Consider the following 72,089-nt stretch of genomic DNA (forward strand, 5'->3'; position numbering starts at 1 on the left):
TTTTCGGATTTCAATAGAGGGGATGCATCCCCTCTAAATACACACAAAATCAACAACAACAACTTGTAAAGTTTGTAAATACAGTGTAGAGATACCTGTACACACATGTACTGTATATAAATATACCTGAATACACACACAGACATTTTTTTGTGGGTCCAACACTGTGGGAATACTGAAAACATACACACACATGCACACACACACTGATGTTGGTACTCTTGTTTGTGGTCTCCAGGTCAGATGCAGAAGCCGTTTGAGGATGCCTCGTTCGCTCTGAAAGTAGGGGACATGAGCGGTCCTGTGTTCACTGATTCTGGAGTTCACATCATCCTTCGGACTGGTTGAGGTCGTACTGGTGGGGTGGGAATTGGGGGAACCCCCCCCCTGTCTCCTCCAGGCACAATCCAACTCCTCTAACCTCTCCACAAAAGGATTGAACACAACACACACAAATATATATACATACAGATCTACATGAATGAATGCACTGCATTGTCCTTCCCCTTTAAAAAAAAGGAAGAATCCATCTGTCATGACTGTTTCCAATGGTGGACCAGGCTGTGTCCCTCCGCATCCTTCTTCTTGCCTTATGAGTCCCAAAGCTGATCTTAGCTCATGTCATCACATCAAATAAAAACTTTTTCCAAAGTTTTGCCTACACCTTCCAGTTAAAGGTGCTATAAGCAATGTAACACGGTTTCTAAGCTAAAACATTTTTTGTCACATACAGCAAACATCACCTCACCATCCACTAGCTGCCTGTGCCCCGGATACACTGTAAAAAAAAAACGCGGTCTCCGTGGACAGCCTAGGCTCCAAAAACGGCCACAAACGGCAACAAACTTCCAGCAAATCACAGACGAGATGCGTGTTTGGGAGTAGGGATGGGCGATATGGCCTAAAATCCATATTGCGATAGCCAAAATGCGGAATTTTTAAAAGAAAGAAAGAAACGTAGTATGTAGTTTTGAGAACAAGTATTGAGCAAAACTGTTAATACATAATGTTGGCGCTAAATAAGATTTAAGTACACTTGCTGCAGAGACTTTTAAAAAGAAAAAGCTTGGCAATGCTGGTATTCAGTGACATGTTTCGTTTTGAGGTGGTAGAACAGATTACTCCACAGAACTGTTGCCCCACACTACAGCAGGGGTGGGCAAACTTTAGTTCTCATAATGATCTTTGCTAAGTTTCTTGTAAAAAAGGAAATAGTAATTATCAACAATGACAAGCCAGCTGGAACCTGCCGCTCTCTTTATTTCCCTCTGGTGTGTGCTCAAACGCGTTCACAATTAAATGTAGTAGCATAACGTTCAAGTTATATCTGCTGCAATGGAGATTACAAAGAGTATCATCATCACTATGTAACATGCTGTTTTGACATTGTAAACGTTTTCTAAGAAGATTGAAAAGCAGTTTGCCGTAAAGATAACTATTGCGAAGAAAAACAGAGCAGCCTATGATGACCAAAGAAGAAAAATTGAGCAGCCTATGCAACCAAATAAAATGATGACCAAAGAGGAAAAGTTTGCTGCTGCTCATCTGAGCAGCCAATGATGTTGCACCAAATCAAAATGCTTGCTCTACATTTCATGGGTAGATGCCATGATTAAAGTGAATCAGGCATCGTTTATATCACATATCGTTTATATGTCCATTACTATTTGGGAGTAACGGGAGGGAGGGGGAGGGAGTATCTCTAGTCTAGCTCTGTTTTGTTTGAACGTCAACAGAAGTGACTTTACCCTGCATCGCATCTAGCACCTTTAAAGGACCAGTATGTAGGAAATAATGGAAAATAAACTAACCATTCCAAAAATGATCACCATATGTTGTCAGAGAGTAAGGAAACACGATGAATTTAAGTAATGGCTTATTTGACAACATTACTCTAACCTGTAAAACCCATGAAAAAAAAATGAGTTATGGGGCGGAATCTCTTGGAATTTTCGTTTATGTTTTGAACGATTAATTCTAGAAAAGCGTATTGATAATGGGCTAGCGCGTCCTCCTATTTGGGTTGCCAAATTGGCAAAGGCCAACTGTCAACAGCTGTCAGTTGTAGTCATGGACGCCTACGAGAGGCAGGCAAATTTCCAAAATTATATAGTAGCCTATATATACTAGTAACACCCCCAATTATCACCACTTTTGTTCAGAAATTCTAAAACAACAATGTTTTTTAACACTTCAAAATAACATTTGCTAAATTAACCTTACATTTTTCAGTAGGTGTGTAGATTTGAACAAAATCTGGTTTGGTTCTTAACGGGAGCATTTACTGCCTGAAATATCCGATTTTGTTTACCACGCTCGGAGTTATAGTGCTGGCCAGATGGTCGCCTATTTACACCGTTTCAACGGCACATGAACGGTTAGACTGAGAATTCTCGTCGTGAAATTAAAATTCCACTGGAGCTCCAAGCGGTTGTGTACACGTAGCCTTACAACACTGTTTACAGCTCTTTGAGTCACGGTAAAATGTCATTTTTGGTACATAGCTAATTTAGATACACCTATGGTGTGGGTGGTTGCGTTTCTTTAGGAGTCCGCTGTCTTGGTTTGTATAGAAATGGATATTAAGTGACACATACACGCAAGACGGTGGAAATACGGGACCGACAGTAGGGGGAGTTCCGATACAGTACTTGAGTACAATTTTGAGGGATCTGTAGGCTACTTTAATCGAGTATCATTTTTGGGGAGTAGGCTACTCATGAGTCATGACTTTACTCAAGTACATTTGAGAGGCAAATATTGTACTCTTCACTCCACTACATTTCTATCCATAACCGTGAGTACCAGTTACTACTTCTAAAAAAAAAAGGAAAAAAGAAAAATCTCGGAAACCCTCAAATTGTTGTTTCCCTCTCAAACGTGATTGGATTGTGCAGGCGCCCAGGCCCTGAGTGGGTAATCGGGCTTATTGGCCTTTTTGTATCATCCAATATGGCGATTCATATACTTTATAAATATTATGCAAATATGGATAACAAATCTCAAGCTTGATCTGTGTATGCAGTTGCCTAGGCCTAAAAACAAAAGTAGCCTCTGAGCAGCAGATCAGCCAGTGCCCCGCTGAAAATGATGAGCCCGAAATTAGCCATAACTAGACAAGTAGAAAGGATAATAGAGTTAACCATATGAATTAAAGTTATTTAATGTAAGAAAGAACAGTATATGACTGCAGTAGACTACATGATCAACCTATGCCTTGTTTGCTCAGAAGTGGGTGTAGTAAAGGAGTAAATCACCAAACAACAACATGATAGCTGACCATGCAGAAAAAACATGTAAACAATAGTTCAGTATGCCTCAGTGGAATTGTGGGATACATTTAATGCTTTATTTCTAAACTACAGGATAGTAAGAGCGGAACTGTTGTTTTATTTATCCAATTTCCACCACCACTAAAAAAAGTGGGCCGGTCTTGGACCTGAAACTCCCGGGCTGAAAAGTGGCCCCACTCCGGCCCTGCAGGCGCCACTGATTGGGACAGCCTATCAGCAACCACCTTCAGCTTTCCGCCAAAGTCAACTCCATGGTCAGATTTAGAAAAGAGACGAAACCATGGACGAAACAATGGATGAAGACGCAGCAGGTCCATCCCGGGAATGTGCCAACCTGTGGCCCCACCTCGCCAGACTATTTCAATTTTCTGAACAAGTTAATGATAGTTTTCGCTTCAAGTGTTTCAATTACAAAATAGTATTTTGTATTTTAAATACATGTATTACAAATACTGCCCATCCCTGGCAACATGGTAAAAAGATGAAAATGACTTCCAATTCCTTTTACATTCTCCAAGAGGTATTAACATTAACATTTTTCATAACTCCATGTAGGACGTTTCTGTACATAAATGTAAGCACTGTGGCAGTAGTAATGCAATATTTAGAAAATGTAGGCTACTCTTGTACTCTTGAGTTGAACAGTTGTACAGTGAGTTATAAAACAGGTGAGGAGATAACCTTTGACCTCTGCAGTGATTCATGAGCTGCTTGATCATTAACAGAATTACCTCATTCAGACATCCTGCTTGTTGAGTTTCACTGAGTCTCGCCATCTTAAAGAAAAGAACCACTTGAGAGTTTCAGAGAACCTCCTGCCTTGTGAAATATGTGAGAGTGGGGAAAGGGGGACAAGACTGCGTACTGAACAGGTAAGGAGGCGTTCACTTTCATCATCATTCCAATTCTGCAGATGAGCCACGTATTATAGGCCGTAATGGGCTTCCAGTTTCATGTGTTGCTGTGTAGTTCATGTGAAATGTGTAAAACAAAGTGATCCCTTAGAATACACACTTTGATAACTGAGAGACATTTTGAAAATATCAATCTCTCTAAAGCACCTGGGGAAGTCAGATATCTATCAGTTTGCCCTCACCTGTGGTGCAGTGGTGTAGTCTAGTTACAGTAGCTGTAGTTGGGTATGCTATGATCAACCCCAAATGTTAATATGTACCCTTGCCTATTTTAAGTGGGTATACTGCGTAGTCCTTTGTATCACATGGACTACACCACTGCTCTTAGTTCAAACCTATGAGACCAACAACATAGAGAGTGACACTGGCTGCATATATTCTGGTTCATGTATGAAGTGGTGTGCAACTTTCAGGGTTGCAGTTCTCTATGAATAGTTCAAATCCATCTGTGTCTGATGAACAACAATGCAGTTTGTATGCATGTGTTTGAAAGTAATGGTATACAGAGCCGGACAGTAACGCAGTATATTTGAGTACAGTACTTGAGTACAATTTTGAGGGATCTGTACTTTACTCGAGTATCATTTTTGGGGAGTACTCATGACTTTACTCAAGAACATTTGAGAGGCAAATATTGTACTCTTTACTCCACTACATTTCTATCCATAACCGTGAGTACCCGTTACTACTTCTAAAAAAAAGGAAAAAAGAAAAATCTCGGAAACCCTCAAATTGTTGTTTCCCTCTCAAACGTGATTGGATTGTGCAGGCGCCACTGATTGGGACAGCCTATCAGCAATCACCTTCAGCTTTCCGCCAAAGTCAACTCCATGGTCAGATTTAGATACGAGATGAAACCATGGACGAAACAATGGATGAAGACGCAGCAGGTCCATCCCGGGAATGTGCCAACCTGTGGCCCCACCTCGCCAGACTATTTCAATTTTCTGAACAAGTTAATGATAGTTTTCGCTTCAAGTGTTTCAATTACAAAATAGTATTTTGTATTTGAAATACATATTTTAAATACATGTATTACAAATACTGCCCATCCCTTGCAACATGGTAAAAAGATGAAAATTACTTCCAATTCCTTTTACATTCTCCAAGAGGTATTAACATTAATATTTTTCATAACTCCATGTAGGACGTTTCTGTACATAAATGTAAGCACTGTGGCAGTAGTAATGCAATATTTAGAAAATGTAGGCTACTCTTGTACTCTTGATACTCAAGTACTTTTAAAAACAAGTACTTCAGTACTTTTACTTAAGTAGACATCTGACTGTTGTACTTTTACTTGTACTTGGCCGGATCTAGAATAGGGCTGGGAGGGGCAATGCCCCTCCAAATATTTCTTCTGCCCCACCTAATTGGTCAATTTTATTTGACAGCTATTAAATCTGCCAATCACAGTTTTCTAATTTGCCCCCGCCGAATACATATATTTTGCAATATATTTACCTAATATGAGTGCAAATATATGTCCATAGACATATATTTGCAATATATTGGTATCCCTAGTATGCGTACAAATACATAACTTATCTTATTCCACTGCTTGGTTGAATTTCCCATTGTCCTACGTAATTTAGAACGACCATTAACCGTATGTTATCTGCACACCTATGAAGTAGATCCATTTTTTGGCCGTATATCACACTTGTATATTAATTCGCCAAACTCATTGTGAAGTTTAAATGAACTGTCACGTTGCATCCGAGCTGTAAAATGCAGACGTTCAGAACATTGCAACATTGTAGCATATAGCATTATGCCCCCAATTATACGGAGGTGGCTTTTAGCTAGATGGATAACAGCAGGCTAAGTAAAATAGTGATGTTTCAAAGCTAAAGTTCATCAGAATCTTGGGATACGCCCGCTTGACAACGGGAGAGATAGAACTAACGACTGGCCTTTGGCCGTAGCAACCATCCATTTAGAACTAGTAACGGCAGTTTGTCCTGTGAGTTGAGAAATTAGTTGATATGTGTCGGAAGAAATTAGTTCTACAAACAAGACAGTGTTAGCGATTAAAACGTTTAAATTGTAACAGGAAATGAACACAACGCAAGTGGCAACAGTGGAATAAGCGGGATAATGGACTCCACGGTGGTCTGTTCACAGAAGTTAATGCACTACGAGGTTTAAACGGCCCTATATTGCCATATATCACATTTTTGCCTGCAACATGAAATTCCACTAGCAAAGGCCATGTTGCGAAAGAAATTCGACAGTGTGAACCTTTCAACTGTTTGCCAACATGTACAGTTGTATAAGGAAGCGTTTCCTACTCTTCATGCAATGTATGTAACTGCCCTGGTGATGGGTCTATCCTCGGTTGCATGTGAGAGTTCCTTCTCCACTCCGTCACTCGTTCTGACTCCCTTCCGTCGCACCATGCTACATAATAGAAAAAAGAATTTGGTGATTTTGGCTCATGAAAAGTCAATAATAAAATCCATAGATATGGATGAGTTTGTTAAGGCTTTTACAAAAAAAACAGAAGACTTATGCTTTAAAGTTACCGCTTACAGCTTGACTATTTCCTTACAAATACCCTAGTTACATTTCAAGGTTTGTTCATGGTTGGTATCTTCTCCTGGCATCCTTACACTTAATTACTTATCTGACCTATTATGATCTCTGTTATGATGTTCTGTATCAGTTCAAAAGTTCAGATTGCATGTTTGCATGATTAATGCTAGTTAGCCTGAGCTTTTATGTACAAATGTGTTTAATGTAATTAATTATAGTTTTATCCAAACCAAAAGTCACACTAAAGGTACAACAATGTACCAACAAAGAAAGGTGATTGACAAATAATAATAATAACAAGTATAATAATAATAATAATACATATAATAACAAGTATAATGATAATTAATGATTTAATACTACTACTACTACTACTACTCATAAAAATAATAAGCATAATAATAAAAACAATATATTTTTGGACTAGAGACATGACTGACCAATAATATACTAACATATTAAATAAGAAAACCCCAGACATTGTCATTTTAAAGCTCAACTGGTTCTCACACCTCTGATAAGCATACTTCTCTATTAAAATCTTTGGATCTGATTGGATTTAGCTGATAACAAAAGTAGTCAGCATCAATACACACTGAGCTGGCCCTAGGCATACACGGTATAGGCAAATGCCCCCTCTCCAATTTAAGGTGTAATTAGGGATTCCTTGAATATATTACATTAGATTAGATTAGATTCAACTTTATTACCAGTGTTCAGAGTAAAAGACAACGAAATGCAGTTTGCATCTAACCAGAACTGCAAAAAGGGGGAATTATAATTCAGATGTTTGCGTTTTTGTAGTGCAATATTGAATGTTTATGAAACACATTTGAAAAAATGTATTGACTGTTACCACATACAGTGGGTCCCATTTAGAAGTGGCCACTTGATTCACGCTTTCCGTGATTCATGCAGCTGCGTGAAATGTATTACAACTTATTGCCACAAGGTAGCAGTTTAAGTCCGCTGTAGCATTTGTAAACAGGGCAGCGGATTGCATTCAAAGGCGTTGCAGTGGCAGTGAGATACTATAAGCAGAACGAAACTTAGTTGAAGTCATACAGTAGACTAGGCTAAATCATATGGAGCTAAATTTGTCTCAATAATATTTGTATATCCGCAGAGGGGGATCCACAAATGTTTCTTGATTTTCATGTATGTTTTGATATCTACAAATAAAAAAAATCATATTTGTAACTTGTATATTGATTTTTACAAATATAGATGTGCATTTGTAAATAAAATGCCATTTGTAAAACAGAAAATTTCATTTGTGAAATGTGATTCTGCATTTGTGGATCACCAGCACACGCATTCTTCGCTTTCCAAAGTTACGTGTTTTTGAGACGTTCTTCACATGAAAGTCACACAAATCCTCACGTAAATAGGCCTACTTTAATTCACCGGCACACAGAAATCACAATCCAGTAGATGGCGATATCCACAAATATTTCTTGACTTGCATTTGTGTTTTGACATCCACAAATACAAAAATCATACTTGTAACTTGTAAATTGGTTTTCACAATTGTAGATGTGTATTTGTAAATGAAATGGCATTTGTAAAACTGAAAATTGCCTTTGTGAAATCTAATTTTGCATTTGTGGATCACCAGCACACACAGTTTTCGTTTTCGCATTTGTGGATCAGCATTTGTGGATCACATATTTTTGAGACACATTTTGCGCAGAGAAGCCACCCAGATCCACAAGTAGCCTGCTGACACTTTCTAATCCAGTAAATGGCAGTGTTGTTCTATGGGACTCATAACCAAAGATTCTTTGCTCATAACCCACAGAGCTAGCGAACCTAGTTCTTAAATCTAACAAGTTATGCCTTTTACAACAAGCTTTTTGAACGTGGTGTTTAATTTCCATAATCTTTGTTTAGTAAATGCATAAAACCGTCAGTTTGCAAGCGAAATCAAGAATTACGATCTTTGAGTTTGTTTATAGTTACCTAGCAACCTTTCACACTGTTAGTTCTTGCAGTTCATTACCGAGTAAAAAAAAAAAAAAACAGCTGGCAACGTTAAAACAGCTGTTCAGGTGGGCTCAAAGAATAGGGAGGGAAAGTGAAAACCAGCGCCGCAAGTGGTTGCGTTCCTATCGAAGAGCAGCTCCAATGTTAAGTCCCATAGACCTATTTTAAAAAAAATATTGTGAACCCAAATCAGCGATGTTATCCACCAAAAATATTTTTCCGTGTCTATACAGTAATAATATTCTAACTGTGAAAATGTCAGACCCTATTTTGCCTTATTTAAGAAAATCGAAATTGCTCCTTTTGTTTCATAAACGAACTACAAAAAAGCCACGTGACTTTACCCTTCAACGTTACTCACGGTAGCATGGTTTGTTTATTAGCCTGGTTAGCATTGCCACTTAACACTTACAGCTAGCTCTTCATGTGAGTAGAAGCACAACACCAGTTATCCAGACATAAAGGTTATCACCACGCGGTTACATCACCTTCCGTTATTACATAAATATGTAAGCCAGTTAAGCATTTAGTCAAGCCAATTGCCGTATTGATCAGTTAGAGATTAAAGCAACACCAAAGAGTTTTTTATACCTTAAAATAATGTTTCCAAAATCGTTTCAGTGGTTCATCAACTCGTAACAGGGTGAACGGCAATTCTGCATTTCGGCCAAGGCTGCCCTCTATTGGCTATAACCGCACTATGTAAGTTTGCCAGATCGGGTAGCGGATCTGTAGTTCGATGGAATGAGACATAAGAAACTACAAATTTGACTTGCATCTGATGTCGCAATACATCGTACTTTTATAAGTCATGCAAAATATTCTACCTTGTCTGTGGACATCGTTATTTGCAAAGCCTGTGCTGGATAAACAGATAGCATGCGCGCGACAGAGGGAAAGTTATTTGGTGTTGCTTTAAGCGCCCAAACCTGTGACGTCACATGCAACTGTAGTTTGTTATCACCATGTTACGACAAAAACTCAAAACAATTCAACTGATCCTAAAAATAAGGTATGACCACTTGAAGCAATAGAGGTGACCCCAGTTCCTAACATATGGAAGGCATTAAATTAAGATCCCAATGTGCACCAAGATATATTTTTTCAAAAAAAAAATCCCATCCCCTCCGCTAAACTTTAGGAACGCAACCACTAGATGGCGATGAGATTACTTATTGGAACTGTATATGAAATGTTGCGCTGAGCCTGGATTTAAACCAACAATCCTTGGGGTCAGAGTTCACTCCTCTAACCACTGTGCTACCACATTTCTTGTAGGCCTACATTACAAACTGATGGTTTTATGCAGGTTTTTTTTACTCGGTAATGAACTGCAAGAACCGACCGTGTGAAAGGCCCAATTGATCTTTTTCCAAGTTTACACTGAATAAGGAGAGGTAAATAGGCCTATTATTTAGACAGAAGTAGCAATTGCACTGGTAAATAGATCACATAAATTCCCATTGAGAGACTGTATAGCCAGAGCCCGTCTACGGAGAGCCTTGCCACTCCGTATTAAGTCCCATTGTACCGAATTTTGGATGCAGTTCCACCAGAGTTCCACTGGGGGCGATCGCCATGAGTGCAGAATGAATGGGAGTCAATGGAGCTAGACAGCTAAATTGGTCTCTTTCACCTGATTGTCGTTGACAAATCTCAGATTTGATTGTAGTTTGTATAACTTCAACATGGGTTATAGGTCAAAAGTTGAATGAACGAGTACTTATGTCCTTTTGATTTCTTACAGGTTGGGTCGTTGTTGCACATAACACGCTAGCATTGTGCTAATGAATGACGTCATTGACACATTTGAAAGGCTTTTTAGAGCAATTAAGTGACTTTAAAAAATATAATACTCAACCAAGTGTATTTTCTTTGCCTATCCTTTCGAATGCAATACTCAAATTACTTTAAAAAAAATTATATCCCAAGAAAAGTGGATTTTGAGGGGTACAGCTCCATAGACCTCCATGCATTCTGCACTCGTGGACGAGCGCCCTCATGTGGAACCACAGAAGGAACTGCAACCAGTTCAGAAACCGGAAGTTTTCCGAGAGTGGCAGTTCTCCCCTTATTAGACATTCTCTGGTATAGCCTACTGATAAGCTAGCTAGCAGGCAAACTAACTTAGCTAACGTTATATTATCACCATTTTTTCTTTTTTTATACCTGTAGGCTATAGGTTAACCCTTTGTTCACGGCCTGCTTAAACACAGCGCATAAGAGAGTCAATCACTAATAAGGTCGAGATTTCACTCAAGCGTCTGATGTTCATAATTCTGTTCTAGAATCTTTGGTTTAACACTTAAAGCCCTCGGGTTGCTAGGTAACTATAAACAAACTCAAAGATCGTAATTCTTGATTTCGCTTGCAAACTGACGGTTTTATGCGTTTACTAAACAAAGATTATGGAAATTAAACACCACGTTTCCATCAAAAAGCTTGATGTAAAAGGCATAACTTTAGATTTAAGAACTAGGTTCGCTAGCTCTGTGGGTTATGAGCAAAGAATCTTTGGTTATGAGTCCCATAGAACAACACTGCCATCTACTGGATTAGAAAGTGTCAGCAGGCTACTTGTAGATCTGGGTGGCTTCTCTGTCTCAAAAAAGTTTGTCTCAAAATGCTAAAACGAAAACTGTGTGTGTGCTGGTGATCCACAAATGCAAAATTAGATTTCACAAAGGCAATTTTCAGTTTTACAAATGCCATTTCATTTACAAATACACATCTACAATTGTGAAAACCAATTTACAAGTTACAAATATGATTTTTTTTTTTTTTTTGGGAATGACAAAACATCTACTGGAATTTCTGTGTGCGGTGAAGTCAAGAAATATTTGTGGATGAACGCCATCTACTGGATTGCGAATTTCTGTGATCCACAAATGCAGAATCACATTTCACAAATGTGAATTAAATGGCATTTTATTTACAAATGCACATCTATTTGTAAAAATCAATATACGAGTTACAAATATGATTTTTTTTATTTGTAGATATCAAAACACACATGCAAATCAAGAAATATTTGTGGATCCCCCTCTGCGCATACAAATATTATTGAGACAAATTTAGCTCCATAAAATCAGAGCCTACTTTTGTTTTTATCAAGCTGGGGCCAGAGATGATGGCCTTTGGCAGTTTAGGCCTACTCCAAATAAAACCAGTTTAGGCCTACTCCAAATGAGTAAAACCAAATTTGGCGAAATCTCACCAAAGCTATGCGAGCCACCAATTATAGCTTGACAATGAGTAACACTGGCCTATGGCCTGTTTTTACGCAGTGGAGAAAGTGACGGAAGGCAAGAAAGAAAGTGCGTCCAAATTAAACCATTCTTCTCAGTTAAACTACTCGCGAAGTATAAGTTCTCCCTCATACTAAAGCCTCTTAAATGGCATATTAAATTCAACATAAATCACAACATTAATGAGTAACCATAAAGGTAAAAATAAAACACTTTAATAATATTATGTAATGTAAATTGAGCCCACTGTGTCTGTCCACGTGTTCTCATAATGATCTCCTTTTTACCAGCTCCATTCAAATAGCCTATGGCTAGTCCACAAACTCTTAACATTGTTTGCACCACATAACAAAATATTAATGATAAGCATGATTGCTATGTAAGGGATAATGTATAGAACGCCGGTCATTATGGGGAAAATAAGTCCCGACAGGGCGAACCGGACCCCAACGCGCCCTGAAGGGACTTAAAGACGTGTAGCCCAGGGGCCTCAGGTGGTATTAAGGCGCCCCTGCTCGTTGGATCATCAATTATCATCAACACAAGCCAGTTGGAACCACTCGCTCTCTTGCGCGAGAGGACCCGAAAAGTATCATCTTTATGTAACATATTGAAATAATGTTGATACTGTAAACGTTCTCTAGAGTGAAAAGCAGTTTGCAATAAAGCCACTATTTATTGCCTAAATGTTGGTCCCTCATAGTAATTCATAGGAATATAAATATGTGCAGTATTAGCAATACCTTAGCAGAATAAATATGGCTATTAAATAAGGGTTTGAAGGTGAAAAGTAAGGCATTTGTAGGTGAACAATCACCTTTGATGGTATATTCTATAGAAGTAAAATGTTTTATTGTTCACACAGTCTCAGGACCTCAGTTGGAGTTTAAATGTGTATGTTAGTTAATGGTGGTAATTGTAAACTGGTATATCCACATGGAATTACCTCATCAGACTGTTTACCTGTGTTTGCAAACAATTTATTTAAACGAAAAGGTCAAACATTAACCCTCGCAAACAGAACAAAAAGGGCAAACGTTTACCCTTGCATTTCTTCTGATTTGTCAAAAAGTAAGTACCTCAAGGCAATTTTATATAAATAGCACATTTCGTACACAGGGGTAATTTAATGTACTTTACATAAACAAGAGCAGATAGTACATAAAAGCTTAAAAGGGCAGTAGTTCGAAATAGTTAAAAGACATAAAAGACAACATACAATAATTAAAAAATTAAAAATTGTGCAGCCAGTGATGGTGATCATTGTCAAACGCTCAGAGCAACCACACTCTTATGGAGATTCTTGAAGTAATCCCAAACTGTGCACGAACACATATAGTTCCTTTCAGGGTCAGAATACCCAATCCCAGGGCCGATGGATTACACTGTGTCCAGCCACATGTCCCTGAAGGATGAGGAATCTTATAGTCATGGACAGTGGGTCAGCAAAGGACAAGTGCCATTCAGTGCTGGGTGAGTTTAACACACACACACACACACACACACACACACAGACTATTAAAATATTGTCTGTGTTACTATGGGTGCCTCTAAACACAAAACAAAGTTTTCTCACAAAAGCAAAACATCTTCACTCGCAATACTGGAAAATGCACTTAGACAGGCACAGTAGACAGTAGTTGTTATGGTTATGGCTATGGTTAATGGGATTTGGCAGATGCTTTTGTCCAAAGTGACTTACACCCAAAACAATACAATAGTTAAATGAATAATGCCAATGCAATCAATAGCCTAATGAAAATAAACTATGAAAAAAAACAAATACTATAAACGTTTATGTTTATGGCATTTTTTTTACTGTTGTTTACTGATGTTTTTTCAAGCCTCCAGACTCCCTTTGGGTAACCCCGTGTTTCACGTCACAACATTATGAATTGTAGGTGATTCCATTGAGTAAAGTGTTATACTGATTTGGGGAAAGGGCTCAGAAAGGGTGCGACCCAGTGGTACAGCCCTAAGCCCTCACAAAGTGGTACAGCCCTAAGCCCTCACAAAGTGGTACAGCCCTAAGCCCTCACAAAGTTTGCGGGAATGTGCATCAAAGTGTGTAAGTGCGTAAAGGGAGAGACTGGGATTGGAATTTAGCCAAAGTAGTAGCCAAGTAGCTAGTAGGCCTACAACGTGCCGTCGGTGTGGATTAGTGGTTGAGCAATTTCCTCCTCAGAGGATCAGCCAATCCACATAGATTACATAACTTGTGGCTGTCGGAAATGTGGCACCTGATTTGCTTGACTGTGAAAATGGAGCCAGAAGTGAGCACATGTTGGACGTCATTTTTAAAGATGCTAACTGGCTGAACCCTCCAAATCCTGACCCCCTGCTGGGCAAATCATTGGGGCAGCTTGGGTCGACAATGAAGACCATCCAGGGGCCGAGCAGGGGGCTAACTGGGTCCTGTCTTTCTCTGTCACTCTGTCGCAGTTTCCAACGGCCACAAATGATGTCATCTGTGTGGATTGGCTGATCCTCCGAGCAGGAAATTGCTCAACCACCAATCCACACCGACGACATGTTGGTACTCTACTTCTTAGAGTGTCTCATTGAAACTTGGACACTCGGACATACAACAATGAGGTTCACACGTGTATGCTGCAGCGAAGTGACATTAACACAATGATAGAGCGAGGACCTGAGGAAACATGAGGCCTTAAATACAGAAGCGCCACTAAGATAACAAGGCACAGTGAGGGGCAACGCCATGAAACACATGACACAGCGAGATGAAACACATGGCACAGTGAGGGGCAACACCATGAAACACATGACACAGCGAGATGAAACACATGGCACAGTGAGGGGCAACACCATGAAACACATGGTAGTAGAGACGAGCACATGGTCAACAAAGCAAACAAAACACAGGAAGTTAAGACGTAAAGGGCCGTTCACACCAAGAGTGATAACTATAACGATAAACAAATATCGTTCTCGTTAATATGAATGACCAGGTTTACACATAAACACATGGTATTAGAGATGAGCACATGGTCAACAAAGCAAACAAAACACAGGAAGTAAAGATGTAAGACTACTACATTCTAAATAAATCTATTATTTCCTCTTCTTGCAGGTTTAGAATTCACGTTTAGATAACTTGCCAAATCAATTTTGTTCTCTCCAGACCACAGACACATAGACCAGTGTCTCCAGTGCCCAGCTGTGTGTCCATGAAGAGTGACTGGTCTATGGATCAGCCTCCCAAACTCAGCAGTGGACCGCCCCAAACAGATATGAAGTGAGTCATCAGCTTTTTCCCCCAGATATCCTCACGTCTACTGTTATGTGCCAGCTGTAGGTGTGTGTGTGTGTGTGTGTGTGTCTGATCTGAGAGAGAGAGAGAGAGAGAGAATCAATTTTGTTCTCTCCAGACCACAGACACATAGACCAGTGTCTCCAGTGCCCAGCTGTGTATCCATGAAGAGTGACTGGTCTATGGATCAGCCTCCTAAACTCAACAGTGGACCGCCCCAAACAGATATGAAGTGAGTTATCAGCTTTTCCCCCCAGATATCCTCACGTCTACTCTGTGTGCGTGTGCGTGTGCGTGCGTGTGCGTGTGTGTGTGTGTGTGCACATCCGTGTGTGTGTGTGAGAGAGACAGAGAGAGCGAGAGAGAGAGAGAGAGAAAAAATCTACAAGTGTTAGAAAGGAACAAGACAGAGATAGACATTTCTTCTTGAAACACTATTGTGAAGATAACTTGCCAAATCAATTTTGTTCTCTCCAGACCACAGACACACAGACCAGTGTCTCCAGTGCCCAGCTGTGTATCCATGAAGAGTGACTGGTCTATGGATCAGCCTCCTAAACTCAACAGTGGACCGCCCCAAACAGATATGAAGTGAGTTATCAGCTTTTCCCCCAGATATCAATTGTGCACATCCCGTGTGTGTGTGAGAGAGACAGAGAGAGAGAGAGAGAGAGAGAAAAATCTACAAGTGTTAGAAAGGAACAAGACAGAGATAGACATTTCTTCTTGAAACACTATTGTGAAGATAACTTGCCAAATCAATTTTGTTCTCTCCAGACCCAGTGACACACAGACCAGTGTCTCCAGTGCCCAGCTGTGTATCCATGAAGAGTGACTGGTCTATGGATCAGCCTCCTAAACTCAACAGTGGACCGCCCCAAACAGATATGAAGTGAGTTATCAGCTTTTCCCCCCAGATATCCTCACGTCTACTCTCTGTGTGTGTGCGTGTGCGTGTGCGTGTGTGTGTGTGTGTGTGTGTGTGTGTGTGTGTGTGTGTGTGTGTGCATGTGTGTGTGTGTGTGTGTGTGTGTGTGTGTGTGTGTGTGTGTGTGTGTGTGTGTGTGTGTGTGTGTGTGTGTGTGTAGAGGTGCTGGGGGATCAATGGGTTTTAAGTGGATTGAGGATGGAGATGGAGTGTATTGATTTTCTCTGTAACGATTGTACCTGCTGCCTCTGAGTCTTTTCTGGAGCTTTCTTCGAGTGGTCCTTGGCTCTTGGGCTACTGTTCTGGCTATTCTTCTGACTCCCTGATCAAAATTCTTGCGAGGAGCTCCTGTGCATGGCCGGTTGATGATGGAGTGATGTTGCTTCCACTTGCAGATAATGGCCCTAATGGTGCTTACTGGAAGATTCTGAAGTTTTGAAATACATCTGTAACCAGTTCCATTGATCTTTTGCAACAATAAGATTGTGACGGTCTTGGGAGAACTCTTTGCTTTTACCCATTATGAGATGTTTATTGTATAACACCATGGTAACGAAAAACACTTTTTTATAGCGCATCAATTTTTACTACCGTAATTTCCCAACTATTAGCCGCGGCTTATACATTGATTTTGCTAAATTTCTTCAGCTATGAGGTTAATACACGGGGGCAGTTAATATGGTATTAATATGTTTTTTTTTTTTTTTTTTTTTTTTTTAACTTGCCTAAAACACTGTCCTGCGGCTTATACACAATTCTAACTAATGCACAATAAATTACTATAAACCAGCTAATATTAATTTGCACACATGGAGAGGTATAATTACTTTCTAACTTTTTTCTTAGTGTGTTAAATGCTTTTTTCCTGTCATTCCACTTTATTATACAAAACTTTATTGATGTACTTCAATGTTTGGATTTCTTTATATGTGTGGATTTCCTGGGACACTAATATCTGGTGAAAATTCTATGCATACCCTCATTGGAAATATACTTACTGAAAAAAAATGTTATGCGTTCAACACTTATTTCCCCCGCAGTATATAAATATATACATAGACATACATACACATACAAAAACATATACATACATCTCTCTCTCTCTCTCTATATATCTATATATATATCTATATATATATATATATATGTATATATATATATATTATATGTGTGTGTGTGTGTACTGTTATTGGTTCAGTGCATTTACCATATTAGTACTCTTTGTCTCCAGTGTTGGGCGGAACAATTTAACTGAGCATGCTCCAGTCAACAGGGCTGAATTAACAGGTATGTTATACGGAAGTCGGAAGTCTTCAAATATTTATTTCAGAACAATTGTTCTTAAGGGAGTGTTCCCAAGAACTGGACCCAGGGACCAGTTTTTTCATTGTTGCTATTCTGGACTAAATGACCAGTCAGCTGTGTGCAGTACTGATGTCTGTTTAATTATTGTTATGTATGTATGTGTCTGTTTGTTTGTTTGCTGCCAATCAGACACACACCACCTGTATTAAACTGTTTTTTATTATTATTATTATTATTATTCCAAACAGATAACCATGTCTTGACCAGAGTGCTGATGACCCATAAAGACAGTATGAAGAAGAAGTTTGAGAGCATATGTGAAGGCATCATAAGGTCAAGGACTCAAACACTCCTGAACAAGATCTACACAGAGCTCTACATAACAGAGGGAGAGAGTGAAGGGGTGAACAATGAACATGAGGTTTGGCAGGTAGAGTCAGCATCCAGGCCACAATCTACAGAAGACACTCCAATCAACTGCAATGATATCTTCAAGCCCTTACCTGGACAGGAGAGACACATCAGAACTGTGATGACCAAGGGGATTGCTGGCATTGGAAAAACTGTCTCTGTGCAGAAGTTCATCCTTGACTGGGCAGAGGAGAGAGCTAACCAGGATGTAGATTTCATGTTTGTGCTTCCGTTCCGTGAGCTGAATTTGGTCAAACATGATCAGTACAGTCTTCACAGGCTCCTGCTTGACTTCCACCCTGAGCTTAGGGAGCTACAGGATGATGAATACAAAGACTGCCACATTGTATTCATCTTTGATGGTCTGGATGAGAGTCGACTTGCACTGAATTTCCAAGGAAACAAGAAACTGTCTGATGTGACACAAACATCATCAGTGGATGTCCTGATGACGAGCCTCATTCATGGAATTCTGCTTCCCTCTGCTCTCATCTGGATAACCTCCCGACCAGCAGCAGCTAGTCAGATCCCTTCTCAGTTCATCAGTCAGGTGACAGAAGTACGAGGGTTCAATGACCCACAGAAGGAAGAGTACTTCAGGAAGAGGATCAGTGACCAGAATCAAGCCAACAGAATCATCTCGCACATTAAGGCATCCAGGAGTCTTCACATTATGTGCCACATGCCAGTCTTCTGTTGGATCTCAGCCACTGTCCTTCAGCAAATACTGCAACAGGATGATGGGAAGGAAGCCCCTAAAACTCTGACTGAGATGTTCATACACTTCTTGCTCATCCAGACCACCAGGAAAACCAGAAATATCAGGAGGAACATGAGACAGATAGACAGGGGCTCCTGGAATCCCACAAGGGTGTCATATTGAAACTGGCAGAGCTGGCTTTCAAGCATCTGGAGAATGGCAATCTCATGTTCTACGAGGAAGACCTTAGAGAGTGTGGTATTGATGTCAGTGAAGCTTCAATGTTCTCCGGCATGTGCACTGAGATCTTCAGGGAAGAATGTGTGTTTCACCAGAAGAATGTCTACTGCTTTGTGCATCTGAGCATCCAGGAGTTTCTTGCTGCACTTCATTTGTTTGCCTCCTACATGAGTAAGAACATGGAGGTCCTGAAACCATTTCTTAGCAAAAAGTCCAGGTCTTTGCCCAATGTACCTCTAGATGAGCTGCTGAAGAATGCAGTGAACAAAGCGTTGGAAAGCAAAAATGGACACCTTGATTTGTTTGTTCGTTTCCTTCATGGCATTTCTCTGGTGTCAAATCAGAGACTTTTACTTGGCATCTTGACCTACACACACAGCAGCCCAGAGAGTGTGGAGAAAACAATTAATAACCTGAAGTTGATGCAGAGACCAAATATCTCCCCTGAGAGGTGGATAAATCTGTTCCACTGCCTGGTGGAAATGCATGACTCTTCTGTTCAAGATGAAATCCAGGCTTTCCTGAAGGAAGAGAAAGGTGCCGTGAAGCAGCTCTCACTGGTTCACTGTTCAGCCTTGGTTCATGTGCTTCTGATGTCTGATACAGTGCTGGATGAGTTTGACCTGAACAAGTACAAAACCTCTCCAGAACGTGCCAAGAGACTGTTTCCAGCCATGAGATGTTGCAGAAAGGCTCTGTGAGTTAAGTTCTACATGAAAAAATGTCTGAATGGCTGAATTGTTGTAAGTGTAATCCTGTTGTCATAGAGGTAACTTTATAAGGAGCTTTTACAGGTTGCATGATACTATTTAAAGCAGACCTAAAGGGGTTTTTTTTTACCTTAAAGGAGTATTCCATCAATATATCAGATCTCTGTTTCTTGAGGTCACCAAGTGCTGTCGGTACGGAAAAAAAACGGAAACAATTGGTTCTACCCAGCTCAAGCTGCTACAACCAACAGCTAGAGTATACGTATACATACTCTTTTGATCCCGTGAGGGAAATTTGGTCTCTGCATTTGTCCCAATCCGTGAATTAGTGAAACACACACAGCACGCAGTGTACACACAGTGAGGTGAAGCACACACTAATCCCGGGCGCAGTGAGCTGCCTGCATCAACAACGGCTTCGAGGGGAGCAGTGAGGGGTTAGGTGCCTTGTTCAAGGGCACTTCAGCCGTGCCTACAGGTCGGGGTTCGAACCAGCAACCTTCCGGTTACCGGTCCGAAGTGCTAACCAGTAGGCCATGGCTGCCCCCGGCAGAGCTACCAGGCAGCTACAGTGCTACACTCTGGGGGCCTGTTCTTGAGCCCCCATGGTCATAGCCCCAGTGTAGCACCGTTGCTAGAATCAAATCAAAATGGAAAAGAGCTGCTAGACTGTAGAGTAGAAATAGATTTAGAATAGAATTACTTTCTTCAGACTGTGTCCCTCTGTCATGTCCTAGTGATGTTTATTGTTTGTTACAAAGACGCACGTTTATTATATTAATGAGTTAATTTATTATTGTGCTTTTCAACTGTAGGGGGACCCCCGGGAGCAAATCTTCTTTAGTGCCACTTTAAAGGTGCACACTTAGCCTTTTTCCACCGACAAAGAACCAGCTCCATTCCCGTTCGCGAACCAACATTTGAACCGGTCGGAGCATTTCGACCAAACAGGCACTTTGGTTCGGAACTTGAACCAGAAAATAGTTGTTTTTTAACCGGAGTGGGTGTGTCACTTTACCATTCAGAGGGGAGAAGGCGTTTTCCCTCCTTATCAGCTGTTATGACCAAATCGTTTCAGAAGTGTAGCAATCAAATCTTTCTTGTAAATGAACGGTTTTAAATGCAGACATCCCATAAATTCCCCCAAACTACAGTTTTTTGTCTTCCCTTCACTTTCTTGTAGACTTGCTGGCTGTAAGCTAATGGAGACGTCTTGTGAGATTGTGGCGTCAGTTCTGCAGTATGCAAACTCCTCCTTACGGGAACTGGACCTCAGTCAGAATGACCTGCAGATGTCAGGAGAAAAGCTGCTGTCTGCTTTACAGAGTCCAAACTGCAGCCTGGAGACCCTTAGGTCAGTAATATTGTAAGCAGTTCACAAAACATATAGATGCCTAGCCTGGGAAGCCAGCACAAACTTAACCCCGCCAAAATTATTTGATTTTGTTTACTTGTCACTAGACCTTTATGTCACACATAACAGTACAGGCTGTTGTACAAGATGCCTTTAAGGTCAAACATTCAAGGCTATGTAAACTTTTTATCAGGGCTATTTGGGTGATTTCAGTGATCATTACTATTTAAAAAGGGCACACACAATTATATGATAATAAATCATGGCTATCCTTAAATAACACAAACATTTTCCAAAAACTAGCCAGTATCTCACAAATTCTGCCAAGCACAAATGGACCATCATGCACATTATTTCTTTTTATTGTATGTTTTGCTTTCCTATGTCCTAAAATGTATCTTATAATTTGCTTGTTTTCTTGTAATATGATTTGTCCCAGAATTTGTCTTATAATATTTAAACAGTGTTTTTTACGAGACAAGTTTCCCTTTGGGACAATAAAGTTAACTGAACTGAACTGAACTTTAAAAAAAATATATATATATATTATTATTTGTCTTATAATATTTTAAACATGTGTATTTTTTAATTATTATTTAATGTTACCATGCCATGATCTATTATCAGTCTGTTTACCTCTCACTCTATGCAGACTGGTTGGTTGTAAGCTAACAGAGGAGTCTGGAGCTCAGCTTCTTGCTGCCGGACTAAGTAGCCCTAACTGTAAACTGCAGACTTTAAGGTTTGTGCTGAACTTTCTTATGACGTACTGTATGTGTCAGACATGGGCTCATGCTTTGCACCTCATTGTGGTTCACATCTTACTGAAACTGTGTGCTTGTCTTGGCTGGTAATATATTTTGAGAGGATTTGGAAAGAGTTTTGAAAAGTATGTCTTTCCCCAGAGTCCCATCCCATCAGACTTTTTGATTGTGACACCTATAAGGAAATAGTAGCTATTTCCAGAGACTTTCTAATGAGGAGACACAACACTCAAAAAATCCTCCATGCATGGGGTTTGTTTATAAAGCCAATATGGCAGTTGTCTACACATATCCCGCCTTTTCCGCGACAAAAAGTCGACATGTGAATACTTTGTTCCTTCTTTGTTTGTTATGTTGATTTTTGTTTTAATCCTACAATCTGGTTCTTCTCTTGTCATCTAATTTATCCAATAATTTGTCCTATAACATTTTAAACAGTGTACTATTTGTTTGTATTCATGCTACCATGCCATATTTTATTCTCTGTCTCTTGACCTCTCACTCTATGCAGACTTGCTGGTTCTAAACTCACAAAGAAATCCTGTAAAGTTGCAGCCCCTGCTTTGCAGTCCGCAATCTCTCTAAAGGAACTGGACCTGAGTCACAATGACCTGAACGAGTCTGGATTTCATTGTCTCACTGCGGGACTTAGTAGCCCCAACTGTATACTGACGAGTTTAAGGTTTGTGTGCACAAATATTGTGGCACTGTTGGCTGCCTGTATGCTGCCTGTATCTTTGGAATCAGTTACCGTATGTGTTAAAATCAGACAGAGTCAGTAGCAGCTTTCGAAAACAAGCTGTGAAATGATGTCAGCAGTGCTGCAAGGGAGACCTTCCCATCTCAGAACAATAGAAATAAGTGATACACATTCAGAATAGCAGAAAAGAAAAAAGAAAAGTTTATTACTGTAAGACTTCATCGATCAGAAAAGAGTTTATTTAAATTAACCTCTAGGGTCAACAAATCGCTTGTTGTCCTCCTGACACTAAACAGCAAGAACAGCAACAACAAGTTATTTGCATGGCTGCAGAGTGTGTGATGTAGTGTTTCTCCATGTCCCTGCTGTGTACATAATGTGAGTGATTCACTCATCTGTGCATGTGTCAATGCTCATGAGATACAGTGACCTCATGGTGCTAACGGATGGCCTTGAAAATGTCCAGTGTTCAAAGACTGACCTTCCACTCTCATTTGAAACAGGCTCGATCTGTGCCACCTCTCTAAAGCAAGCTGTGGAATGATGGCATCTGTACTGCAAAGTGCAGCTTCCCATCTGAGAGAACTGGACATGAGTGACAATGACCTGCAGGATGAAGGAGTGGAGCTGCTTTGTGTGGGACTAAGAGAACCACAATGCAAGCTGGAGACACTGAGGTCAGTAATAAGGAGTGTAATGTAATATACACTGCCTGGCCAAAAAAAGGTCACCACCAGGATTTAACTAAGCAAATAGGTAAGACAAAGCCTCCCTGTGGGGGCAGTGCTATGATCTGGGGTTGTCAGGTCTAGATTCAGCAAAATTACTGTATGTGCCCAAAGAATGAGGTCAGCTGAGTATCTAAATATACTGAATGACCAGGCTATTCCATCAATATGATCCATGATGACAATGCCAGGATTCATCGGGCTCAAATTGTGAAAGAGTGGTTCAGGGAGCATGAGAAATTATCATTTTCACACATGGATTGGCCACCACAGAGTCCAGACCTTAACCCCATTGAGAATCTTTGAGATGTGCTGGAGAAAACTGCGCAGTGGTCCAAATTTCCCATCATCAATACAAGATCTTGGCAAAAAATCAGTGCAACACTGGATGGAAATAAATGTTGTGACATTGCAGAAACTTGTGGAAATGATGCCACAGCGAATGTGTGCCGTAATCAAAGCTAAAGACAGTCCAATGAAATATTAGTGTGTGTGACGTTTTTTTTTGGCCAGGCAGTGTAGTACTGACCCGATGTGCCAGTGTACCTGTTTGAAATGTTTGTGAATATTGTTAATAATGATCTGTACATGAATGACAAATTGTTGGGGATTTTTAGTCAAACTGACTGAATTTGCAAATGGCTTGTATACTGTACCTTCAATGCAATGTCCTCCATTTATAATGAGAAAAAAACATCTCTTGTTTCAGACTCTCTGGTTGTCTCATCACACATGAGGGCTCTTTTCTCTTGTCCTCTGCCCTCAAATCAAACCCTTCCTACCTGAAACAGCTGGATCTGAGCTACAATTACCCAGGAGACTCGGGTGTCAGAGAGCTCACACACAGACTGGATGATCCCAACTGTAAGCTTGAGACTTTCAGGTGAGTGTGTATTACATCTTTCTAGTTGAGCTGTTCATCCATTTGTCCTGTGTTCGAGAGCCTTTAGTGTGGAGGCTGGATATTCTCTCATGTTTACAGATAATTCAATCACACATACTAAACTGGGCATGTTGTGGCCCTTTAAGTACTGTTTCCTCCACTCAACCATGATCTGGTAGCAGATTTAGGGCTCTCTCTTGGCGATCAGAAACGGATAGTCAGAGGCGTGAAGTTTATAGACATTAAAGGCGTGGCCAGTCCATATTCACTGATTTAATGGCGTGATTATCTGATCAAACGTTGGAGCGCTTGGTGCAAAAAGGTTGTTCTTATGTTTCTTAATCAGTCATGGGTGTGCTTTGGGGGTAACATCCTTTGAACCATCGAAAACATAGCCTGAAAAAAACAACATTTACCCCAGTAATGTTCGAATGACTGAATAAAAATCCTAAGGATATTTATCCTGCAGAGGAGTTGCTGCTTACATCTTGTGACAGTGCATCTTCAGCTCTGCTTTATATGCGCCTTTCACTATAGACCATGTTTTTCTTGGTCAGTGGCATAATGCTTTTTAGAGGGTGTAAAATAGCGATTTTTGGATTATGCGCCAGATAACACCTTATGTTCCTAATTACCACACCCCTGGGCGCAAGATTTAATAAGTAAAAAGAAATCCGCCACTGACAGGGTGTAAGATAAGAATAAGTTTTGCGGTGTTTTAAGCCCCCAACATTGTCTTCCAGGCAGCGCTGCATGGAAGGCACCTGGGTTAGGCAAGGGTTAGGATTAAGGTTCAGGTTAGGGTTACTGTAGGTGCCATGAAGTCGACAGAGGGGGCTTAAAACACCATCGAACAAGCTTTGCGTTGCGCTTTGCACCACCTTGTGCCAGGTGCAAGATAAGGGCCTCAGACAGCTAAACATGTAAAGGCAGACCTCCATGTAGTTTTGCTGGATCTAGAAAATGGCTCAGTTTCCCCACCAGCTAATCAGCTTTGTCCTTGAGTTCTTCCATATACCAACTTGGATCCAGAACCTGGTATCCAGCTACAGTAATTTGGCAGCCTCAGCATTTGCTATAAGACACAGGAAGCCTGGGGAAGACTGGGGATTACAATAGGCTGTTCAATTCCTCCCATCCTTTTCACAGCAGCTTTTGAAATCCTTATTGACGGGAGACAAACACCGCAAGATTGTTGGCGGGACACAATCTGGCAGAACTGGGTTCGATTAGAGTCTGTGTCGCTTTTGGATAAATACACACTAACACAATAAATCCCAGTCACTTTACTTTCACTTTGCTTTACATAGAATAAATTCTAGAGAAATATTGATGAGTTGATATACAGACTCTGTAGTATTATTACTGTCTCAGTTCACAGTATTGTATTTTCCTCTGTCCCTCTTAAGGTATGACCATGGAGGAGAGTGCAGGATTAAACCAGGACTGAAAAAATGTGAGTTATTTTACTTTTCCTGAAAAACGATCAACCATTAAAGGAGAATTACAGCAATTTTCCACATAGATCTCTGAGGTCACTGAGTACTATCAGTGCGGAAAAAACAACAACAAAAAAACAATAGGTTTTACAAAGATCGAGTTGCTGCAGCCAACCCCTAGAGCTGCCAGGAAGCTACAGTGCTACACTCTGGGGGCATGTTCATGAGCTCCATGTTCATGCAGAGTTGTGTGTTAGTGTTTGTTTCTTCATGTGTATGTATGTGTGTTCCTTCCCTTGTCTTGTGTGTGTGTGTGTGTGTGTGTGTGTGTGTGTGTGTGTGTGTGTGTGTGTGTGTGTGTGTGTGTGTGTGTGTGTGTGTGTGTGTGTGTGCCCTTTCATATCCCATTCTGATGAGGATGTTTGCTCCTCTCTCTTCTCTGCAGATGCCTGTGAGCTCACACTGGACCCAAACACAGCACACAGAATTATCTCTCTCTCTGAGGGGAACAGAAAGGTGATATATGTGAGGGAGGAGCAGCCGTATCCTGACCACCCAGAGAGATTTGACTACTGTTATCAGGTGCTGTGTAGAGAGGGTCAGTCTGGACGCTGCTACTGGGAGGCTGAGTGGAGTGGCGATGGGGCAGAAGTAGCAGTGGCCTATAAAAGCATCCAGAGAAAAGGGAGGGGTGATGACTGTGGGTTTGGACATAATGACACGTCCTGGAGACTGAGGTACTCTGGTAACAGTTACTCTGCCTGGCACAATAATAAGAAGACTGCCATACCTGACCCCTCCTCCCGCTCCAGCAGAGTAGGAGTGTACCTGGACTGGCCAGCAGGCACTCTGTCCTTCTACAGCGTCTCCTCTAACACACTCACCCACCTGCACACGTTCCACTCCACATTCACTGAGCCCCTCTATCCTGGGTTTAGGTTTGGATATTATGACTCCTCAGTGTCCCTGTGCCAGATCACATGACTTCCTAATCCTGCAGGAGAGGAGAGCCACACACTCCTGTTTACACGTTCCTATGTGTGTGTGTGTGTGTGGGGGTCTCTCTCTATCTGTGTTTCTTGTCTTGTTACCACTGTGTAGCATCGTCTTTCCCCTGTTGTCCTTTCTCCCTCTGTGTGTGTGTTTCTGAAATACTGACTGACTGACTGCTGAGCCCAGCAGCCTTTGCATCAAGAGTTCTGTCTGACCACAAGCCACCTGAGGCTACAGTCTCCGGGCCCCTGGGTAAGACACCTGGACCTCACGCCACTGCACAGCTTCTGCAGATGCAGGAGTAGGACATTCCCCCAAGTCTGCAACCCTGACTGAAGTCCTGAGGAGACTCCACTCTGCACAGCAGGGCCTCCACTAAGTAACTACAGATGATAATGATGATGGTGATAATGATAATGGTAGAGATGAGCCTCCAGCAACCCCCAGCACATGCTAGTACTCTCATCCAGTGTGTTGGTAAGTTGTTGAGGAACTCGCTCAAGCCCAGAGAGCAGAGAAGGGCTGACCCTCTAATGCGAACACATCTCCAGCACCAGAGCATCATGCTTAGAATCACACACACACACACACACACACCAAAAATGTCTTCAAAAAAGCAATAAAATGTGAGGAGACCATTTTGACCTTTCTCTGTGTTATTGGACTGCACATGCACCCCCGTGGAGAACCGTTTTTGACCGAATAAATGTGTGACGAGTTCATTCATTTTCCTAACCTACCTAAATGTCATATGCAGCTCAATCCTGACACCTGTTCCAGTGGAGTTCCATTTAATAAACAGCCATTCCTTCCATAACATGATGTGTGCCTTTTCTGAACCAAAAAAAGGTTAGTGGTTGTACATCAATGACGGAAACCACTTTAATTGAGAGAAATGCTTTCAGTTAAATTTAACATAGCCTACTGATGTTTTGTTTCCCCTTCTATTCAAAGAAGTATGGTGACTTATACTGCTCTCTAGTGGTAATATACAGCAGTTTCCAGAAAGTAACTTTACAAAAAAGTGGACCATGAAGAGAACAGTTGCATCTAATTAGATAGAACATGGATTAGCACAATACAGGTTTTGGGTTCAGTGCAATGTGGTAGGACACACTTTTACCTTGTTGAGGCCGTTGGGGTTCATCTTGGGTGCAATAAAAAAGGACAGAAAAGGCAACATGTGCCACTGTTGGGACAGCATACAGCTATGTTGAAAGATCAATATTTGTTTTGTTTCTATGCTAATGATGTAGTGAGTGGCTGGATGCCAAGATTCACACTGTAGATTCAGATCCTGATGCTATTTGAAGATGCTTTTGATGTGGATAATCTCCTCAATCTTGGCAGTCCACCTCAGAAATGTCTAATATTGGCAAGTGATGACAGCACTTGCCACCAGGGGCGTAGATTTGCGTGGGGACCGAAGGACGTGTCCACACCAATGTCAGATTACGACTGAAATGTCCCCACCAATATTCAGGTTGAAATGGGGGGCGCTCACATGCGCTACAAAGAGTTAAATACTCTCACTTTGCTGTGGATCATCTCGTACAGATCGTGTAATGTGCAGTAGCCTATAAGGGTAAATCGCGCTGATTTGAAATTGCCTATAATAACTACCAGTGAGCCGCAGTCTCCTGCGCTGCGGATCAGCTTCACTTCACTACAAGGCATACGAAGTGCGTCCAGATTCATCCATTCTTATCTGTTGAACTCCTCGAGTAGGCTACTCATCACACATGTGTCACATGAAAGAGCCTTTTCTCAGCTTTTAAACGGTGCTATAGCCACTATTTGCTGTGATAAACAGTTCGCGAAAAAATTAACTTCAAGAGATTTAATAATTATTCTCTGTGCCCATCTCCACATCCATTAGTCTCGGTGGAATATCGTAGGCCTACACACTCTTCACGCAACACATGACAACCCATATATCAGAATAAACAGCAGACCTTACCGAACACAAAGGGTGTAATGCATTCCCGTGCATAGTTAGCTGTTCCAGAGTAATCCGGTTTTGAAATAAATTGTAGAAAAATTCAACATGGTCTTTCGGCTTTAAGCATTTCTTAAAACTGAGCTGTGCTTACATCGTCTGGATATCAGAGAATAGGCTACAGGCAGCTATGGTTAAGAGTCAATGTAGCCTTAATGATTCTTTTCACAAAATGCTAGCATGCATGTATTTAAGTTTCTTAAAACTGAGCTGTGCTTAAATGGGTCAATGCATGATTTCATAACAGACCAAATAGAAAATAAATGTTAAATATAGCATACATATTAAAATCAGATTATGTGCTACACAGTATAGATCAAGTTGGACAGTAGCACATTTTAATCATTTTATTTATCTATAGTTGCTGGTGAAAGAGTTGAGTGGCTTTTCCTTTTTTTTTAGTGTCCCCACCAAAGCTCAGACCAAACCTACGCCCTTGTCATTTCAGGGAGGCATCACGAAGAGCCTTTAGCCTATACAATAATGTCAGTACAACAAATAAGTAAGGCCTATAGATAGAAATTGTGAAAATAAAATATGTAGATTTTGGTAGTTTGGTCTTTTCATGTAGCCTTGGCAACTAGCCATCTAGTAGGCTATAGGCCTGAATAATATGCACATGAATTGACACTTGTTAAACTCACCTCAACATGTCTTTTGCAATCATTTAACCCGCTATGAGCAATGCTAAAGTCACTGTTTACAAACAGTGCAGCGTGCAAGACTAGGTCCATCATTATGTTTTACTCTTATGAGACAAGGGTAGCCTACACTTTGAAATGGGTCTTACATTTTCCTTTTTTTGAGGCACTGACTCTACCATGACGCTCCTGTTTCTACTGAACTGATTAATTAAAGGGGTGGTTCAGGATTTTGGACATAGGACCTCATTTCCAAGTAAGCAAGTGTGATATTTATCAGTGGAGACTGTTTTCAACACGTTTCATCCAGTCCTTCTAATTGCAGAGTTTGCAGGTGCTAGGCTAGCGCAAGTCAACGGTATGTGCTAGCCTGCCACTAAAAACAGTCTTACCTACTCCAAAGGACACTCGAGGCAAATTCCAGACAATCGATGTAAATGTCTGTGTTGATAGAATAGTGTAAGAAATACAACTACCCTCGTGATCGCGTTGCAATAGTTATACTTTGTTCCCTGAAGTTGGTAGTAGTCATTTTGCATCTCAGCGGCGGACTGATATTACCAAGGCTACTACTAGGTATCCCCATTGGAGTGCGCTTTACTGTTTACTTTTTGGCGCAGTACTACTAACTGGAGCAAGTATAATTCCGCCGCTGCTAAGACACTAGTCCCTCAAAATGTAATGCGATCGTTGAAATGCAAGGATAGAATAATGTTAGAAATAAAACTATCAATACAGACATTTACATCGATAGTATGGCGTTATAATTTATTTGCCTTGGGTGTACTTTGGAGTGGGTAAGACTGTTTTTAGTGGCAGGCTAGCACATACCGTTGACTAGCACCTGCGAACTCTGCAATTAGAAGGACTGGATGAAACGTGTTGAAAACGGTCTCCACTGATAAATATCACACTTGCTTACTTGGAAATGAGGTCCTATGTCCAAAATCCTGAACCACCCCTTTAAGTTCGGGAGAAAAGACATAAAAGCCCGCCTACACTGAAAACTGATTGGTTGATTTAGCGAAACAGGCCAATCAGGATGCTCTCTGTCTTGATGCGCCAGACACACACGCACCACCCCTCTCTCTCTCTCTCCCCTGCGTTAATGCGCTACCCTCAGATGCACACACGCGGTCTCGCATCATGCGCTCTTGATCGCTCACTCTAGATTCCGGGAGATTTTATCTAATTTGCGGGCGTCAGGGAGCCACTATCAATATGCGGGAGACTCCCGGAACTTCCGGGAGACTTGGGATGTCTGCTCACCGCACTCACATAGGCCGCAGCACAAAGTCTGCCCTCTCCATCAGGGGTCTGGCTGGCTTATGAATGTCTGAGATAATACTGTTGACATTACGTCTAAATTTATACTAGGGCTGGATTCCCACTCAAGTCAAAATGTTCCAAAACCATTCATTCTTTCAAACGGATTTTAAGATTTTAGAATCAGAATGTGCAAAAATACCTATCCACCCCATACAAAATGATAGACTGGCTGGACCTGTCCACCAGTAGGCCTATCTCATCTGCACTCATTTTCATTTAAAAAAAATGGCTGTGTTTTTTTAAAAGAAAGGTGTCCTTTAAGGGACTTTTCTTTTGAAAAACGAAATCGGTCTCCACTCTTATTTTGAAGCAACTTCTAAATGGCGGCCATATTGAAAATTTCTTCTCTGGCTACACAGGAAGCTGCGTTCCCTTGCAGAATTGGATATAGAATCAATCAACAACAACAATATAGCAAAACGTAGTCATCATGGCGCCCGTAAGTAAATGTTTGTATTTTAATTGAACAGAAGCCTTTATGCTCCTGTGTAGTTGTCTGCACTGACTGATCGTAGTCTCGGATGTTCCCCTAATGTAAGGTTGACTCGCGATACCGTGCAAGGGAGAGAAATTACAGTTTGCAAACAAACCGAGACTGGTACCTCTGCTTTGATACATGCACTTTTTCTTGTTTGTTCTTAGAGTGATGTTGACTATGCCCTACAAACGTTGGTGTCGAAAATAAAAGAGAGAGAGTTGGAGTCACAACGGGCACTGAGCGAACACGATGTGGCGAACAGACTCCTGAAATTGCAGCTTCAGGAACTACAGAAAAAACTAAATGAAAAGGAGAGCCAGTTAGCGGATGCCAATGAGGTAACTACGCTCCTACGGACTAAAGTGCCTTCACTTCGTGGATGTTTGATGTTTCGAAATAGGGAGGGAAAGTAATCTCATCGCCATCTAGTGGTTGCGTTCCTAGAGTTTAGTAGCCTAGAAATCTAGACGCACCCTAGCGGCGGCAAATTAGAGTTTAGCGGAGGGGATGGGATTTTTTTTTTTTGAAAAAATATATCTCGGTGCACATTGGGATCTTAATTTAATGTCTTCCATATGTTAGGCACTGGGGTCACCTCTATTGCTTCAAGTGGTCATACCTTATTTTTAGGATCAGTTGAATTGTTTTGAGTTTTTGTCGTAACATGGTGATAACAAACTACAGTTGCATGTGACGTCACAGGTTTGGGCGCTTAATCTCTAACTGATCAATACAGCAATTTGCTTAACTGGCTTACATATTTTTGTAATAACGGAAGGTGATAACCGCGTGGTGATAACCTTTATGTCTGGATAACTGGTGTTGTGCTTCTACTCACATGAAGAGCTGGCAGTAAGTGTTAAGTGGCAATGCTAACCAGGCTAATAAACAAACCATGCTACAGTGAGTAACGTCGAAGGGTAAACAAAAGGAGCAATTTCGATTTTTTTAAATAAGGCAAAATATGGTCTGACATTTTCACAGTTAGAAGATTATTACTGTATAGACACTGAAAAATATTTTTGGTGGATAAATCGCTGATTTGGCTTCACAGTATTTTTTAACAAAAATAGGTCTATGGGACTTAACATTGAAGCTGCTCTTCGATAGGAACGCAACCACTTGGGGCGCTGGTTTTCACTTTCCCTCCCTATTATTATGTGTGAATTATGAAAGGAGATAGACTTTTGGAAATTACCACAACACATGCTATAGGAATGTAGCCTGCTGAAAGGAGACGATTGAATGAAGTGGTTTTGTCTGTCTGGCTTTTCGTGATTAGCTAAGATTCTTTTTTGTGGATACTATTGAGTAGGCCTAATGACATTTGCATTTTATATTAAAAATTGTGATTACATTTTCTAATGTAATCTATTTTAAGAGTATGTTAATATGCAGGCTAGTTTAAAGTTTGTTTATGTTTTTTCAGCAGTCACCCCTTTTGGAAACTCAGATACTTGGCTGCATGTGAACAAGATGATTAATCTGTAGGCTAAGCCCCTGCAGATGCCCCCTGTGTCTATGAGCAATGGTGATTGTGTCATTTATTTGTATTTACTTGTGTTTATGTCCTTTGCAGACGATTCGTGCTCTGAGGAGTGTGACGCAGATCATCACTGGTCTGCAGGACGAGATCAGGGCCCTGCGTACACAGCTGCGGACGTCCCACGCTCATAAACATCGACTAGTCACCACACCCAAGAAGAACCCAGCAACCCGCTCCACTTCAAACACAACTCAGGTCCAGAACCTACCAAGCTCCTCCCAGTCAATCAAAATTCAGACACAGAGCCTACCATCTTGTTATGGAAACTGCATGTGTTTATACGTTTGCAAATATGGAAGCATATTATAGAAATACTACCTGTAATGTTTTTTAAATAAAATCCAATCCAATAAAATTAGTGATTAGGCCATTCTTAGTAATGTATTTGTTTGCATGTGACTTTCCTACCAGTCAACCAAAAAAAAGACATCATTTAAGAAACTGTGGCGGGTTGGTGCATGCAGCCAGATGTAACGCAGTAGTTCTAATACTGTGTGCCCGCGTGCCCGCCTATTGTGGTGCGAACACATAGCAAGTGGGACGCGAGGTTGCAGACATCTCACTCCCAAAATGCAACATTTTTAGCGATCATCATTCTGCAATTAACCTGCAGTACCCCTCATATATCATAATTACTTGCCAGCTAAACAGGGTGATCATCACATCTGCCAAACGTGTGCCAACTAGAAAGAGGGTGTGTGTATTGGAAGCGCTTCCAATCGAAAGAGACAATGAAGAGATGTTTTAATAGGCAGATTGGCTGCATCAGAGATGTTTTTGGTATGAGTACTTACACAAAACGCTATGGAACAGACATGCAATGCACACGCTACGCCGGCGGTCTGAATCGGCCTTTCGTTTTTAAAATGCTCTGCTTTTGTATTGCATGTTGTTGAGAACAGTTTTTTTCAGTGTTTTACTTGTCCTTTTTCCTTTATATCCCTTGTTCTGTCATAGGCATCTGATAACCTGTCCTGTCACACTCTTCACCCCACTGAGACTGGACCCACATGTTCAGACTACATTTCCCAGAATTCCTCTCAAGAATGCACCCTTCTGAAACTCATCTCTGATTGTGGAAGGACAACCGATGTGGCTGTTCCAGGGGTCAAACAGGAGGAGCAGGAAGTTTTAATGGATGAAGGGGAAGGAGGAGGGCACGAGGACAGGGAGACCGAGGGGCAGGTCCCTGATGAGTCGCTGAAGGTGGAGAACAGCGAGTGGGACGGGGGCTTTGAAAATAGCCATGCAGGTAAGTGCACCACAAAACTAAGAGATACTCTCTATAAATCAATGGTGTATGTATTTGTGACTTTAAAGCTGTAAAGCTTTTTAGGAGCTTCTTTCAATAATTCTAAGATGTCAGTATTTATAAAAACAATACGCACAAATGTAAATGTTCCATAGCATGTATTTGACAAGATTTTTTAAAATAAATCAGCAAAATGTTTTTGCTCACACAGTACAAGTCACTCTGTAACATTTTGTTTTGAAAGCAAACCGGCAAAATCCCTAATAGGAGAGCTGACCCGCAGTGATGCCCAAATTTTGGTCAGATGAATTGAAAATACTTGGTTAAAGTGCAATCATCAAATTATTCGGTTAATCGGCAATTTTTAGAAACAAACACTTTTTTGTTAATAAATTGATACTGTTATACAGTACATTGTAATTAAGATGGCTAGTGAGTAGTAGTAGCTGTGCTAGTTTTGGGTTAGTTCAAAAAAAAAACTCGCACACCATTATTTGCTGTTAAAAAATAAATAAAGTGTTTAATCCATCAAGCCAAGGTGCTACCAAGTGAAGTGATTAAACACTTGATTGACAGACCCGTCAGTAGTGCCACCACGTTAAAGATGCCGATCAGGCAATTGTAGTCATGTCATTTGTGTATTATCATGTCTACCATCCGCTCAATAACCACACTATCCATTCTTGGAGAGTCCAGCCCGGAAGCGTATTCAAGTGCTGAGGAAGAAGGTGGGTTTACATAAATGGTTTCCATGTGCAGACGCAAACATCCAAACCAAACCAGCATCAGATAAACCAAAGTCATTTAGCTATAACTGATTCAGGAAATATTTTTTTGGGGAAAGGATGTGCATTGTAGCATTTATTTAGTCTTTTTTCTGAACAGTCAGTGAGCATAACTAGTCACTTCTTTAGTAACTTATTTAAACCAATCAAGCTTTTAAAAACTCCAGTGAGGGACACTATGTTAAGTGAATAATTGAAAAAGTGAATAATTTTACATTTCATATTGTTGACTGACAGTAAACAAAAGCAATCAGAAGCTACAATGTATCTATAATTCATTTAGGTCATTGCCATCCGACAATTTTCACAGCTACACCTCTCTCCTTTTGATCTGACCTAGAAGAGGCCCAGACTGTCCACAGTGCGAAACAAACTGTTGAGATTCTGAAGGGGAAGATCCTGAATCTAGAGGGAAAAGTGGAGTCTTTGACCGAAGAGAGAAATTTCCTTCGTGAAGGACTGGAGGGTGGTAAGTTCCCAGGCGCACGCTGTCTTGTACTTTTAATGTTAGATCCCATTGCCCCATGATAAAGTGCAGTGGTGTAAAAGTCCAACTTCAGAAAGTAAAAAAGTCCTGCCATATTTTGTTCTAACCATTCACTTCATCAGCTGATTCTAATAGTGTTAATTTCGTCAGACGAGACGAGAGGAAATATGTTCGTCAACGACCTTTTTTTTCATGACTAAGACGAGACGGCAGTAATGTCCTGAAACACTGACTAAGACCATCTTAAGATGCATTATTGTTGATGAAAAAAGATGAGACTAAAATGTTTTGCATGAAATAAAAACTAAGATAAAATCTCTCTTCATTTTCGTCTACAAAATGAGAAGACAGAATATCTGGCTGTTACGTTTTCAAAATATTCCGAATGAGTTCATATGCAACAGCTTTCCTGTAGGCTAGTCTACGTGCTGTTGCTGCAACCCTGTGGCTGCAACATGAAACTACATGGAACAAGAACACTGGAGATTTCTGCCAGAGTTAGCAGGCTAACTACCTAAGCTTTATGCCACAATGCTACATACCCAGAAGTTGAAGCTTCTCTCATACAAATTAGCATCCCCCAGAATGTCCATACGAAAATGTTCATCATGTAATGTCAACTATTAAACTAGTTAGATTGATGGTGCAAAGTTTGCTAGCAAGTAAGCTAATATGGAAAGTTTGCTAGCAAGTTAGCTATGGCTAAGATGGAGAGTCTGTTTGGGGAATATGTTGTGTTTGGGCGCATATCGCCATCTAGCGAGGCGGAGTAAAACATTAATACTTTGGTCTACGACAGTGTTTCTCAAACTTTTTCAGTTTCAGGACCACTTTTTCAGTTTCAGGACCACCCTAGCTAAAAAAAAAAAGATTAGACCTACTTCAACAGTAGCCTATAATTAGTTTACACTATAGGCCTACTCACTGAACCACCTTGCTTATTGTCTTTGCACTTTGCTTATTTGTGGATTCATACTGTATGATTTAAACTGGCATATCTTACATAGACAGTGTTGCAGAACTGTTTTTACATACAAGTTGGTTCAATATTGCAAACAACTCATCTATATTATATTTTACCACTTCTGCTCGCGGACCACTTGGGATAGTTTATGGACCACCAGTGATTCCCCGGACCACACTTTGAGAAACACTGGTCTACTTAATATGACCGTGGTCCAGTCAAATCTTTTACTGTCTATGGTCAAATCCCAGCCGAGCTATAACTGTAGCTCGACTTACCTGTGCATGTAAACATACTGACTGACAAAAAATCTGAATGAGTAATTATAATAGACGAGTAGCCTTGTGGACACACAATATTGTTGGAAAATGAGATGTGTGAAACACTATTTGACTCAAATGGTAATCAGAAATAATTTGTAAAAAAAAAAAGACTAAAATGTGTTGACTAAAACTGACTAAGACTAAGATACCTTTAGTTTTCTTTTGACTAAAACTAGACTAAAATGACGAGACTTTTAGTCGACTAAAACTTGACTAACAAAAATGATATTTGAATGACTAAATATGACTAAGACTAAAAAGGACATTTCATCACAAGACTAAGACTAAATTAAAAATAGGTGACAAAATTAACACTAGATTCTAATTAGCACAATTCTTAGGCCAAGTAGATCAGCTACAGCAATTAGTGAAATCACATGTGTTAAGCGCACAGGTAGAACCAATGCATGGCAGGACTTTAACTTTCTGAAGCCGGACTTTTACAACTCTGATTAAGTGTATGTCTATTTAGGTCTCTCATGAAAAATAGATATTATCTTGATGGGATTCCCCCCAATTTAATAAAATAATTATTATTACAAATCGAAAAATACTGATTCAAATAAAGATTTTCAATTCTGTTTTAGTCAGCAATAGGGCAGGGCAGTCTACATATCATGATACAATGCAATTATACTGTCTAACAGTAGGATCACACTATGTACCACACTTAAAATTCATGCCGATATGGAAATTAAATTGATTATGTTTCTAATCCAAGAGTTATTAATGTATACATTTAGTGTTGCCTTTTCTGTTGTCGCTTATTCTTTTATTGTTTTGATGCCAACCGTTTTTTTTTATTGAGCATAGTCCAGTAGATATATTTGTGGTTTTTTTTTGTGCTTGTTTGTTTATTGTTTTTTTTGTTTTTTTTGTGACAGCCCTAAAATTGAAAGCTGAAGTTGGTGAACCATCTCAGCAGCCTTCAAATCAAACCATCTCCGATATATCTTCAGACTCAGCCGAAACATCAGAGTTCGAGCCCTTGCCAAAGAAAAAGAAGAAGGACAGAAGAGGTAAAATAATATGTTGTGTACAGTATTTTACATTTATTAATTTAGCGGACACTTTCCAAAACAACTTACAAAGGAGTACAAACATTTAAGCTACATTGGAATGCAATATGTAGGTCCTGAAACACAAGAGAGTTTGTTTGATAATTGAGGCTATGGATTAATAGTATGCTTGAGAAAAATACCACATTACCTAATCCAAACATGTATCCTATTTGAATAATTTATTGAAAGCAATAATAAGGGGTGTCCGTCTAAAGCTAGGGAACATTATGTACAGTTGTGCTGGAGTAATTTCACTGAGTAGACACGCACCACAAACACACACACACACACACACACACACACACAGAGAGAGAGAGAGAGAGAGAGAGAGAGAGAGAGCCTTGCATGACTACAGGATTAAAGCCCACTGTCTACAGGATCAAAATTATCTATGCCCCTATTTTGCACCCTGGTGCATGGCGTAAAACTCGTTTTCCACCCAGCGCAAAGTTTATTTTCTTATTTTGTACATCTATTTTTTAAACAATGTGCTCAGGGGTGTGGTAATTAACAACCTAGGAAGTGGCCTAGCGCCTTGTCTAAAAATCGCTATTGTACACCACCTAAAATGCATTACGCCACGGACCAAGAGAAACCTAAGTCTATGGCGAGTTGTTTATATGTTATTTTAAGAGCGCATTGTCAACAGGCATATTGGCAGAAGCACAACGCACCATCCTTCTATCCTCCATGAACGCGCACCAGCCTACATCCATGCAAAACATTAGAAATTACACGATTAGGCTACAATGGGAAACATAATTAGAATAAAGATATTACGAAATACATGTTACAATGCATTTGCAAATTGGTAATGACTGTTAAAAGTGATTAGGCGAGAGCACAGCTGAAGACGCACTATCACGAGCTATAAGCAACTCCTCTGCAGGATAAACGTAACCCATTGTCAGTCAATAGTGAAAGTAACTTATTGCGTATAACTGCCTTGTCGTTGACCGACACCTTGGTGAAGTTAGTTTCACTTTACCAATGAGTTCAAATAACAGACGAGTGCAAATGCGTAAAGGCTATGCTAGGTTTTAGTAAAGCATGGTTTAGTGGAATGACTGTTCCATACGGTCTTGCAAGCAGCAACTCCTTCAAATGCGCCGTTGACTGTCAAAATACTGATGCATTCTTTGACGTTGCGCTTTGCACCGGTGTCAGATGTCATTCTAATAGGTTTAAATGATGTTGCGCGCCCCAAACACACCCATGACTGATTAAGAAACCTAGGAACACCTTGTTGCACCATGCGCTCGATGTTTGATAACGAAAACACTCCCAATGTGGACTGGACATCCTACTAAATTTGAATAAGCTTTTGACTAGTGACGATGCGCTTTAGACTGTCATGATAGGGCCCCTAGTCCGCTTGTTCAACACAACAATGGCAGAAGTGGAGTTAGGCACCGAAAACCAGTTCCAGCGGACCGAATGACAATGTAATCAGTGCGCTGTACAGGGGACCGAATGACAAGGCCGACATCAGTGCGCCGTACAGGGGACTGAATGAAAAAGCTGACATCAGTGCGCCGTACAGGGGACCACTTTAATCCCCAGCTGTTAAATATCTACCCTCTGGTGTTCTGACATCAGATGCATCACCACAAAGTCTCATGCGTAAACTCAATGCTATTATGTGGTGTGTGGGCTGATCCACTTATGTTTGTGCTTAGGATATTACTCCTGATATTAAATAAGTAGGGCTTCTGTCTTGTTATTAAGTTGGATTTAGTTGTACTTTTCACTTTGCCCACCATTTAAATTGAGGCTCTCGGTGTGTCTTTCGATGATCGATGAAGTACCACACATTCTGGCTCCATATGAAAAAGTTTATTAGGTAATGACATTTTGGCCTATAGGGCCTTCATCAGATCATGTCTCGTTGTGTATTTGTCATATAATGTTTTTACATTTGTGGATGTATACACATACTCACTATCGGTGTTTTATTTCAGTGAGAACTCCCGAAGACTCCATCTTGAGATACAACAAGGTCCTCAAGCTTGTTAAAAGTGGCCACACTAAGACTGACGCCTACATTAGAATGAAGGTGGACCGAAACACAATCGTCAGCCAGGCGCCGATTGCGGAGCTGGCGGCGGTCAACCCGGAGCTGTTCAGGGTCATGAGGGCGACGTTCAGAAGAGGCGACAGCCTGCAGAGGTTTGCGTCCCTGTGCATGGCTCAGTGTAGTCTGGAGCCCAACGCAGGCCTCATCACGGTTATGAAAGAATCAAACCACCTGCTAGATATAGGGAAAATTAAAGGTCAATAAGGTCTTAAATGTTAACATGTATAAAATATATATATATATTTTTTTTTTCTATTGTGATTTTTTTTTAAACTCTCTTTTGTTTATCATGTCTGTATACGTAACTGGATTTATATAGAAAAGCTCTGTAGTTTTGCCTGTTGACAGCTGCTATGAAATCAGTTTTCCATTTATCATTTTGTTTACCATGTTATAGCAGGATTTCTGTAGCCTAGAAATCTAGACGCACCCTAGCAGCGGCAAATTAATTTGCTCAGCCTGTACGTCTAGTATCAAACCATAGGAATTTCTATTGGCTGACGCCGTGGACGTCATCCAATCACAGCGCTCTATTTTGTTAGAGAGTCTGAAGGCGGGCTTAACAGGATAACGGCAGTCCTGCGACGGTGAACAACAAGGAAGGTGGCTATGGCTTAACGAAGAGCGGTTTGTTTGAATCGGCGTTGGCGTCAACTTTGGAGGAGTTGGACTTGTGCTTTTCTTTGAAAGTTGAGCAACACAATGCACTTAAGTCATTCCTTCGAAGAAGGATGTATTTGCCGCTTTGCCGACCCGGATAACGGATATGGTCGTGGGCTGGCCTATTGCATGCCTAGGCAGTTTGAAAGACAATTCTCTGCCCGCCCCTTGGATTAAGTGAGGTGAATGGTTCGATTCCAGACTATACATTTCAATGATATAGGATGGCCCGCCAGGCTAGGATTTCTGCTGGTCTTATAAAAAGTCTGAAATTTAGTAATATTAATTTCAGGCCTTAAAAAGTCCAGATATTGCATTGTTATGTCTTAAATATGTACGTTCATTTAAAGATTCTTCCATCGTCCTGTATTTTTTTTATTTTTTATTATTTGTTTGAGAAATGTGTTTCCGAATGTTTTAATTCTGTGTGTTGTAGATCCAGGTATTAGTATGCTGCAATAAAACTACAACTACTACTTTGAAAGCCTTTCTGGGACTCTTTCGTACTTTTTCGTATTTCCTGTAGGTCTTAAATTTAATTCAGAATGGTCTTAAAATGTCTTAAATTGAAGTTGAAAAATACAGGACTGATGTAAAAATGATGGTTATAAATAATTTTAAACTGCGTTTGAGTTTTGAAATGACTTTTTAATAAAAAACACTTTTACAAACTTCATGGTGGGTCATCACATATAAAAGTTATTTTTGATTTATAACTTGAAAGTATGATTATTACTGATGGTGTTTATTTAAAGGGATATTCCACCATTTTGGGAATTACGCTCATTTTCCACCTCCCCTCGAGTTAAACAATGGATTTTTACCTTTCTCCAGTTTATCCAGTCGTTCTGTGAGTCTGGCAATACCAATTTTAGCTCCAGCCTAGCATAGATCATTGAATCGGATTAGACCATTAGCATCTAAGCCTGCTAGCATAAAAGTGACTTAAAATTTGACTAAAATTTTCGGTCTTTTTTTTTTTTTTAAAAATTGTCTATTGACAATATACAGATAGAAATACAATGACAGTACAGGTTAAAACTTGTCTCTTCTCAAGTTAGAAAGTGTAATAAGACTAACGGAAAATGAAACATGGCGGTTTTCTAGGCTTTCTTTGACATGGAACTATACCCTCATTCCGGCGTAATAATCAAGGAACGTTGCGAACGTACCATGGGTGCAGCAGCACAATGATATCACGCAGCACCTGAGAAATAGTCCCTGTAGGCTGTAACTTCCAGCAACAAGTTTGAGCTGCAGCAGATCATTACGCCGGAATGAGAGTATAGTTCCATGTCAAATCAGCCTAGAAAATCGCCACATAAATCTCTTCATTATTTATTTGTATGGTTTTTGAATACTTATAATATGATAACTTGGTGAGGCACCTTATTGTTATTATTTAGGGTCTATATGAAGTCATGGCCATTTAATGATAATAGTTTTAGTTTAATGATAAACTTCAGGGGCCGTATTCACAAAGCCTTTTATCTTACCACTAGGAGTACTCCTAAATCGCACTAAAAGATTTTAGCTAGGAGTTTTCTTTTAAAAGTTATTCACAAAGCCTTTCAGACCTACTTTTAGTAAGGAAAAATGACAACTCCTAAACTAAGAGTGAGTCTTCGTTGCTATGGATGACGTCATTACTCATTGCACGAGCTTGACTGAAGTGATCACCTTGATTGGCTGATGATTGTAACGCGGGAATGATTCCAAACACCTCCCTTACGATGATGAGTGACAGGTGACAGGTCTGAGAATGCGTGCGCTACACAAGTAGTGCGAAGGACGGAAGATGATGAATAACTGAATAAAAAGGCCTAGCCTAAATGAATAAAGAGTAAGGCAAAACAAATAGCCTAGTAGCCTAATAAAACATAGGCCTACGGATTGATGCAGTAGGCTAGGCTATCTTTGCAACATTATTAAATTAATCTGTCACCAAATGCCTACGTTTGCAAAGAGAACATTTTAATTTGATTCACAATGAAACGTTACATTTAATTTACATGTTGACAATGAGTAGTTTTGGTTGTTGTTGGTGGCGTTATTGCATCCCTTTTATGAATGCAAAATTGTTCCCTTGCGATTGGAAGCTCTTTTTGTCGCATAGGCGACGCATTTCAAAACATCGCAACGTAAAATGCCACAAAAAGCTGTTTGTGAATAGGTCTTAGTGAGTTAGGAGTCCTCTCGACTTCTTTTAAGCTGTCCCAGACTTAGGTGCTACTTTTAGGTCTAAAATGCTTCGTGAATTACTTTTAGTGAAAAAAAAATAGGAGTCCTAAAGTTAGGAGTGACACGCCCATTATTTATAGGAGTTGCTCCTAAATTCCCACTTAGGAGCTACTTTTAGCCTTAAAATTCTTTGTGAATACGGCTCCAGAACTAGCCTGACGAGCCAGACCCACATTAAAATGTAGGGTCTGGACACTCACCGTTCGCAGTGCTCAGTCCGAGGGGCGGGATAATCAGTTGTCTTTCAAATTCCCTCTGCACTTAATAGGACAGCGGCAGCGCTATATGAGTCCCATCGTTTCCCACCAGCGGAGCTAGTTGGCTAGTTCAAACGTTTGCCAACTTAATAAAAAAAGCTTAACTTCGTGTCACACTGTTCGCCAGCAGCAACATCCATCTTATTTGTTTTCAAGTAGCAGGGAATTCAAGCCAAACCGTTTGCAACTCTGCCATCAATCATTATGTTAAGCCCACCTAACGACTCTATACACGATTTCATTGGCCTGATTAAGTTTCAATTTCTGGAGCTCACAAGCCAACGGAGAGTTGCTAGACTGGCCCTGGCAGCAAATGTAATTCGCTGCCGCTAGGGGCGCGTCTAGATTTTTAGGCTACCCCAGAACAGTAATGTAGCCAACATTGAGAACGACAACTAAAACAATATTTAATCATAAATATGATATTAAAAAATAATATTTATAAGCAACACCAATTGCTATCTGGACAAGATTTTATAAATTGATCATTAAATCATTCATATTGAGTAGACAAAGAAATAAATGAAAGCAATTGATTACTCTCTGCAATGCTGTATTATGACCAGTAATAAGAGTTGAACACTGTGTATCGCCATATGTTTGCACACATGAAAATCACTTTTTTATTATTAGTTAGCAGTGACATCCACCTCGTATGTGTGTTCTTCAGAGACTGCTGTGGTGCAGAATGCAGCCCAATCTCGGAAAAGGCTGCTGTTGGAGACTCCTCTAAACAGCCATTCAGGAAGTGTGGTGAGCTTTTCCTTTCATTTATCTATTTCCATGCTAACAGAGAATATAAATCACAAGAATAAAACAGTACAAATATTGAAGAATCATGTATGTTACCAAGCTCAAGGAGTGCAGCTTCTTATTCAGTAGTTTATTAGTTTAGGGATTCCTTCCATGTTTATGTCTGAAAAGGGTATAGTACTCCAGGAGTAGGCAAAAACACAGCCTCCAACATGTATCTACCTCATACAAAATGAGTGTAATTTTGTATTTAACAGTGAATTATGTTTTACAACTGGCTTTTGTGATTCCTCTGCAGTAGAAAATATTGGGTCGTACGTGCAAAAATTCATTTTAATATTTGTTTTGTTTTCCAGACCCTGATAGACACAGTCAGCGATAAAAGTGAAGAAGAGAGTGACGAGAGCGTGGTGCTACCTCCGAGTAAAAGAGCTACGCTAAACGACGATATTGTTACAGCTTTCAAAGGTGCGCTAAATGACGATATTGTTACAGTTTTCAAAGGTGCGCTAAACAACGATATTGTTACAGCTTTCAAAGGTGCGCTAAACGATGATATTGTTACAGCATTCAAAGGTACATAGTGCAATCGAAGGCCAGAACTATCCCTTTCAAAATGAATAATTTAATAGAACAGAATATAATTGATAATTTAATAATATGACATCACATTTGTTTATGTTTATGCATGGTTTTGATGGTGTAAAGGAGAATGTTGTACAAATGCGCAGCGCTGACAGTGCATTCCAGAGATTAGGGCCTGCTGGCAACTCTGGGGTTTTCAGTGTAGATCTACGGAATCTGATTTGACTGCTATGAACATTCTGTTATGTAATTTCTGTGGTCTGTTGTGTGCACTGTCAGAAGGCGGCGGAATGGGACACTGATGAATATTACCGGGATTTTTCAAGCTTGAGTGGCCCCTAACAACTCATTTGCCTTTGCAGAGTGGCCCAGTTTCGTGAAAACGCTAAAAGACCTGGTCACAGCCATGAAAATACCATCTGCCTCACCTGTTTTACCACTGGACATATCTTTTAGCGAACCCCCAGTCTCCACTCCTACAAGAGAAATGGTAAAGTATGTCCATACTAGTGTTTAAAGTCCAGTGATAGTTTTACGTGAGTGCCACTTACTGTAAGAAACTGGTGTCCACGTAGCACAGCAAAAATGATCTCTCACAAAACACTTTTATTGGTTTAATGAATATATAATTTTTTTCAAGACATTTAACATAACTGTCATAGAAAGAATCTGAACTCACTTGAATTAACCCATTAAAACCTTATATAGTGTATAAGACTCAAGACTTGTTTTAGTCAAGTAATGTTTATTTATATAGTGCATTTCATACATATTCAAGGTACTTTACATAAACAAAAGCATACAAACAGCAAATAGTTATAATAGTTTAAAAGGTAAAGTACATAAAATGAAATGAAATGGTCAGTGTCACATTATGTGTTGGTGGCAGAAGATTGTTGGCTCCTATAGGCTTGTATGCAAAATACTTTACATTTCCTATCATGGTGGTATATGTTTTAGGACAGTGTTTCTCAAAGTGTGGTCCGGGGACCACTGGTGGTCCGCAAGCCACCCCAAGTGGTCCGCAAGCAGATGTGGTAAAATATAATATAGATGAGTTGTTTGCAACATTGATCCAACTTGTATGTAAATCCAAACAGTTCTGCAACACTGCTTATGTAAGCTACGCCAGTTTAAATCATATAAATCCTCTGACACAATAAGCAAGGTGCAAAGACAATAAGCAAGGTGGTTCAGTGAGCAGGTCTGTTGTGTAATACACTGTTGAAATCTTTTTTTTTAGCTAGGTTGTCCGTGAAGGGTTTTTTTTTTTGGTTATGTGGTCCTTGGTCTGAAAAAGTTTGAGAAACACTGTTTTAGGATGTAGAGGTCACATGTAACAAAATGCATTCTTATCATTGTGATCAATAGCCCTCCTCTTGTCTCAGCCCAAGTCCAATTCAAGTCCGACTTAAGATCTCAAAATACTCACATTTTCTTTTCTCACTACATTGTCATCTTTGGGCTGTCAGGTGAGATCTCATTTCATCGTTTGCTTTCTTATGGGGGGTCTTCTACACAAGCTGTGTGAACAGATGTGATAATCCAACTTTGGGTTCCAACTTTTTTTCACACCAATCAGACACATTCAAGAATGCCAGTGTGATAAGCTATTCAACCAAATAACGTTGTGTCAGCTTTGACGGTTTTGTTTTGGTAGATGGCACAGTTAATTAGTCTCTCTAATGTTTTTTTGTATTAATGTTATTTCTTGTTCCGTGTGGAATGTTCTCTCAGGTTCAGCTGCCTGGAGGTCTGTCTATTCCAAAAAGAATGTATGACCGTCTGTCTCGGTCAAAAATGAGCCTTTTTGCGCAGGAGTTGGCTGTGGTTATATTTGGAAGAGACACCTTAGCAAAGTGTAGCCTGACAGGACGAAAAACAAACAAAAGCCCTCTGGACCCTGCTAAAGTGAATGCAATTATTGGTATGTACCGTGTGTGTATATAACTACAGGGTTCATTTGTGACAAAGGCACCAGTCGGATAAGAGACATTTTTATTGAATTTTTTTTGTTTTTGTTTAACACTTACAGATGCTGTCATTGGACACTTCCCTGGAACCTCACCATCCGAAATCAGAGCTGTCCTCCGTCGGAAATGTAACAACGAAAGTTTTGCTCTTAAGGGGCAAAGTGTAGATATGGAAGTAAGGCCCGGCCGAAGTTTTTTCAACTGATACTGATTATGATATTTGAGGACTGAGGATGATGCTGATTGCATGGGACCAGGCTGTTAAAAAAAGAAATCTGTTTTTTTTCAATATGTCATCTGCTGTAGGCTACCAGGTTTCAGCAATGTTTTTGCAATCTTTAGAATAAAGTGTTTTTTTTGCTGGAAACCTTTTGTTTAAAGTTTACCTTTTTGGAACAGCGAGGGGGAGGAATGCACACCCTAGTAGAGGTGCTGACCAGGAGGTTATCAAATTAAAAGACTGAGTAGCCGCAGGCTGATCTTTTTATGTATTTAAAAACTGACGTTTCAACGAACAGCCTGTAACCTTGTGTCACAACCACCTGGCTGAAAGTAGCTGTGACGTTAAATGGGAGGCCACACTGTAGCGATATGTTCAATAATACATACGTTTATTTTAACATTAAAAGATAAGGTCACTATAGTGTATGAAAAAGGATAATGTAATGCAAAGTATGTCTAGGGGTGATCAAACAAAAGTGTAAAACGCAACGTCGGTGTGAGGAGCGATGGGCTGAGGCTCTCCCCAGCGGAGCAGCCACGGAGTCACCAGGAACCAGGCCAGAGCGGCAGAGCAGAGAGCAGAGCAGAGAGCGTCCATTACCCATGAGGTCTTCTTTATAGGACCACCCATTACTCCCAGCACCAATGGGCATACTCCATGATCTGCAGATTAGTAACAAGGCAGCACAGAAGAAAGCGGCAGAGCCCCAACAGGCATTAGAAAAGGTGTAATACTGGGAATGACCAGCAGGGCCTTAACATTGATAGAAGGCTGTTTGCCGAAACGTTGGCCTTTGAAGAGATCAGAGTGTGTTGCTACTCTGTCTTTAATTTAAAGAGTTTACCTTTTTTATTATGTCCATTAGGTATTTTTTGATGTGTTACAAGACACATCATGAGTGAAATAATTCGCTAATTGATGTTCTACTATTTTATATATATATATATATATAATTAATTTATTTATTTTTTTAACTCATTTTCCTGAGGACACATCTGCACATCATCCATCTGTCTGGATGACACTTTTGGAAACATTTTGAATACACACATTACTGCTGTTAAAATATTTAGTTCATGTGTAGATGAGGCCTCATTTGTTAAAATATTGCTTTGATGAAGTTGTTGTCATTTTGTTTTATGAGCAGACACACAGAGAGACAGACCTAACCCCATCAGGGGCTGAGGGTAATCATAGGTCAAAAATGTGTCACATTTATTTAAAATCACAGAAGTGATATTATATTAAGCACCAGAAGAGGTGATTCTTATTGCTGAGATGAGCCAAAAGATCTGGCTCAGAGCTGGAATTCCCATTTGTACTCCATGCTAAGGACCCAGGGACTGGATGAATAGGAGCTTCTATGGTTGTCAAGTTTGGAGTGATTTTTTTTCTTGGAGGCTGACTGACAAGTGTTTGTCTACACTACACCACTGAAGCCATCCCATGGAGTGGAGTAGGGGAGACGAAACGAGACCAGAGAAGTTGGTAATGTCCTTAGGTTTTGTTGCAGTTTTAAACAGCCATCGCAGTCATTCAGGTCAGGTGTAAGTCCTTCATGCTGAAAACTTTGAAGGTAAGCGTTTCTTTTTTTCTATTCCAGTAGGTGGCGGTGTGTGCGTCTAAGCGTAGGCTACTCAAAATGTGTAGAAGAAGAGGTGTTGGGGTGACAGACTGGGCGGAGGAAAACAGTGGCAAGTCTCGGTAGTCCAGGTTGTGCCTGTAGCGTTGTATGGTTGTATCTCACTTTGATAAAATTCGTTTAGAATAGACTTATCAAACTAAATTAACGTAAGCACGATCAACTGAAACAGTAGGTACCAGCTAACTGGTTAAACTGGAAATTAATTAACTAGCTGTGAGTGTGACTAGCCTACATAATTCCTTTTGGAAGAGTACGTAGTGGGCACATAATTTGCAAATTCCACTGAAATATTATGTAGGTAATGTTACAGTCGCCTTGCAGGCTACTGAGCAGTTTGGCTGTTTTCCTACTGTAGTAAGGAAAGAAGAAAAGAAAGCAGAAACGGCGAGAACATTGCCATCCCGGCCACAACAGCAATAACGTTGCATAGCCATGATGATGACTCCCGTGAGTAAACATTTATTTTGGTTTACCAGTGTGCCTCTGTTGCATTGTCTGCTGGTAGAATACAACCTACCTACACTCTTACTTAAGTGTTCTTCACCTGGCTCGCGATGACAATAAAAGACAGACGATACCGTTTTCAACCTGATACCGTTACTCTTTTCTTCTTTGTTCGTAGTGTGACGTTGACTATGCCCTGCAAACGTTGATGTCGAAAATTAAAGAGAGAGAGCTGGAGTCGCAACGGGCACTGAACGAACAAGATGTTGCAAACAGACTTTTGAAACTGCAGCTTCAGGAACTACAGAACAAACTGAAGGAAAAGGACTACCAGTTAGCGGATGCCAATGAGGTAAAAAGAACTGAAAGCGCCATGATTTTGTGCATCATGTTTAATGTGATAATAGCAGAACATGTTTATTTTTCAACATGCTTTGTAAAAACAAAGTGTAAGTTCTGTGCTTTGTGACATAACCTTTTCCAAACATTTGATCCGCAACAAAAAAAAGACTTTGCCTGGATGCTATTGTGATTGCTCTCTATTTGTGACAGCAAGAGCAACAGCTGGCTGTCCCACTGATGGGGCCATGCAATCATCTCTCTGCTTCACAATGAGTGTGTCACATAGCTCTACAGTTTAAATAGTACAACATAGAAAATCATTGTGTGGTGGTCAATGTTGATATTGTGGTGGGCCATCATAAATAAGTCAATGTACTGTATGGGAAACACTGCAGTTTTGCAGACTGTGTGTAATAACCGTAAAGATAGAAACTGTGAATTTGTCTTCGACTTGCGTTTATGTCCTTTTTTAGACGATTCGTGCTCTGAGGAGTGTGACGCAGATCATCACCGGTCTGCAGGATGAGATCAGGGCCCTGCGCACACAGCTGCTGGCGTCCCACGCTCACAAACATCGACTTGTCGACACACAGATGCAGGACCCAGAAGTCCTCGCCAGCCCAGTCAGAACACAGGTCCGGAGCTTGTTATTAAAAATGCTTACAGTTGTGCAGATATTGAATTATCTGGTTGAAATATCCGGTTACGATTTTAAGTAGGAGGTCCTGGAGTTTTGACATAGTGCAAGAAACTTGGAGAGCTTTATCTCAGAAAGTATTCGATAAATGCAGTAACTAGATAGTAAGTCGTGAAGATTCTTTGTCTTTTTTGAAGATGTTTTACAATACTTTGCTTTTTTCTTTATTATAGGCGTCTGATGACATGACCCATCACACTCTTGATGACATGACCCATCATACTCTTTTCCACCCCACTGAAGCTGGCCCCATGGCTCCAGACTACATTACCCAGAATTCCACTCAAGAATGCACCCTTCTGAAACTCATCTCTGATTGTGGCAGGACAACCGATGTGGCTGTTCCAGGGGTCAAACAGGAGGAGCAGGCATGTGAAATGGATGAAGGGGGAGGGCACGAGGACAGGGAGACCGAGGGGCAGCTCCCTGATGAGTCGGTGAAGGTGGAGAACAGCGAGTGGGACGGGGGCTTTGAATATAGCCATGCAGGTAAGTGGAGGTCTCTTAGGGCAAATGTAGAGAAGCTCCCTGTAAATCAGTGATGTACATTTATTTCATATGTGGTTTGTTAGTAGGGTTGCAACGAGTAATCAATTAATCGATTAGTTGTTGATTATTAAATTAACCGTCGACTAGTGATAATCGATTAACAGGTTTATGTCCTTTTTTTAAGGAAAATACATCAAAATTGTCTGATTGTAGCTCAGATTGTAGACTAGATTGTAGCCAGATTTATTTACTCCTCTATGACCGTGTACTTAATATCTTTGGTGTGTGGACAAAGCAAGGCATTTGCAAACATAGTCTTTGTAGCCTGACGAGCCAGACCCACATTAAAATGTAGGGTCTGGGCACTCACCGTTCGCAGTACCCAGTCCGAGGGGCGGGATAATCGGTTGTCTTTCAAATTCCCTCTGCATGCAATAGGACAGCCTGAGTCCCATGCGTTTTCCCACCAGCGGAGCTAGTTGGCAACTTAAAACAAGCTTAACTCGTGTCACAACAGCAACATCCATCTTCTTTGTTTTCAAGTAGCAGGGAATTCAAGCCAAACCGTTGCAACTCTGCCATCAATCATTATGTTAAGCCCACCTAACGACTCTATACACGATTTGATTGGCCTGATAGAAGTTTAATTTTTTGAGCTCACAAGCCAACGGAGAGTTGCTAGACTAGCCCTGGAAGCAAATGTAATTTGCTGCCGCTAGGGTGCGTCTAGATTTCTAGGCTATAATATTTGGCTTTTGGAAACAATTTTTTCTCATCATTTTCTGGCATTTAATCAATCAAACAACTAATCGATTAATCGAAAATAATGGGGAAATTAATCGGCTATGATCAACTATGAAAATAATCATTAGTGGCAGCCCTATTTGTTAGTACTTTCTTTGATTGTGTGGTATTTGTCATAATTTAGTGTCATTTTATTTTACACTTATTATTCTTCTGTACAGTGTTTTGTGTTATGTTTTTGTTTCTCACTTTTACTTCTGTGTTTCCCTTGCCTGTTGATTTTACTCCTGTTACATATGTTTGCATAGTACGTACATATGTACGTATGTGTATGTATGTAAGTATTTACTGTCAACTATGTTTTGTGCATACAAGTTGTATATCCTCTTTGGGCCACCTTGTGACATTTTGGGATGCTTAACCTGAGCAATTATTCTTAGATCCACAGTGGTGTTTGCTGCTATCTTCGTTTGTGCAATGACCACTGCTGAGTGGGAGCGATTATTGTGAGACTATTATTAAACAACCTCTCATTTACCATGGTTGTTCCACAAAGATGACGCACTACCTCTTTAGCAGTTCTGGTTGGTAGCCAGCAGCTAATGACAAACTACAGGTGCGCCTAAATTCCCAAGCAAATGTGAACCTAGAAATCGCTGTAAACTAGGGCTGCTTGATTATAGCAAAAACAAAAAATCATAATACCTCATACCTACGGCCGAATTACAGATGTGGGTTTTAGTTGAATTTGAGATATAATTAAACTGAAAAACAGACAAAAAACAACGCATAGAAAAAAATGAAAATGTGGAACAGTTACACACCATAAAACAAAGGTGTGCTGGACTTGTATCTCAAGACAAAACAAGAGCATTGTTGCAAAGCATAGTGCAGCAAAATAAAATCATTATAATGTGTTTCGATTATGCTGTTTTCATAATCGTTGGAAGTCATAATTATCGATTAATCGATTAATTGCATAGCCCTACTGTGAACATTTGCGAACACTGGCAAACAGTCAGAGGAGGTAGTTCATATACAAATACAAACATATAATGACGCTGGAGGAAGGGTTGTCAGATGTTTGGAAGATGTTTGGAATGTTTACTAAAGATGTTTGGAATGTTTACTAAAACGTGCTCAAATTTAACACTTCAGCGAAAACATGTTCGCTTCGGATGTTCACCTCTGTTCAAAAAAATCTGAAGGCACTTCAAATCTTTGTGTGTTGACTACCAAAGCCCTGGCTGTTGGTAAACAGGTTCCAGTGAAGCACAAACTCTGCTTATCTAGGCTCATGTACCAGTTATTGGTGGTCGAGAAAATGACAAGCACATTTTGCTACAAATTAAAAATATTCATCACTTGTTTAATGCAGTACATTTGAAACAAAAGTCATTTAGAATATGCAGTAAATACCCCTACTGAAATTTACTAATTGTAACTGGTTGAGCTAATTTGTCTTAATAGAATGTAATCCACCACAAACGACTCTTATCTAGGAAGATTAATTAAATACTCTTATCTAGGAAGTTTAATTGAATAAGACATTACTTCAAGGGAGCCATTTGATGCCTTTACCAGATTTTATTTACTCTGTAGTTTTATTGATCTTTCAGTGTAAAAGATTTTGTCCATTTGGAGTAGCGTACTTGTCCTCTGTTTGCTTATTTGTGTAGCACACGACAGTGGAGAACTACCAGACAATGACTCTTCATATGCCTACAGTAATCATGATCTGGCCGCCATAGAAGGTAAGTGCCTTTCAGGTGGATTATCAGCATTTTAACCAGGGAAGCTACCTAAATCTGTTAATGTGTCAAAATGAACTAGCTAGCTGTTGATTGTTAGGTAATACCATTTACCAACTAGCCAGGATTTGTAAATTAGCTAACTAGGTTTTGGTCAATGTTGGGTAAAGTAACTAATATGACATAATGCTGAATAAGCGGTATGGGAGTAATTTACATTTGTCCACACTGATGCACAGTACAGTACTGTTGCAGCTGTACTGTGAATGCCACATTCTTCAGCTAGGCATGAACAAATGGGTTTTGCATTCAATCAATGCACATGTGTAGATTTTACAATATTTTCAATCAACAGATTTTACCATGTTTCATATATATATATATTCTTTTTTTATTATTATTTTGTTTTCAGCGGCAACATCCAGCTCTTCGTCTCATTCCTCAGATTCACCTGCGGTTCAGAATGCAACCCAAACTCGAAAAAGGCAGTTGGTGGAAGCTCCTCTTGACAGCCATTCAGCAAGTGTGGTGAGCTTTTGCTTCTATGTAATGAAATACAAAGAATGAAGACATTTAAACTTTGCATAAAAGGAAGTATATGAGATTGATAGGATGTTTGTTACAAACTCTTATGTACTCTTATGCTGTACTTAAACCACTTATTAACTGAGGTACTTAAAGAAGAAATCCAGTGAGTTCACGTAGTACTAAAACAAAATCAATCAGTTTTAAAAAGTAATCTGTTTTACCTTGTTTGAGTTGCTATAGCCAGTAGCTAATGTAGCCAGGCAGCTACAGCGCTACACTCTGGGGGCATGTCCGTGAGCTCCCATGTACATGCCCAGAGAGTTTCACTTAAGTTATCGTCAAAGTGGTAGCCGAGACCCTGTCAACATAAAGGCTATGGCGACAATCTGCCCATAGCCTACAGTTAAATCATGATGCAGCTCAGAGTTTGGCTTGCTTTCTAACTGTGTTCACAAGCATAACACACAGTACATACATGTAGGAACTTCCCGTCATGGCAAATTACCTGAAAGGAACCAATGTGGCTAATACACAGAGAATTACTGTATGCCGTATTCGTACAGGAGTGAGTGCCAGGATTTCATAGGTGATGTGCCGTAGAGTGAAAATATTTGCTGTTTTATGTTGTTTAATTACTGATCCCTGTATCTACGTGTCAAATGATCTTTTTATATATGCTTTATGATTGTTCACCATTACTTAATAGACTTGGCTGTACGCTTTGTAAAATGTGCACCTGTGACCTGTTTAATGTTAGATTGTCCAGACCGCGCTCCGTTCCAAGCTTGGGGGTGACAGGATATTTCAGGAGTACAATAAGATGAAATGTCTCTCCGATGCAACAAGGAGGAAGATGGTGAACATACTGGTGGCGGACATGATGGAAAATCACGGGTGAGTCATGTATTAAGTCGCCTTCCTTGCTGTGGTTGTTTTTGTTTTTGTTGTTGTTGTTGTAGTTATTGTTGGTGTTTTTTTTGCTGCATTTTCTATCCTTATTCGTGCCTCTTTTTTATTACTGTCTCCACCTCAAACGAGTTTTACCGGTATTCATTAGAAATGCAATGTAGAGCATGTATTGCAATGGTCATATTCAAACTGCTCATGTTATGAATTAAGTTCAGACCTCTGTAGTAGTGATTGGGTTGGTAGACTACAGATGTTTACAGATGTTTGTTTGTTTTTGTTGTTATTTCTATTTCCCATTATGGTCATTTTGAGTCTGACCAGCTAATCCAGTCTTGTCCTGTTCTGCAGAAGACCCCCACCAGTGAATGTCCGTGTGTCCTACGCCCTCGGAATAGTAACCTTATTCCCTCTCTTAAAGGATCTGAATTCCAAGAACGGTTATGTAAGTATCTGGATGAAGCGTATGAATAACAGGTGGTATTATTGATATTGTTGTATTATTGCCATCGTATGTCACATTACCATTGTTTGTGTGTGTTTAAATATGCATCTGTTGGTAAAATCTAGATCCCACATTTACAGCAAGATTGTGAGCTAAAAATGTGCCGTTACTTTTCAGGAGCACTACTACGACCATCAGAGTGGTTCTGGTTACTTGGCCTGGAGGTTGAAAACAGTACAGCGCTCCTCATCCAGTCACATCCCGAGATCTTTCTCCACCTATCAGGACGGTCCGAGACGTCTCTCAACCTATCAGGACGTCCCGAGACGTCTCTCAACCTATCAGGACGTCCCGAGACGTCCGTCCACCTATCAGGATGGCCCAAGGACGCGGCGACCGGCCCACTCGGCACCTCCGCAGATCTCGGCTGAGCAGTGTCAAGAGGCCGTGATGCTGATGAGAGGCTCTGACGACGTGGCGCTCGTGAGGGAGAACATGAAGGCCACGTTCGAGCGCCGACAGGATGTGGTGCACGACCCCGAGACGACCTCCGCTGCAGCCGTGCTCGACCTTTTCCCGCGCTTCCTGGACACGCCTGGCTTGGTGAGGAGATAAGATGGAGATTTGGGTTTTTTCTTCAAAAAAGCTTTATATTTACTGTATATTTTAAATAATAAATATATATGGTCTTGGAAATATTCTTCAAGTGGCCGATTTGGGTTAATGGCACCCTTTTTTGACCTTTTTGCCTTTAAGCTTAGACACGTCCACAGCAGGACACTCATAGGTCAACAAAACTTACAAAAATATCCAGCAGACAGATTTTTCCATACATTACACCAGTTCTCAAAATGTGGGGAATAGAGACATGACCGGTGGGGTGCGATGAACAGGAGGAAATTTGTTTGTCAATAATGCCTTTATTTTTTGACAAGGAAGATCATGGATTCAAAACAAAATAGCCACACGCAAACGTAGGGGTCATAAATAGGCCGATATATGAATTAAAATAACATCTGATCCAGCGGACCGAGACAGGAAATGTAACTTATTGACTAGGGGGCTAGTTGGCCTGCATGTTTTCATGGTTGTCTCTTTCCTCTGTGCTGCAGGTTAATCAGGACTTCACCATGCTGTTTGGAGAGGAGGTGTCAGGCCGATTTCTGTCGCGGTGGCAGACGTTCTACAAGCCCAGGATCATCGACGACTGTAAGCGACTTCCCCACGGCACACACATGGACAGCCTCCTCTTCCTGTCATCACTGAGCCAGCCGTCTGAATGGTCCGAAGGTAACTAAGGGCAATCTCGGAGTTGTTGAATGCACAGTGTGACCTAAAATCACATTATTAATCAGTCGGAATTATACCGATTTAAATGCAGCATTTATTTTGTTTGTTTATTTGTTTGTTTGTTTGTCAACAGATTGGGATAGTGACCTGGCAACCATACTCTTGCTCTTGCATCTTTTGCCGCCAACTTCAAAGGGCAAGAAGCACAAGAAGATTAGTGCTGCGGAAGCTGGTGACCATCTGGTGAAATTCATGAAAGTAAGATGTCTCACTTTTCTACATGCAAACATCAGGGAACTCTTTCTGTTTGTCATAGACACATTCTCTCTCTGTTTCTCTCTCTGTCTCTCTCTCTCTCTCTCTCTATCTGTCTGTCTCTCTTTATCTTTCTCTCTCTGTACCTCTCTCTCTATCTGTTTGTCTCTCTTTATCTTTCTGTCTCTGTACTTCTCTTTCTTTCTCTCTCTCTCTCTCTCTGTCTCTCTCTGACTCTGTCTCCCTCTTTGCCTTCCAGACGGGCCACAGCATGGAGAACTTCCTTGAGGAAGCTCGAGCAGCACCCCCGTTCCTCCTCTGTGTTGGGGAGAGAAAGAGCAGCATTCAGAATTTCTTCGTCGTTCTGGAACAAAAGGCCATCCCCTGCGAAGTGAACACTGCCACCGCGGCCTTCGACGAACTCTTCAAGGCGCACTTTGTGTTCGGGCGGTCCTACGACGAGCCTCTGTACAACTTTTTCACGTTCCTGCAGACCACGGTGTACGGCATTGACGTGGGCAGTGCCAAGGAGAGCCCGAGAGTCCGAGAGATTCGCGCCAGACTTCTTAACAACAGCCACTGAATGCAATAGAGACAAAATCACACAAGTGTGGCTTGTGATGTGTCTTTGTGTGTTGTTGTTATTATGGTGTTATTTTCACATTGAAAGTTTGACTTATTTTAGGTTAAAAAGTTTGCTGTATTTGTACAGTTTTGTTGTTCCTCAGATTATGTATTAGACTGTACAGGCACCACAACAGTTATGGATCCGGGTGATTCTTGTGCTGGTGCAGACAATCGTAGGATGCCGTCAGTAGGTCGTTTCAGTATTAATCAGGAGCATGTGAAGTATACTGTAGGTTTGCTACAGCGACCTGAAATATGTTCTCAGGCTAATAAGTTCTCAGAAATCAGCCCCCACACTTCTGATTATGTAGATTCACAAGTTTTTGGATTCTTGACTACACTGTTTGTGGTCGATAGAGTGTACCTTTCAATCTTTTCAAATTGCTTTTTTACATCATATACAGTATATATATTTTCTTTTTACATTTTTGAGTAGTGTGTGCTATATCATGAAGCTTCATTTTTCACCAGTATACTTTGAAATGGTGAAATTTGATACAGTATTAACATATAACACTGTTTTGTTTACTGTTCTTGATAAATTCATTAAACATGCAAATGTTTATGATGTGCTCCATGGTGTCATCTTTACAAGAGAGTTTGTTTTAAATTGAGGGCTTCAAGTGACCAACATGCTTCCTGTGTCAAAGCCACACATGTTATGTAGTCAGTTTGCTGTGACCACTCAACTGTTTGACTTTGTAATCCTGTGGAATGTTTGAGAATTTGTACGCAAACAAATACAAGACTGATGTGTTCATCCCAATTTGGCTCTTGGATCAATCTGGGGTGCGTTTCTCAAAACCAAAGTTGCTAACCTGTTGGCAACTTAGTTGGTTGGCAATGGGAAATTGCATTGCAACCAACAAAGTTGCTGACTTACTTAGCAACTATGTTTTTGAAAAAACGTGTCCCTGGAGGGGGAAAACGGTCACCTTTACCATGGAGCAGTTGTATGGCTATGTCCTCTAATACAAGCAAAAACATTCCAGCCTACACAGTGGAACACTAATCTCTGTGAAAATCAGGGGGTCAGGATTTAAAGAGTTAGCTTCAGCCAGTTAGCGTTATGGTTGGCTCCCCTCACCTTTAAAAATTTGATGTCTGACACATGCTGACTTCCGGCCCCCTGTTAATTTTTACAAACAAGCCAATTAGCTTGCCACGTTAGTCGTGGCCAAGAGTATGCGGTCTATGTGGATTGGAAGTTTCCAAGCTTGGAGCAACAAATCCACATGGACAATATAACTTGTGGCCACCTGTAAGTTGGCTTGTTTGTGAAAATGTGGCCAAAAGTCAGCATGTCAGACGCCATTTTTAAAGTTGGTGGTGGCAGTCAACAGAGGATGCATTTGGCTGAAGTAGCTAGCTAGCCTAGCATTGACATGAGGAATGTCTCTCTGCAGGTCTATATAATACCTCCATGATACCCTCCACCTCCAAAAATAGAGCATTTGTTTAAATTTGCACAGACTCACATGGCTCCTCTTAATACTTACATCAATAAAACTTATTCTGAGAGTTTCCTGCTTGAAATGCCTTTACTGAACTCCAGTGTGTGTGTGTGTGTGTCTGCACCCCACAGGCTCCCACACGTTCAGGTCACGGCAGGGCCTCATCAAGGCCAATGAGGGCGCTGCCGCCTGTCTGATGTGCAAGAGCGGCGTGCAGCCATCCGAGGAACACCTGGACCGACGACACTTCAAATACGCCGTACACTTCCAAGAGCATGGCGTCGGTGAGTTGAGTCTGTTCTGCAGTGTCCAATCGTAGTCACGTGTAACATTGATCACACTTCAAGATACATGGTGCACATGAAAGAGGATGAGAGGTGGTGGTGAGTGTGTGTTAGCCGTATTGCGTACAAACCACATGACATGACAGTGTTTTATACAAATTCAAAAAGACAAATCTGCATATTGACCACTCCCGTGTATTAACCGCAGTGGCCAATAGCCCATTGAATAAAAATCAGATTGCGCTTTAATCATAAAGACGAATTAAGAAAAAAAAAATGCGTTCCCATCTCCGCTTGGGCGTCATACGCGTCAGTTTCCAAAGGTGAGGGGAGCCATCCATAATGCTAACTGGATGAAGATAACTCTTTAAATCTTGATGCCCCTTAGCTGTTCTATAATCAGTGTAACCTACGACCTCTTGGGGTTTATTGCTTAAGTATAACCTGCCCCCGTGTATTGCCCTCATAGCTGAATACATTTTGCAAAATCAAAGCATGAGCCTTGGTCAATAAGCGGGGTGTTGCGGTAATGTTGATAGTAACATGGCCCATTCCTCTGCCCTTGCACAGATCTGTTCACGGTCCCCTGCTACTGTGACAGAGTGCCGGAGAGAGACAAGCGGAGTCACTGGCACTGTTTTAAATGTGGCGCCATGCTGGGGAGACGCCACGTTATTAAGAGACATCTAGAAATACATGGTAAGATTCTACTCTGTCCTGCAGTACTTTTTGAATGCATGTTAATGCCAGTTACGTTTTATAGGCTATGTGTCAAATCATATGATATTAGTGACAGATGGATCAGTAGTGAAGAGTTACATTTGTTAGATTTCATGTCCATCATACGATAGCGATTGTTAAAGTCTATAGTAAAGCAGCATTTTAACAGCGTAGATGGTATGCATAGACCATATGCTCAGACACTTAAAATAACATAGGGTTCAATCATGTAGATGTCTACAAATGTCACATATGTTACTCATAACAGACCTCTAATAGCGAACACATGTGTCATGTTCATTCCTAGGATGTACTAGTGTCCAGGACTACAACACTAAAAACTCTGCTGGTCCATGTAAGTGCATATTTGTTACTGGTTATTATAATATTGTTACTGTTGTTTTCTCCAATCGATTAATATTATTAAAAGAGATCCTTGCCCCTATAAGTGGTTTTAATATGATCATATGTGACAGACTTCATCTTAGGTGATTTATTGATCTCTCGGATATTTGATGGATTATATTATGTTTATGGAGGGTCAAGGTACCGTCAGCGATTCTGGATGATGTTACGTCCATTGACATTTGAACCAAACACCTATAAAACACGAGAGCGCGAACCAGTCTGATCCCCAAACTCCCCTTCCAACTCCCATATCCCATTTCAGTGGCTGGAACAGTTTTATTATATTTTGGGGACAGGCTTGCTCTAATTTGTTTGATCTATTTCGACCTCTCTCTGACCGTCACCACGGTCTTACTGCGAATGATGCCATCCTGGCACCTGTCTCGAGACCTGAATATCAACAAAAAGTCACATGACTGACCGGAGGCAGGTCCACAGCATATAGTGCATCCGGTAACCTGCCTCATCCTCTTGCCTTTCTCGCCTCGTTCTTTGAGACCTCTGAAAGTATACCGTTACTTCTTTTTGGAAAACTTAATCCGACACGTTGACGTGCAGGTGCCTAGTGCCCCTGAGGATTGGTAAGTGTTTTCCTAATTTATCAATGTTGCCGGCGGATACGCGTCTTTACGTGTATACCGACTGTGTTTTCTAACTGGGTCTGTTTGACTACAGGTAGGCTACGGTCTGAACTTTCCGTAGCCTGATTGCTGCATTATTTCCGTTGAAAATACCGAATAAGAGAACACTGCAAATGCGGTAAGATAAGTGTCTCTCTTTTTTTTCTCGCCATCTGCAAGGGCAGGTTGGCTTTATTCCCCACACGCGAGCGTGGATGGTAATTTCAGTTCTTTATTAAGTTTGATTTGGACTTTTGTGCAAGCAGCGAGGCTGCATTTCTGTTCTTATTCTGCTAATATGTTATTTATCATTAGGCTGCTTGTATCTGTAATTTGCTAGCCTGAATACAAGTACACAGACGTTTATACCGACTAACACCTGTGCGCAGGACAGTTGCGGTTCATTGTGTTGCCGACAGAGAGTAACCTACCAACGCGGTAACGTTACAAAGACCTGTTGATGTTTGTTTGGCGTGTGCTAGCTACATTGATAAGCTTGTTCAGCAGATAGTCCTGTTGTAGGCTATTGGTTGGCCTAGTTTGTTTTGCTAACGTTACCTATATAGGTAGGCTACAATAGCTTTTCTGCAATAGCTTCTCTGTGTGATACTTTCACAACCCCTGTTCGCAGGTGATGTTGTCATAAGTTCACTACATGTTCACAGCTTGTGTTTACAAGTTTGGTGCATTTCGTTTAATATTCTGAAAATAAATTGCTACATATTTCCTTTGTCTGTTGGACAGGTTGGCAATTGCCTATTGAATTTGATCTGCCCGTTTTACTGCCGTTCGCGGTAGCTGGGATTGTTGTGAACTATCCTCATAGCCCACTCCTGCAGGCCTCAGTACAGCAGGTTAGGGTCAAATTGATTCGGTGTCACTTGGCGTCAAGGCTTTGAAGTTGTTCTCACCCTTGTCATGGCTTCACACTTCCTATGTGTATTCTGTGGGAGTAGCATGGACCCTCGTGATGGTCATCGGGAGTGTCCAGCATGTTTGGGCATGAATCATCTCCGGAATGATATTGATAATCCATGTCCGGCTGCAGTGGGTTTGCCTTTAGAAGAGAGGGCTCGGAGAGCAGGCAGGCCAGGAGCTACTCAACCAGCAAAGGGGGCCTCACATGCTCACACTAGCAAGCATGCTAAGAGCCCTGATGAACACACTCTCAAGCGTAAGCATAAAAACCTGCATAAGTCTAGTAAGAGAAGGACTTCAGGGGACACTCGTTCTCAAAAACACGGGTCTGTTGACGATCTTCAGTTGAAACTTTTGACTGCCATTCGTGGCCTGGTCGAGCCAGATGCTGAGGAGGGCTTGGAATGCTCCGAGCAGGACCCCTCAGTATAATGCAGGGTGTAGGAAGCTGGCTAAGGCAGCGTACCCACTGGAGACTGGATTGGGTGATGTGCCACCAGTTGAGAGGGACATGGCAGCCCTGACCTCTCTGTGCCCAACCAGGGTAACTACTGACCCTCACTGCCTTAACAAGGAATGTGACCGGTCAGATCGCTTAGTGTGTAGAACCTATAATTCTGCTGCCCGTGCTGCGCACTCGGGAAATGCGTTGGCCGTTCTTTTAGCGGCAATGAGGAAGACTTCCTTTGCGGAATGCCAAGATACCAGAGATCTGGTGGATGCTGCTCTTTCTGCTCATGCACAGCTCACCCGTGATATCGGTGCAACCATGTCTTCAGCTATCCTCACTCGGAGACAGATCTGGCTTGCCCAGACTAGTCTCCCGGATGGTATCAAAAGAGAGCTCACAAACATGCCGGTAGAACCGGGGAGAGTCTTTCATGGGGAGTCTCAGGCCTTCCTGGAGAGGGCTCAGCACTCAGTTCGGGCACGGGAGAATGTGAACAGGACATTTCGACGCCCTGTATCTAGACCAGGACGCCAACAGCAGGCATATCCTACTCTGCCAGGGCGTAGAGTTGTCTGGCAAGGAGGTGCAGACCAGAGGACCAACATTCAGACCTTTGACAGGCCTGCCACAAGTTCATGGCGTGGGCAGCCTAGGTCATCGACGAGGCGCTATGTTTGAGGCCGCCCTCCCCCCAGGGGTCCAAGGACCCAGGGGGATCGGGCATAGGATTTCGGGGGAGACTGCCGAAATGGTCCACTCCCAGCTATGTCTGGACAGCTGGGAGCAGGAAACCTCAGACCCCTGGGTACTGGACACAGTTGCCAGGGGATACAGGCTCCAGTTGCGGCAGCGCCCCCTCCCTTTACCCGCGTCCGAATGACGACAGTCAAAGATCCAGTCCAGGCAGACTGCCTTGCAGAGGAAATAAGTACTCTGCTAGAGAAGAGAGCCATTGCCAAGGTAAGTTTGAACGAACAGCAGGCTGGGTTTTATTCAACATATTTTCTTATCCCGAAGAAAGATGGCGGGTTGCGCCCCATCTTAGATTTCCGTCTTCTAAATACCTACATGAAGGTCCTGCCATTCAAGATGTTACATACAAAACACATTTTGGAGGTGATCGAACCAGGCGAGTGGTTCGCCACTCTCGATTTAAAAGATGCCTACTTCCACGTCCCAATTTGCAAGGACCACTGGAAGTTCCTTCGTTTCGCCTTCCAGGGACAGGCTTATGAATTCCGAGTCCTCCCCTTCGGTCTTTCCCTATCTCCCAGGGTCTTTACTCGGGTTGTGGCAGCCGCCCTGGCGCCGCTACAACGAAGGGGCCTGAAGATATTGCCCTACCTAGACGACTGGCTGATCGGTGGTTCATCCCGCCAGCAGATTGTGCGGCACACACAAGTTGTCTTAGCCCATGTGCAGGCCCTGGGCTTCAGAGTGAATTTGAAGAAGAGCGACTTGAATCCACGACAGATAGTGGCTTTCTTAGGTATCCGCCTGAATTCTTGTACAATGAGGGCATGCCTCACAGCAGACAGGGTCTCCAAGATTCAGAGAACCCTTCGTTCCTTTCGCAGAGGCAAGCGCTTGACGCTGCTGTGCTTTCAGAAGCTTCTGGGGTTGATTTCTGCTGCCAGCATGCTTGTTCCTTTGGGCCTCCTCAGAGCTCGCCCTCTCCAGCGGTGGCTGAATTTGTTCAGACTTCACCCAAGAAGAGACAGGCACAAAAACCTCAAGGTCACTCGATCATGTTTGAAGACCCTTCTGCCATGGCGCAACAAGGGGTTACTTCAAGGAGTCTACAAGGAGTTCCGCTGGGCTGCATACCATCCAGACGGACACTAGTGTCAACAGATGCCTCCCGGACAGGCTGGGGAGCAGTCTGGGAGGGCAGAATGGTCAGAGGTCTGTGGCAGCCTCCGTGGGACACAGAACACATAAATGTTCTAGAACTTCGAGCAGTGTATCTTGGCCTCAGGGCTCTGCGGCCCTTTATTCAGGGCAAGCATGTCCTTGTGCGAACCGACAGTACAGTCGCTGTCTGCTACATCAATCATCAAGGAGGGACGAGGTCTCTCCGCTGCCTCAAGATGGCCCAGAGGCTACTCTTTTGGGCACTTCCGCGCATCGCCTCACTCAAAGCCATTTACGTTCCCGGGTTCTGAACCAGGCGGCAGATCTTCTCTCTAGGTCGGGCCCTCACCCTGGAGAGTGGAGGTTACATCCAGCAGTGGTAGCTGGCACACTTCGGTGTAGCCCAGACAGATCTCTTTGCTTCGCGGGAGACCACCCATTGCATGAGGTGGTTTTCTCTGAATCATCCCAAGGGCCCACTGGGTCTGGATGCACTCTCTCACGAGTGGCCGGAGGGGCTACTGTATGCCTTTCCCCCGCTGCCCCTAATTCCCCATGTACTGGACAGAGTAGCGCGGGGGTGCTACAAGGTCCTGTTGATTGCTCCTCGATGGCCGGGAGACCCTGGTTTCCGGCTCTCCTGAGGCTTGTCCACGGCCAACCGTTGCCTCTACCTCTCAGAACAGATCTCCTCTCTCAGGTGGAGGGCCGAATCTGGCACCCCAATCCAGCTGTGCTGCAGCTGTGGGCTTGGCCACTGCTCAGTCCTTGCCTCATGCGCTAGATCAGGCTGTCCTAGACACCCTTGAGAATGCCAGGGCTCCTTCAACACGGTTGAACTACCGACAGAGATGGAAGGTGTTTACTGCATGGTGCCATGATCGGAAAGTAGAACCCGCAAAGTGTTCTGTGGAGGTTATCCTTTCTTTTCTCCAATCTCTTCTGGATACAGGGAGGGCTGCCAGCACCTTGAGAGGTTATGTCGCAGCCATCTCCTGTTTTCATGACATGGTAGGAGGCCTTTCGTTTGGGAAACAACCAGTGTTGTCCCAGTTTCTGAAGGGTGCAAAGCGCCTTCGCCCTGGTAGGTGTTTGAGAGCCCTGTCTTGGGATCTACCCTTGGTGCTGAGGTCTCTAACCAAGGCCCCATATGAGCCGCTGCAGCAGTCCAGCCTCAAGCTCCTCACACATAAGACTGTGTTCCTCATGGCCATGTGCTCTACTAAACGGGTAAGTGAATTGCAGGCGCTTTCTGTAAGCCCTGACTGCATGAGGTGGAAACCAGAGAATGCAGGGTTTTTGTGGTCATTGTCGTTGTGCATTTTTATAACAGCAACACTGTTTACTTGTTTATCCTTTCCCAGATGGGCAAGCTGGACAGGGGCCAGTCGACCCAGAGCTCAGCATCCTCACATCCGAACAGGAAACGGATGCTTACGACGCTGAGAACATCAGCCAATCACCATACTCCCTCTTCCCCTCCTCGGAAGTACCACCCACCCAGTTCTGCGCCCTACCCTCCACGTCTGCCCTGTCCACAAGAGGTCACGATAGCGGAGGTGGAGATGGTGGTGGTGGTGGTGAACGTGAACATGCCCGCCCGAAGTGCCATGACCTGAAGCGCCAGCGGCCGGCACCCAGCGGCATCAGGCGGCGCTTCCTGTGCCCGCTGTGCGGCCGTGGCTTCCCCCGCGTCCACCTGCGCCGCAACCACATGCGCGTCTGCTCTGCCCGTCTGAGACCGCCGACCGCACAGGGCAAAGCCCCAACACACACAGTCACAACACCACCTGAGACCGCCGACCGCACAGGGCAAAGCCCAAACACGTAATTACAACAACACCTGATGTAGCATCCCAGTGCCCCACCACACACACAATTTGTTCAGACTTTGTTGAAATCTGCACATCTATGGCTACTGGAAAATCTAAGGTTCATTTATCAAATGTTATTTTGAAGAATTAAAAAACATCTTTATTTTAGAATTTCCAAACGAAAGAGACTGAAATTGGAGCTTTTACGATAGTTCTTTAAAGTATTCCACACTATCCATAGCATAAAACACACTGGCAGGAATAATTTAGTGGGACACTTGACTGTTAGTTCGCTTGTCTCATGAGTTTACTTTTTACTGTGCTACATGGCGACCTCTGGACAGAGTTAGCATACTGACAGGCAAACATCTTTAACACGGACGTAACCGCTATCTCTAAACTCGGTGTGCTAGCAAATACTGCTGTGCTTTCATAGTCAAGTTTCTCGACCCCACACACAACAACGGGTTGACCCCGCCTTCACCTTGACACCACCCCTAGCCCCGCTCTAGCACCAAGTGGCACAACGTTTAGGGTGGCCCAGAAATCAGGGGTCAGTAGTACCAATACAGCCCCCAAGTGGCACCAGTTAGCAACCGCACCTGAACAACAACAACACGTTACATTTATATAAGTATATATACTCTTTTGATCCCGTGAGGGAAATTTGGTCTCTGCATTTATCCCAATCCGTGAATTAGTGAAACACTCAGCACACAGTGAACACACAGTGAGGTGAAGCACACACTAATCCCGGCGCAGTGAGCTGCCTGCAATAACAGCAGCGCTCGGGGAGCAGTGAGGGGTTGGGTGCCTTGCTCAAGGGCACTTCAGCCGTGCCTACTGGTCGGGGTTTCGAACCGGCAACCCTCCGGTTACAAGTCCAAAGCGCTAACCAGTAGGCCACGGCTGCCCCTGATATATAGCGCTTTTCTCAACACTCAAAGCGCTTCACAAGGGGGGACCTCACTAACCACCACCAATGTGTAGCACCCACCTGGGTGATGCTCGGCAGCCATTATGCGCCAGAACGCTCACCACACACCAGCTTGAGGTGGAGAGTGAGGGAGTGAGTGAGCCAATTACAGTGGGGGATGATTAGGGGGCCAGATGGAATGAGCCAGGTTGGAAATTTTAGCCAGGACACCGGGGAATCCCCTGCTCTTTGCGATAAGTGCCATGGGTGTGAAAGCCATTAGCCCTGGCACGGCCTGGCTAGCTCGGCTTTGGCTTGACAGTGTGAAGGGGCTAATGACACATACACACAGATACACAAACATACACACACACATACATAATAACACACAAATACACACACAGATACACAGTTACACAAACAAATACACATAGAGAGAATAACACATACGCACATATACAGCCACATTCACACACAGAAAGGTCTATCTGACATGTCCACATGTTTGGGCTTTGAGTTTAAGTTTGAGTTGACGACTTGCAAAGTGAAATAATGATGAACAGGAGCACATGTCCACCTACTCATGTCATTGCCCAGTCAGTGCATTCATCGGTTCTTTGGCTTGCGGTCGTACAGACACATTTTATTTGTCCTTTTCTGTATTTAGAGGCAAGATGGTGCAGAAGTATCCGTCACTGGTCCGGGTGTACAAATACCCGTTTGAGATGGTGATGGTGATGATGATCAACTGACCATAGACATTGTGCTTCTATAATTACACTCAAATTTTACACTTGCCCCCGACAGTCATTATGTTTCCCAGTGACTTTGGTTTGTTGTATTTGTCAGTGTTATTGACATGTATGGATGATGATTTTCTTACTGTTTGGTGAAATAAAGCACTGGTGCGTGATGAATTTTATCAGTCTTCAGTATGTGTTTACATCAGCAGCTGTGTTGAATTCAGACATGTCTACCGGAGTTCCCCTCTCTGTTGAGCTTTACCTGTCCTGTTCAGGGTGGGCTGTTAAAGGGGCATGGCGGAGTTATTAGACTGACAGATAACAGCTGTGGTACTGTAGCCTACAGCTCAGCTTCTACATTTTTCTCAGCGACCAGAAAAATACGTCTCCCTCTTATGACGTCAACCGACTTGTCTGAGGGGAGGGGGAGTTTTAAGCGAGTGCTGAAAATAACAACCTTTTTCATCTTATATTCTGCCTTTAAGTATGAAAAAACATACAAAACAATACATCAACTTGTCAAACGTGTATTTCCCCTAAATATTTTGTGTTAATCATATTTACAAATTTAACCTGACATATGCTCTTTAACCAACTACATGAAAAAGAAGACTTTTCAAGTCCCTATTCTTAAAGCACATTTAAAATGAGCAGGAGTTGACTGGAAGAGCTTTACTGTCCAGGCAAATATATTGATGGTGAAAGAAGGCTGATACATGGAATAAGTAACAATAACCTTTGTGAAATTGTGAGAGTAAAATAAAATAAATAATTAAGAATAAATTAAAACTAACAACCCATAAAATGCAACAAAGGAATGTTGAAATAGAAATGTCTTAAACAGTAATGCAGCATCGTCACGGGGTCAGTGGCACATCCGTACATCAGCCTGCAGGTCCGAGACGCTACCGCATGGTGGGGTTCAGCCAAACAGTCCAACGCCAGCGCAGCCGAGCGTCTTGACAGCGCGAATCATCACAGAGCAGCTACAGCTGGTCTGGACGACTGCGCACCAAACAACCATGTGAATCGCTACTATACGAATTCGGACTTTGGTAATATAAATGTTGTCGCATTCAGTTTTATTTTACGACGTGAGTTTAACGCAAGTGTAGACATAGAGTCGTTCGAGGTGATCACAGCTGAATTCGGAAATAACTTACACGCATGTGAGTAGGATGTTCTGTGGACAGTTTAGTCCTGGTCGAGGAAACGCGTGTCTGACCCGTGAGATCGCCTGACACGCATTTTTTTCCTTTCGCACTTGGCGTGGTGCCGGGACATGGCGTTTAATGAATGAATGAATGAAGCGGACAGCTGTCTAGTAGTGGCATAGCCGAAGTGGAGACGTGCGTGGCCTCCCTGGCCGGACCTCCGGATGCCTGGTGAGTTCTGGCGAGCCGCGTTTGCCCGGTAAACGTGACAAGACACAGCATACAACTACCATGAACTGTAGCATACAGTAACGGCAAGAACTAGCGGCATTGTGTCTCAAGTTTTAGTGTCAATCAGTTTTATTTATAGCCGTGGTAGTGGCACTGGAATTACGCTTTCTCATAAACGACACGCACGGGTTAAGTTGCCTGCGCGTTACCAACATCACTCAGGTGCGTGCTGTGAACTTCCTTTGACAACACTGACACAATGAAAAACAACCCGGTATTAATTGTTCACACGACTTGCTGTCATACAGACACATTTTATTTGCCCTTTTCTTTATTTAGAGGCAAGATGGTGCAGAAGTATCAGTCCCCGGTCCGGGCGTACAAATACCCGTTTGAGATGGTGATGGCGGTGAGTCTAGTCTATGATGTAATGAAAACAGCCACTGTACATGAACTTAATTGTTGTTTTGACTGTTATACTCTCCAGAATTATTTGGCACCCTTGGTAAAGTTGACAAAAAAGAGGTATAGAATCCTTTGGTGACTTATTGTAATCTCACAATGAAATCAATGAGGATCCAAATCCAACCTTGAAGGGAAGCACATTTATTTTGAGAAAAGGAATATCTCAAAAATACATTATTTTTATTTTATTTTATACATTATTATTATTTTATTTTTATTATAGCTACTGTACTAATAATGTTTTGCAGCCAAGTGAACTAACCTAGCCTAAGCCACTAGATAACAAATCAGAAGCCTATGCACACATAAACACATGCACGCACACACACACACACACACACACACACACACACACACACACACACACACACACATACACACACACAGTGACAGACTCAAAGAACTAAAAAAAAATGTCCAAGGGTATTTTCAGATGGGCTGGCATGCCGTAGGCCATTCAGATATGTATGCTATGACAAGTATGCATTCACCCACTGGTCCACTGCCCAATACTTCCTACACATGTCAGTGAACTGAACTCCATTGAAGGGGTTGTGTGTGTGTGTGTGTGTGTGTGTGTGCGTGTGTGCGTATGTGTGCATAGGCTTTGCATGTCCAGCATTTTTCTTTCTTTCTATATGTTTTACTCTCCCACACACACACACACACACACATACACAGACTCTCTCTCTCTCACACACTCACACTCACACACACACACAGACTTTCGCTCTCTCACACACACACACACACACACTCTCTCTCTCTCTCTCTCTCTCTCTCTCTCACACACACACACACACACCCTTCATCCTCTGCCTGTACTTTCTACCTTCCTCCTCCCTCCTCTTCCTCCTCCTCCTCCTGTGTGAGACCTGAGCCCAACTGCTCAGAGGACGGCGGTCGGCGTTTAATTAAACCGAGTCTTCCATCGTCTGACCTCGTGCCCTCGTGCCGCGGCTGATTGGGTTTCTCACCGTTCCCCTCGGTGCTCCCGTGGGCCCCTGGGCTGACCTGGGATCAGGTGGCTCCGCTGGTGTGTGGTGTTAAGGAGGTCAAGACCTCAAGGCTCACTGCCATTCTTCTCCATGACACCAGCGTCTGTCCATCTCTCTGTCTGTCTGTCTGTCTGTCTGTCTGTCTGTCTGTCGCTTGGTTGGTCGTTGATGGTGGTACTGATCAATTCAGACAGGCCTGTGTTACGTGTCACACACACACATGTGCGCACGCTCGCACACACACACACACACGCACACACGCACACACACATGCATGCACGCGTTCGCTCACACAAACACACATACACACACACACACACACACACACACACATTGATTGATAGATGGATAGATATTGAAATGAAAGGCGTAGTAAAGTAGTCATGTATGTTGTCAGAGCCGGACAGTAACGGAGTACATTTACTTGAGTACAGTACTTGAGTACAATTTTGAGGGATCTGTACTTTACTCGAGTATCATTTTTGGGGAGTACTCATGACTTTACTCAAGTACATTTGAGAGGCAAATATTGTACTCTTTACTCCACTACATTTCTATCCATAACCGTGAGTACCCGTTACTTCTTCTAAAAACAAAAAGGTTGTTTCCCTCTCAAACGTGATTGGATTGTGCAGGCACCACTGATTGGGACAGCCTATCAGCAATCACCTTCAGCTTTCCGCCAAAGTCAACTCCATGGTCAGATTTAGAAAAGAGACGAAACCATGGACGAAACAATGGATGAAGACGCAGCAGGTCCATCCCGGGAATGTGCCAACCCGTGGCCCCACCTCGCCAGACTATTCCACTTTCTGAACAAGTTAATGAAAGTTTTCGCTTCAAGTGTTTCAATTACAAAATAGTATTTTGTATTTGAAATACGTATTTTATATACATGTATTAGAAATACTGTCCATCCCTGGCAACATGGTAAAAAGATGAAAATGACTTGATTTTACTTTCAATTCCAAAACATTAACATTTTTCATAACTCCATGTAGGACGTTTCTGTACATAAATGTAAGCACTGTGGCTACTGTAGACTACACTTGTACTCTTGATACTCAAGTACTTTTAAAAACAAGTACTTCAGTACTTTTAATTAGGTAGACATCTGACTGTTGTACTGTTGTATTTAGCAAAGGGTATCTGTACTTTTACTTAAGTAATGAAGCTGTGTACTCTGTCCGCCTCTGGTTGTTGTGTGTCTGTGTTGTTTTAGCATTTATTGTAAACCACTGCACTTCTGGGAGATACTGGCAACTTTAAGAGTTGTGCTTAGGTGGCAGGATCCACGATGTGTCATCTGATGGAGTTGCGTGATTGTGCGAGGTATTAACATTCATGCTTGCATTGTTGCTATAGGCGCATTTATGTTTGTGTTTGCCAAATATCTCCAGAAATTCGCCAAAATATTTATTTTAAAGTGTTCTATTTCCCCTAGACTGAAGTAAATGAAAAATATAAATTAAATTGGAAAAAGAAAATGCTCCAATGAAAACTGGTTTAAGCGTTTAAGGCTTTTACCGTAAAATAAGTTGAGCTGGTCAGCGCATGTTGTTTGCTGTTTGAATATACTGCAGGGTAAAGTGACTGAGCACATCAGCTGATGACTAGAGATGATGTCTGGGTGTCTGAGACAAGGTTCTGGACATTCCCCAGGGCACATGGTTGCCATGTTTGTGTGTGTGTGTGTGTGTAAGTGTAAGTATATGGAATTGTCGTGTGTGTGTGTGTGTGTATGCGTGTGTGTGTGTGTGTGTTTTGGCCTGTAGATGTTTATATGTTCAAACTGTCCTCCCATGTGCTCACAATGAACAACAGGCTCTCAGTTCTGACAGAACAGCACAAATAAAGACGCATTTGTGTGTCTTGGGAGTGTGTGTGTGTGTGTGTGTGTGTGTGTGTGTGTGTGTGTCTTTGGAGTGTGTGTGGTTGAAAGCAACTTGAAAGCACATACAATGTGTGTGAGTGCATGTCTGCATGTGTTTGTAGCCATGGTAGTAGTGGGGGTTTATATATACACACACACACATAGTGTTGTGTGTGTGTGTGAGAGAGAGAGTGAGAAGTGAGAGAGAGAGAGAGAGAGAGAGAGAGAGAGTTGTATCGCCTTTCCTAATTACGGCCGTGCCACAGGATAACTGTTTGGGGATCATGTTTCTCTTAAAGTTCTACTCCTGTCCTTCACACAATCACACACATGTGTGTGTGTGCGTGTCTTCGAGGGAGAGAAAGAGTCTGAGTTTGTATAATTGTGTTTTTGCGTGTTTGTGTGTGTGTGTGTCTGTTTGTAAGACAAAATAAGTTTTATAATTCATTGTGATACTTCAAGCAAGGGCTTATGCTTTTTGGGTGCAGTCAGGACTATGTACACATGCATTATGAGGCATAATATGCATTATGAGGCGTTATTAATTATTTATTATCATATATTAATGTGTTGATAGTAGAGGTGGACGATATATATCGTCTGCGATAATTTCGTGATTGCTGCTTTAACGATGTGCAAATTGACATTATCGAGTATTTAAATTACTTAGGGGGAAAACACATTTGAAATCACGCATTGAACCCCCATACATTCACTAAAGCCAGGAGGTGAATGCGAGAGAAGCCCATAAGGAGAAGCCCCTGGCTGCAGCAGAGCAAGTCACGTGATTGCTAGTGGTCCACGTTGTCACACGCAGCCTAATGTTTATTTTGTGCAGCTACTTCTTTCAAGTGGCATTGATGAGTTAAAGTAACAGTATTATATGTAAACATTAGGCTAGCCTTTGAGTATTTCAATAATCAGTTGTAAACAAAGAAATCTTCTTATGTTACCTTTTTGTAAATGGACTGAAGTTCGCTCTAA

At 41.7% G+C, this 72,089-nt stretch overlaps 5 protein-coding genes across 12 annotated transcripts in view; all 5 read left to right on the forward strand.

Annotated features, from left to right (window-relative positions):
• The window catches only part of pin1 (peptidylprolyl cis/trans isomerase, NIMA-interacting 1), a 4,243-nt gene extending 3,592 nt beyond the window's left edge, over nt 1-651 (forward strand). Inside the window, exon 4 of the mRNA XM_048249499.1 lies at nt 239-651. Within this exon, the coding sequence (XP_048105456.1) occupies nt 239-348 (110 nt within the window). The 3' untranslated portion in view covers nt 349-651. The remainder of the gene's footprint in view (nt 1-238) is intronic.
• An 11,821-nt stretch (nt 652-12,472) lies between these two features.
• On the forward strand, nt 12,473-26,465 carry LOC125298624 (NACHT, LRR and PYD domains-containing protein 12-like). The gene is given in 12 exon segments (XM_048249437.1): nt 12,473-13,452; nt 15,122-15,235; nt 17,410-17,465; nt 17,732-18,691; nt 18,694-19,531; nt 20,728-20,898; nt 21,551-21,640; nt 22,174-22,344; nt 22,866-23,039; nt 23,800-23,973; nt 25,383-25,429; nt 25,858-26,465. Coding segments are annotated over 12 exon segments (3,432 nt in total). The 5' UTR covers nt 12,473-13,354; the 3' UTR covers nt 26,397-26,465.
• A 4,218-nt stretch (nt 26,466-30,683) lies between these two features.
• si:dkey-92i17.2 lies at nt 30,684-46,183 on the forward strand. 4 transcript variants are annotated; one of them, XM_048249459.1, is made up of 11 exons: nt 30,684-30,813; nt 31,017-31,190; nt 32,432-32,593; nt 33,356-33,650; nt 34,776-34,904; nt 37,094-37,228; nt 43,176-43,258; nt 43,615-43,726; nt 44,206-44,333; nt 45,581-45,770; nt 45,879-46,183. In XM_048249459.1, the coding sequence occupies exons 1-11, from the start codon at nt 30,805-30,807 to the stop codon at nt 46,019-46,021; spliced, it is 1,560 nt and encodes a 519-aa protein (XP_048105416.1). In that variant the 5' UTR covers nt 30,684-30,804; the 3' UTR covers nt 46,022-46,183. The 4 variants fall into 4 exon arrangements, 3 of the variants coding, with proteins under 3 accessions (XP_048105416.1, XP_048105417.1, XP_048105418.1); XR_007194231.1 differs by lacking the exons at nt 45,581-45,770; nt 45,879-46,183 and adding an exon at nt 39,232-39,439; XM_048249460.1 differs by lacking the exons at nt 34,776-34,904; nt 37,094-37,228.
• A 1,157-nt stretch (nt 46,184-47,340) lies between these two features.
• On the forward strand, nt 47,341-56,768 carry LOC125298634. 2 transcript variants are annotated; one of them, XM_048249454.1, is made up of 12 exons: nt 47,341-48,131; nt 48,307-48,480; nt 48,944-49,105; nt 49,341-49,656; nt 52,080-52,154; nt 52,564-52,679; nt 53,437-53,573; nt 53,940-54,030; nt 54,208-54,633; nt 55,143-55,320; nt 55,454-55,578; nt 55,835-56,768. In XM_048249454.1, the coding sequence occupies exons 1-12, from the start codon at nt 48,117-48,119 to the stop codon at nt 56,156-56,158; spliced, it is 2,139 nt and encodes a 712-aa protein (XP_048105411.1). In that variant the 5' UTR covers nt 47,341-48,116; the 3' UTR covers nt 56,159-56,768. The 2 variants fall into 2 exon arrangements, with proteins under 2 accessions (XP_048105411.1, XP_048105410.1); XM_048249453.1 differs by having other exon boundaries at nt 47,343-48,131; nt 53,937-54,030.
• A 10,598-nt stretch (nt 56,769-67,366) lies between these two features.
• The window catches only part of LOC125298632 (SEC14-like protein 5), a 25,697-nt gene continuing 20,974 nt past the window's right edge, over nt 67,367-72,089 (forward strand). For all 4 annotated transcript variants that reach the window (XM_048249447.1, XM_048249449.1, XM_048249448.1 and 1 more), the window contains exons 1-2: nt 67,367-67,769; nt 68,109-68,178. In XM_048249447.1, the coding sequence (XP_048105404.1) occupies nt 68,116-68,178 (63 nt within the window). In that variant the 5' untranslated portion in view covers nt 67,367-67,769; nt 68,109-68,115. The remainder of the gene's footprint in view (nt 67,770-68,108; nt 68,179-72,089) is intronic.

This window comes from Alosa alosa, chromosome 7, assembly GCF_017589495.1.
Source record: "Alosa alosa isolate M-15738 ecotype Scorff River chromosome 7, AALO_Geno_1.1, whole genome shotgun sequence".
Lineage (NCBI taxonomy): Eukaryota > Metazoa > Chordata > Actinopteri > Clupeiformes > Clupeidae > Alosa > Alosa alosa.

Bases quoted from the DNA above. Each gene is read 5' to 3' on its own strand.
- si:dkey-92i17.2 (XM_048249459.1), top strand. The intron at 37,229-43,175 runs GTAAAATAATAT...TGTGTTCTTCAG, and splicing joins AAAGAAGAAGGACAGAAGAG to AGACTGCTGTGGTGCAGAAT. The intron at 45,771-45,878 runs GTATGTACCGTG...TAACACTTACAG, and splicing joins TAAAGTGAATGCAATTATTG to ATGCTGTCATTGGACACTTC.
- LOC125298634 (XM_048249453.1), top strand. The intron at 49,106-49,340 runs GTCCGGAGCTTG...TCTTTATTATAG, and splicing joins CCAGCCCAGTCAGAACACAG to GCGTCTGATGACATGACCCA. The intron at 49,657-52,079 runs GTAAGTGGAGGT...TTATTTGTGTAG, and splicing joins CTTTGAATATAGCCATGCAG to CACACGACAGTGGAGAACTA.